Source organism: Triticum aestivum, chromosome 5A (genome assembly GCF_018294505.1).
Source record: "Triticum aestivum cultivar Chinese Spring chromosome 5A, IWGSC CS RefSeq v2.1, whole genome shotgun sequence".
Lineage (NCBI taxonomy): Eukaryota > Viridiplantae > Streptophyta > Magnoliopsida > Poales > Poaceae > Triticum > Triticum aestivum.
This window is the reverse complement of record NC_057806.1, coordinates 78,302,546-78,374,634: the sequence shown is the minus strand read 5'-3', so window position 1 is coordinate 78,374,634 and position 72,089 is coordinate 78,302,546. Positions and strand designations below refer to the sequence as shown.

Below are 72,089 nucleotides of genomic sequence, written 5' to 3'. Positions count from 1 at the left end.
AGATCCGGATGACTCTAAGTCTCGATCTAGATACATATTGAAAGTGGGAGCAATAAGCTAGAGTAGCTCCGTGCAGAGCATTGTCGACATAGAAATTCGCAAAATACTTACGGATCTGAATGTGACAGACCCGTTGACTAAAATTATCTCACAAGCAAAACATGATCACACCTTAGTACTCTTTGGGTGTTAATCACATAGTGATGTGAACTAGATTACTGACTCTAGTAAACCCTTTGGGTGTTGATCACATATCGATGTGAACTATGGGTGTTAATCACATGGTGATGTGAACTATTGCTGTTAAATCACATGGCGATGTGAACTAGATTATTGACTCTAATGCTAGTGGGAGACTGAAGGAAATATGCCCTAGAGGCAATAATAAAGTTATTATTTATTTACTTATATCATGATAAATGTTTATTATTCATGCTAGAATTGTATTAACCGGAAACATAATACATGTGTGAATACATATACAAACAAAGTGTCACTAGTATGCCTCTACTTGACTAGCTCGTTAATCAAAGATGGTTATGTTTCCTAACCATGAACAATGAGTTGTTATTTTATTAACGGGATCACATCATTAAGTGAATGATCTGATTGACATGACCCATTCCATTAGCTTAGCACCCGATCGTTTAGTATGTTGCTATTGCTTTCTTCATGACTTATACATGTTCCTATGACTATGAGATTATGCAACTCCCGTTTGCCGAAGGAACACTTTGTGTGCTACCAAACGTCACAACGTAACTGGGTGATTATAAAGGAGCTCTACAGGTGTCTCCAAAGGTACATGTTGGGTTGGCGTATTTTGAGATTAGGATTTGTCACTCCGATTGTCGGAGAGGTATCTCTGGGCCCTCTCGGTAATGCACATCACTTAAGCCTTGCAAGCATTGCAACTAATGAGTTGGTTGCGGGATGATGTATTACAGAACGAGTAAAGAGAATTGCCGGTAACGAGATTGAACTAGGTATTGGAATACCGACGATCGAATCTCGGGCAAGTAACATACCGATGACAAAGGGAACAACGTATGTTGTTATGCGGTCTGACCGATAAAGATCTTTGTAGAATATGTAGGAGCCAATATGAGCATCCAGGTTCCGCTATTGGTTATTGACCGGAGACATGTCTCGGTCATGTCTACATTGTTCTCGAACCCATAGGGTCCGCACGCTTAAGGTTACGATGACAGTTATATTATGAGTTTATGCATTTTGATGTACCGAAGTTTGTTCGGAGTCCCGGATGAGATCACGGATATGACGAGGAGTCTCGAAATGGTCGAGACATAAATATTGATATATTGGAAGCCTATGTTTGGATATCGGAAGTGTTCCGGGTGAAATCGGGATTTTTCCGGAGTACCGGGAGGTTACCGGAACCCCCCGGGAGCTATATGGGCCATAGTGGGCCTTAGTGGAAGAGAGAAGAGGCAGCCCAACATGGGCCGCGCGCCCCTCCCCTCCCTTGGTCCGAATAGGACAAGGAGAGGGGGCCGGCCCCTCTCTCTCCTTTCCCCCCTTCGCGAATCCTACTCCAACTAGGATTGGGGGGGGATCCTACTCCCAGAGGGAGTAGGACTCTCCTGGCACGCCTCTCCATGGCCGGCCGCACCCCCCTCCCTTAGTCCTTTATATACGGAGGTAAGGGCACCCCAGAAACACACAAGTTGATCCATGTGATCATATTCTTAGCCGTGTGCGGTGCCCCCATCCACTATAGTCCTCGATAATATTGTAGCGGAGTTTAGGCGAAGCCCTGCTGCAGTAGTACATCAAGATCGTCACCACACCGTCGTGTTGACGAAACTCTTCCCCAACACTTTGCTGGATCGGAGTCCGGGGATCGTCATCGAGCTGAACGTGTGCTAGAACTCGGAGGTGCCGTAGTTTCGGTGCTTGATCGGTCGGATCGTGGAGACGTACGACTACATCAAGCAAACACTTCTGTTGTCGATCTACAAGGTACGTAGATCATACTCTCCCCTCTCGTTGCTATGCATCACCATGATCTTGCGTGTGCGTAGGAAATTTTTTGAAATTACTACGTTCCCCAACAATACATGTTCCTATGACTATGAGATTATGCAACTCCCGTTTGCCGGAGGAACACTTTGTGTGCTACCAAACGTCACAATGTAAATGGGTGATTATAAAGGTGCTCTACAGGTGTCTCCAAAGGTACATGTTGGGTTGGCGTATTACGAGATTAGGATTTGTCACTCTGATTGTCGGAGAGGTATCTCTGGGCCCTCTCGGTAATGCACATCACATAAGCCTTGCAAGCATTGCAACTAATGAGTTAGTTGCGAGATGATGTATTACGAAACGAGTAAAGAGACTTGCCGGTAACGAGATTGAACTAGGTATTGAGATACCGACGATCGAATCTCGGGCAAGTAACATACCGATGACAAAGGGAACAACGTATGTTGTTTTCCGGTCTGGCCGATAAAGATCTTCGTAGAATATGTAGGAGCCAATATGAGCATCCAGGTTCCGCTATTGGTTATTGACCAGAGACGTGTCTCGGTCATGTCTACATTGTTCTCGAACCCGTAGGGTCCGCACGCTTAAGGTTTCGATGACAGTTATATTATGAGTTTATGAGTTTTGATGTACCGAAGTTAGTTCGGAGTCCCGGATGTGATCACGGACATGACGAGGAGTCTCGAAATGGTCGAGACATAAAGATTGATATATTGGACGGCTATATTCGGAGAGCGGAAGTGTTCCGGGTGATTTCGGAGAAAACCGGAGAGCCAGAGGGTTACCGGAACCCCCACCCCCCGGGAGAAGTAATGGGCCATATGGGCCTTAGTGGAGAGAGAGAGGGGCAGCTAGAGGTGGGCTGCGCGCGTCCTCCCCCCTGGTCCGAATTGGACTAGGAGAGGGGGACTCCTCCTGGCGCGCCTATAGGGGCCGGCCGGCCTCCTCCCCTTGCTCCTTTATATACGGGGGCAGGGGACACCCCTAGACACACAAGTTGATCTTCGTGATCGTTCCTTAGCCTTGTGCGGTGCCCCCCTCCACCATATTCCACCTCGGTCATATTGTAGCAGTGCTTAGGCGAAGCCCTGCGACGGTAGAACATCAATATCGTCACCATGCCGTCGTGCTGACGGAACTCCTCCCCGACACTTTGTTGGATCGGAGCCCAGGGATCGTCATCGAGATGAACGTGTGCTAGAACTCGGAGGTGCCGTAGTTTCGGTGCTTGATCGGTCGGGCCGTGGAGACGTACGACTACATCAACCAAACGCTTCCGTTGTCGATCTACAAGGGTACGTAGATTACACTCTCCCCTCTCGTTGCTATGCATCACCATGATCTTGCATGTACGTAGGAAATTTTTTGAAATTACTACGTTCCCCAACAGTGGCATCCGAGGCTAGGTTTTATATGTTGATGTTATATGCACGAGTAGAACACAAGTGAGTTGTGGGCGATATAAGTCATACTGCTTACCAGCATGTCATACTTTGGTTCGGCGGTATTGTTGGACGAAGCGGCCCAGACCGACATTACGCGTACGCTTACGCGAGACCGGTTCTCCTGACGTGCTTTGCACATAGGTGGCTTGCGGGTGACAGTTCCACCAACTTTAGTTGAACCGAGTGTGGCTACGCCCGGTCCTTGCGAAGGTTAAAACAGCACCAACTTGACAAACTATCGTTGTGGTTTTGATGCGTAGGTAAGATTGGTTCTTGCTTAAGCCCGTAGCAGCCACGTAAAACTTGCAACAACAAAGTAGAGGACGTCTAACTTGTTTTTGCAGGGCATGTTGTGATGTGATATGGTCAAGACATGATGCTAAATTTTATTGTATGATATGATCATGTTTTGTAACCGAGTTATCGGCAACTGGCAGGAGCCATATGGTTGTCGCTTTATTGTATGCAATGCAATCACGCTGTAATGCTTTACTTTATCACTAAGCGGTAGCGATAGTCGTGGAAGCATAAGATTGGCGAGACGACAACGATGCTACGATGGAGATCAAGGTGTCACGCCGGTGACGATGGTGATCACGACGGTGCTTCAAAGATGGAGATCACAAGCACAAGATGATGATGGCCATATCATATCACTTATATTGATTGCATGTGATGTTTATCTTTTATGCATCTTATCTTGCTTTGATTGACGGTAGCATTATAAGATGATCTCTCACTAATTATCAGGAAGTGTTCTCTCTGAGTATGCACCCTTGCAAAAGTTCTTCGTGCTGAGACACCACATGATGATCGGGTGTGATAGGCTCTACGTTCAAATATAACGGGTGCAAAACAGTTGCACATGCGGAATACTCAGTTTATACTTGACGAGCCAAGCATATACAGATATGGCCTCGGAACACGGAGACCGAAAGGTCGAGCGTGAATCATATAGTAGATATGATCAACATAGTGATGTTCACCAATGAAACTACTATATCTCACGTGATGATCGGACATGGTTTAGTTGATTTGGATTACGTGATCACTTAGAGGATTAGAGGGATGTCTATCTAAGTGGGAGTTCTTTAAGTAAATTAATTGAACCTAAATTTATCATGAAACTTAGTACCTGATAGTATCTTGCTTGTTTATGCTTGATTGTAGATAGATGGCTCGTGCTGTTGTTCCGTTGAATTTTAATGCGTTCCTTGAGAAAGCAAAGTTGAAAGATGATGGTAGCAATTACACGGACTGGGTCCGTAACTTGAGGATTATCCTCATTGCTGCACAGAAGAATTACGTCCTGGAAGCACCACTGGGTGCCAGGCCTGCTGCTTGAGCAACACCAGATGTTATGAACGTCTGGCAGAGCAAAGCTGATGACTACTCGATAGTTCAGTGTGCCATGCTTTACAGCTTAGAATCGGGACTTCAACGACGTTTTGAATGTCATGGAGCATATGAGATGTTCCAGGAGTTGAAGTTAATATTTCAAGCAAATGCCCGGATTGAGAGATATGAAGTCGCCAATAAGTTCTATAGCTGCAAGATGGAGGAGAACAGTTCTGTCAGTGAGCATATACTCAAAATGTCTGGGTATAATAATCACTTCATTCAATTGGGAGTTAATCTTCCAGATGATTGCGTCATTGACAGAATTCTCCAATCACTGCCACCAAGCTACAAGAGCTTCGTGATGAACTATAATATGCAAGGGATGAATAAGACTATTCCCGAGCTCTTCGCAATGCTAAAAGCTGCGGAGGTAGAAATCAAGAAGGAGCATCAAGTGTTGATGGTCAACAAGACCACTAGTTTCAAGAAAAAGGGCAAAGGGAAGAAGAAGGGGAACTTCAAAAAGAACGGCAAGCAAGTTGCTACTCAAGAGAAGAAACCCAAACCTGGACCTAAGCCTGAAACTGAGTGCTTCTACTGCAAGCAGACTGGTCACTAGAAGCGGAACTGCCCCAAGTATTTGGCGGATAAGAAGGATGGCAAGGTGAACAAAGGTATATGTGATATACATGTTATTGATGTGTACCTTACTAATGCTCGCAGTAGCACCTGGGTATTTGATACTGGTTCTATTGCTAATATTTGCAACTCGAAATAGGGACTATAGATTAAGCGAAGATTGGCTAAGGACGAGGTGACGATGCGCGTGGGAAACGGTTCCAAAGTCGATGTGATCGCAGTCGGCACGCTACCTCTACATCTACCTTCGGGATTAATATTAGACCTAAATAATTGTTATTTGGTGCCAGCGTTAAGCATGAACATTATATCTGGATCTTGTTTGATGCGAGACGGTTATTCATTTAAATCTGAGAATAATGGTTATTCTATTTATATGAGTAATATCTTTTATGGTCATGCACCCTTAAAGAGTGGTCTATTTTTATTGAATCTCGATAGTAGTGACACACATATTCATAGTGTTGAAGCCAAAAGATGCAGAGTTGATAATGATAGTGCAACTTATTTGTGGCACTGCCGTTTAGGTCATATCAGTGTAAAGCGCATGAAGAAACTCCATACGGATGGACTTTTGGAACCACTTGATTATGAATCACTTGGTACTTGTGAACCGTGCCTCATGGGCAAGATGACTAAAACACCGTTCTCCGGTACTATGGAGAGAGCAACAGATTTATTGGAAATCATACATACAGATGTATGTGGTCCGATGAATATTGAGGCTCGTGGCGGATATCGTTATTTTCTCACCTTCACAGATGACTTAAGCAGATATGGGTATATCTACTTAATGAAACATAAGTCTGAAACGTTTGAAAAGTTCAAAGAATTTCAGAGTGAAGTTGAAAATCATCGTAACAAGAAAATAAACTTTCTACGATCTGATCGTGGAGGAGAATATTTGAGTTACGAGTTTGGTGTACATTTGAAAAATTGTGGAATAGTTTCACAACTCACGCCACCCGTAACACCACAGCGTAATGGTGTGTCCGAACGTCGTAATCGTACTTTACTAGATATGGTGCGATCTATGATGTCTCTTACTGATTTAACGCTATCCTTTTGGGGACACGTTCTAGAGACGGCCGCATTCACGTTAAATAGGGCACCATCAAAATCCATTGAGACGACGCCTTATGAACTGTGGTTTGGCAAGAAACCAAAGTTGTCGTTTCTGAAAGTTTGGGGCTGCGATGCTTATGTGAAAAAGCTTCAACCTGATAAGCTCGAACCCAAATCGGAGAAATGTGTCTTCATAGGATATCCAAAAGAGACTATTGGATACACCTTCTATCACAGATCCGAAGGCAAGACTTTTTGTTGCTAAGTTCGGAAACTTTCTGGAGAAGGAGTTTCTCTCGAAAGAAGTGAGTGGGAGGAAAGTAGAACTTGACGAGGTAACTGTACCTGCTCCCTTATTGGAAAGTAGTGCATCACAAAAAACTGTTTCAGTGACACCTACACCAGTTAGTGAGGAAGCTAATGATGATCATGAAACTTCAGAACAAGATACTACTGAACCTCGTAGATCAAGTAGAGTGAGATCCGCACCAGAGTGGTACGGTAATCCTGTTCTAGAAGTCATGCTACTAGATCATGATGAACCTACGAACTATGAAGAAGCGATGGTGAGCCCAGATTCCGCAAAATGGCTTGAAGCCATGAAATCTGAGATGGGATCCATGTATGAGAACAAAGTATGGACTTTGGTTGACTTGCCCGATGATCGGCAAGCAATTGAGAATAAATGGATCTTCAAGAAGAAGACTGACGCTGACGGTAATATTACTGTCTACAAAGCTCGACTTGTCGTAAAAGGTTTTCGGAAAGTTCAAGGGATTGACTACGATGAGACCTTCTAACCCGTAGCGATGCTTAAGTCTGTCTGAATCATGTTAGCAATTGCCGCATTTTATGATTATGAAATTTGGCAGATGGATGTCAAAACTACATTCCTGAATGGATTTCTGGAAGAAGAGTTGTATATGATGCAACCAGAAGGTTTTGTCGATCCAAAGAGAGCTAACAAAGTGTGCAAGCTCCAGCGATCCATTTATGGACTGGTGCAAGCCTCTCGGAGTTGGAATAAACGCTTTGATAGTGTGATCAAAGCATTTGGTTTTATACAGACTTTTGGAGAAGCCTGTATTTACAAGAAAGTGAATGGGAGCTCTGTATCATTTCTGATATTATATTTGGATGACATATTACTAATTGGAAATGATATAGAATTTTTGGATAGCATAAAGGGATACTTGAATAAGAGTTTTTCAATGAAAGACCTCGGTGAAGCTGCTTACATATTAGGCATTAAGATCTATAGAGATAGATCAAGACGCTTAATTGGACTTTCACAGACCACATACCTTGACAAAGTTTTGAAGAAGTTCAAAATGGATCAAGCAAAGAAAGGGTTCTTGCCTGTGTTACAAGGTGTGAAGTTGAGTAAGACTCAATGCCCGACCACTGCAGAAGATAGAGAGAATATGAAAGATGTTCCCTATGCTTCAGCCATAGGCTCTATCATGTATGCAATGCTGTGTACCAGACCTAATGTATGCCTTGCTATAAGTCTAGGAGGGAGGTACCAAAGTAATCCAGGAGTGGATCACTGGACAGTGGTCAAGAACATCCTGAAATACCTAAAAAGGACTAAGGATATGTTTCTCATATATGGAGGTGACAAAGAGCTCATCGTAAAAGGTTACGTTGATGCAAGCTTTGACACTGATCCGGACGATTCTAAATCGCAAACCGGATACGTGTTTACATTAAACGGTGGAGCTGTCAGTTGGTGCAGTTCTAAACAAAGCGTTGTAGCAGGATCTACATGTGAAGCGGAGTACATAGCTGCTTCGGAAGCAGCAAATGAAGGAGTCTGTATGAAAGAGTTCATATCCGATCTAGGTGTCATACCTAGTGCATCGGGTCCAATGAAAATCTTTTGTGGCAATACTGGTGCAATTGCCTTGGCAAAGGAATCCAGATTTCACAAGAGAACCAAGCACATCAAGAGACGCTTCAATTCCATCCGGGATCTAGTCCAGGTGGGAGACATAGAGATTTGCAAGATACATATGGATCTGAATGTTGCAGACCCGTTGACTAAGCCTCTTCCACAAGCAAAACATGATCAGCACCAAGGCTCCATGGGTGTTAGAATCATTACTGTGTAATCTAGATTATTGACTCTAGTGCAAGTGGGAGACTGAAGGAAATATGCCCTAGAGGCAATAATAAAGTTATTATTTATTTCCTTATATCAGGATAAATGTTTATTATTCATGCTAGAATTGTATTAACCGGAAACATAATACATGTGTGAATACATAGACAAACAGAGTGTCACTAGTATGCCTCTACTTGACTAGATCGTTAATCAAAGATGGTTATGTTTCCTAACCATGAACAAGGAGTTGTTATTTTATTAACGAGATCACATCATTAGGTGAATGATCTGATTGACATGACCCGTTCCATTAGCTTAGCACCCGATCGTTTAGTATGTTGCTATTGCTTTCTTCATGACTTATACATGTTCCTATGACTATGAGATTATGCAACTCCCGTTTGCCGGAGGAACACTTTGTGTGCTACCAAACGTCACAACGTAAATGGGTGATTATAAAGGTGCTCTACAGGTGTCTCCAAAGGTACATGTTGGGTTGGTGTATTTCGAGATTAGGATTTGTCACTCCGATTGTCGGAGAGGTATCTCTGGGCCCTCTCGGTAATGCACATCACATAAGCCTTGCAAGCATTGCAACTAATGAGTTAGTTGCGAGATGATGTATTACGAAACGAGTAAAGAGACTTGCCGGTAACGAGATTGAACTAGGTATTGAGATACCGACGGTCGAATCTTGGGAAAGTAACATACCGATGACAAAGGGAACAACGTATGTTGTTTTGCGGTCTGACCGATAAAGATCTTAGTAGAATATGTAGGAGCCAATATGAGCATCCAGGTTCCGCTATTGGTTATTGACCGGAGACGTGTCTCGGTCATGTCTACATTGTTCTTGAACCCGTAGGGTCCGCACGCTTAAGGTTTCGATGATAGTTATATTATGAGTTTATGAGTTTTGATGTACCGAATTTAGTTCGAAGTCCCGGATATGATCACGGACATGACGAGGAGTCTCTAAATGGTCGAGACATAAAGATTGATATATTGGACGGCTATATTCGGACACTGGAAGTGTTCCGGGTGATTTCGGAGAAAAATCGGAGAGCCAGAGGGTTACCGGAACCCCCCCGGGAGAAGTAATGGGCCATATGGGCCTTAGTGGAGAGAGAGAGGGGCAGCCAGAGGTGGGCTGCGCGCCTCCTCCCCCCTGGTTCGAATTGGACTAGGAGAGGGGGGCGGCGCCCCCCTTTTCCCTCTCCCTCCCCACTTATTTCCCCCTCCTAGTAGGAGTCCTACTCCTACTAGGAGGCGGACTCCTCCTGGCGCGCCTATAGGGGCCGGTCGGCCTCCTCCCCTTGCTCCTTTATATACGGGGGCAGGGGGACACCCCTAGACACACAAGTTGATCTTCGTGATCGTTCCTTAGCCGTGTGCGGTGCCCCCCTCCACCATATTCCACCTCGGTCATATTGTAGCAGTGCTTAGCTGAAGCCCTGCGACGGTAGAACATCAATATCGTCACCACGCCGTCGTGCTGACGGAACTCCTCCCCAACGCTTTGCTGGATTGGAGCCCGGGGATTGTCATCGAGCTGAACGTGTGCTAGAACTCGGAGGTGTCGTAGTTTCGGTGCTTGATCGGTCGGGCCGTGGAGAGGTACGACTACATCAACCAAACGCTTCCGTTGTCGATCTACAAGGGTACGTAGATTACACTCTCCCCTTTCGTTGCTATGCATCACCATGATCTTGCGTGTACGTAGGAATTTTTTTGAAATTACGACGTTCCCCAACAGTAGGATGTCTCATCTGAGTGTGCCCTGAGAACGAGATATGTGCAGCTCCTATCAGGATTTGTCAGCACATTTGGGCGGTGTTGCTGGACTTGTTTTACCATTGTCGAAATGTCTTGTAACCGGGATTCCGAGTCTGATCGGGTCTTCCCGCTAGAAGGAATATCCTTCGTTGACCGTGAGAGCTTGTGATGGGCTAAGTTGGGACACCCCTGCAGGGATTTGAACTTTCGAATGCCGTGCCCGCGGTTATGGGCAGATGGGAATTTGTTAACGTCCGGTTGTAGAAAACCTGAAGTTGACCTTAATTAAAATACATCAACCGCGTGTGTAACCGTGATGGTCTCTTTCCGGCGGAGTTCGGGAAGTGAACACGGTGTTGGAGTAATGCTTGACGTAGGTTGTTCTAGGATCACTTCTTGATCATAGTTGTTTGACCGTGCTTTTGCCTTCTCTTCTCGCTCTCTTTTGCGAATAGGTTAGCCACCATATATGCTAGTCGCTTGCTGCAGCTCCACCTCATACCTTTTACCTTACCCATAAGCTTAAATAGTCTTGATCGCGAGGGTGTGAGATTGTTGAGTCCCCGTGACTCACAGATACTTCCAAACAAGCTTGCAGGTGCCGATGAGTTCGTGGAGATGACGCAACCAAGCTTAGGAGGAGCTCGATGAAGATCTTGGCCTTTGTGTTGATCTGTTTCCAGTTGATCAGTAGTGGAGCCTAGTTGGGGTCGATCGGGGACCTTGTCACTTTTGGGGTTCTTCTTTTATTTTGGTTCCGTAGTCAGACCTTGATTGTATTTGGATGTTGTAATGTTGTATTCATGTATTTGTGTGAAGTGGAGATTGTAAGCCAACTATGTATCTTTTCCCCTATTGTATTACATGGGTTGTTTGTGAAGATTACCTCACTTGCGACATTGCTTTCAATGCGGTTATGCCTCTAAGTCGTGCTTCGACACGTGGCAGATATAGCCCCATCGAGGGTGTTACAGAAGCTCTCCCTCGACACTCTGCTGGATCGTGAGTTCGTGGACGTCACCAAGCTGAACGTGTGCAGATCGCGGAGGTGCCGTACTTTTGGTGCTAGGATCGGTCGATTGTGAAGACGTACGACTACATCAACCGCTTTGTCATAACGCTTCCAATTATGGTCTACGAGGGTACATAGACAACACTCACCCTCTCGTTGCTATGCATCACCATGATCTTGCATGTGCGTAGGATTTTTTTTGAAATTACTATGTTCCCCAACAATAGTATGGTACTGCTGCAACTACAAAGCCTGGTCAAGAAGGGTACTGCTGCACAAGAAGGCCCCTGCCAAGAGGGTGCCAACCTTAAAGGTCAGAGTCTCAACTGCTGAAACATCTAAGCCAACTGGAGAGGCTGCTGGAGAGGGAAAGAAGAGGAATGAGAGGGTCAAGAAGATAACTGCCAGAGTTCTTGGTAGATCCTCCATAATGAGAGAGCCAGAAGAAGATGAAGATGAAGAGGATACTGCACCAGCACCCAAGTCTCAGAAGCTCATGGGAGATGCAATCAAGTCAGGGGCTGTAACATCAAAGCCCAAAATTGCTCCCAAAGCAACAGCTCAAGCTCATAAGCCTTCTAAACCCAAGAGAAGCACCGGAAACATTCCTGCTGAAGAAAAGAACAAGGCACCAGTGCCTGAAGCTGAAGAAGAAGATGCAGAAGCCCAAGTGCTGAGAAAACCGAAACCAAAGATTTCAGAACACAATGACACTCATCCAGTGGCTGAGGACATGAACATCAGAAAGGATGCAGGATTGAGACTTTGGAGGCAGTCTGATCCATATGTTGTAAGAAGGAGAACTACAGTGGACTATAGGTTCCACACCAAGGAACAACAAGATTTCTATGAGACCATTCTGCTTGACAAGAAGCCAATTGTCTGTGATATGAAATGGGTCGATTGGGAATTCATTAATGAGAATGAAGACTTCTTCCCAGGTGTACATGAAAGCTTCAAAGCTTGTGGAGTTGATGAGTTTGTGGGTCAAAAGTTGACCAAATGGAATGATGAACTCATTATGCAGTTCTACTCCACTACTCATTTCTATCCAGATGGCAGAATCGTGTGGATGTCTGAAGGTACGAGGTACCAATCAACTATTGATGAATGGGCCAAGTTGATCAATGCCCCAGAAGAGCAAGAAGATGATTTGGATGTGTATGCCAAAAAGAAGAAGGACCACAACTTTATGGCAAACATGTACAAGGAGATCCTGACAAAGCTTTGGAGACACACAAGTTTGGATCTGTGCACTATTTGTTGTCTGGTCTGCCTACTATGAACACCATCTTAAGGCAATCCATCAACTTGCTGCAAATCTTTGATGTACCACAAAAATTCAAGGTCATGAGTCTGATTGTGGAGACAATCAAGAGGATAGCTACTAACCAGAAAAGATCTTGTGGGTATGCTCCACGCATTCAGGTGCTCATTAACTCAAAGAACGGCACATGTACTTACTTGTTGGACAAGGAGCATTTACCCTTGCACCAAGATTTTGAAGATAACACAGTTGTGATGAATGAGAATGAACCTTCATGAGCACAAGCATAAGAGAAGAGAGCTAAGGCAAAGACAGAAAAGGCTGCAAGGATGCCAAGTGCTAAGGAAGCATCTCAGGTATTCTTAAAGAGCAAACAAGATCAGCTAGGTTATCTAATTCAGGCAACATTGAGGATTGAGAAGGGCTTGGCCACCCTGACCCAGAATTAGGAAAGCTTGGAAAGGATTGTTGAGACAAAATTGTATGATCTTGACCTCAAGGTGACTGAGATATAGAGTGCAGTCGAGCAGCTCTAGGAGGAAGCAGAGGAGAAGAGAGGGAATGCAACTACGGATGCTTTTCAGCGTGTGCCAAGGAATCAGAGGTCAGCTGTAGTGCCAGTATCAGATACAAGAGCTACTTCATCTGCACCAGAAGCGACAGCTTCAGTGCCACCTCTAGCACCTGCTCCATCAGCTCCAACCACATCAACTGATGCCTTCGTCCTTGGAGTTCTCTCTACACCACCTCCCGAAGACCAAGCCTGAGAGACGCATAGCACTATGAATTTTCAAACTTTTTGGTAACTTGTTGCCAAAGGGGGAGAAATGTATAGATCATAGGCTTCGAGAGAGAGTGTTTTCCTCATGTGTCTCTCTTGCATTTTGGTTGAACTTTATTGTGTGCCTGTTTGATACTTTATGTCTATGTGAGATACTTGCATGATCATGTGTTTGATCACATGCTACTTTAATGTTTGCTTGGATGACATTATTCTTTATATTCTTATATGATTATTCACTTTGCTTGGTGATGAGTGCATGTTTTAATTTATATCATTTTGAGCGCTCCACCAAGATGTATGTGACATGGAAGAGTGACCCGTGATCCTAATCGATTGTACATTTGCATTAAAAAGCAAATCTTAAATAGTGCACAAATTTAGGGAGAGCTCTTGCTTATCACATACTTCTCAAAGCGACGATGTATTTAAATCTTATTATCATTTGTCGAAGCTTTGATCTATATGTTGTCATCAATTACAAAAAAGAGGAAGATTGAAAGTGCCACTATCCCTGGGTGGTTTTGGTAATTATTAACAGCATATAGCTCATTGAGCTAATGCTATTTCAAGATAAATATTTAAGGAAAGTTCAATGATTGGCATGGCATGGATTAGGATTGTGGACCCCTCAAAATGCTAAGGACACATATTGGCTCAAGCTCAAGACTCTACATTTTACTTTTAGTGATCCAAGATCACATTGAGTCCATAGGAAAAGGCAATACTATTAAAAGGGGATGAGGTGTTGCTTAATGGCTTGCTTGCTCAAAATGCTCAGTGATATGCTCCAAAAACCCTTAACCACCTTCTCATATCCACATATGTCCCAAACCAAAAATCAAACTCGGCCCCACCAAAAATGTTTCATCCGGCGCCACCGAGTTCACTTGAGATAGTCACTTCCACAAACCCTAGTCACTTCGATCTCACCGATAGGGCTCTCGGTCTCACCGAGATGGGATTGCAAACTCTCTGTTTACCTTCGTAATGTTTCGATCCAACCAATATGAGCAATCGGTCCCACCGAGTTCGCAATGCAAACTCTTTGTTTCCCTTTCGTAACGTTTTGGTCTCACCGAAATGAGCGATTCGGTCCCATTGAGTTTTCCTAACCAACTCTCTGGTTAGCTTATTACCAAAATTGGTCCCACCGAGTTTGTGTAATCGGTCTCACCGAGATTACATTATGCCCTAACCCTAATGAAATCAGTCCCACAGAGTTGACATGTCGGTCCCACCAAAAAACCTAACGCTCACATTTTGAACTAAATTGGTCTGAACGAGTTTTCTGATTCGGTCCCACCGAGTTTGGTAAAATTGTGTCTAATGGTTAGATTTTGTGTGGAGGCTATATATACCCCTCCATCCTTCCTTCATTAGTAAGGAGAGCCATCAGAACGTGCCTACACTTCAGCATTCATTTTCTGAGAGAGAACCACCTACTCATGTGTTGAGACCAAGATATTCCATTCCAACCATTTGAATCTTGATATCTAGCCTTCCCCAAGTTGCTTTCCACTCAAATCATCTTTCCACCAAATCCAAATCTGTGAGAGAGAGTTGAGTGTTGGGGAGACTATCATTTGAAGCACAAGAGCAAGGAGTTCAGCATCAACACACCGTCTATTACCTTTTGGAGAGTGGTGTCTCCTAAATTGGTTAGGTGTCACTTGGGAGCCTCCATCAAGATTGTGAAGTTGAACCAAGGAGTTTGTACGAGCAAGGAGATCGCCTACTTCGTGAAGATCTACCCTAGTGAGGCAAGTCCTTCGTGGGCGATGGCCATGGTGGGATAGACAAGGTTGCTTCTTCGTGGACCCTTCGTGGGTGGAGTCATTCGTGGACTCGCGCAACCATTACCCTTCGTGGGTTGAAGTCTCCATCAACGTGGATGTATGATAGCACCACCTATCAGAACCACGCCAAAAATCTCCTTGTCTACATTGCGTTTGCTCCCTCCAAACTCCTTCCTTTACCTTCATGTGCAATGTTTTACATTTCGCTGCTATACTCTTAGACTTGCATGTGTAGGTTGATTGCTTGACTTGTGCTAAGTTGTTAAAATCTGCCAAGACTTAAAATTGGGAAAATGCTAGATTTTTATTTGGTTAAGTAGTTAATCACCCTCTTCTAGAAAAACTTTCGATCCTACACCAGGCTTCTCGGTTTCCTTTTTTAGCATTGCATGAGAGTTGATGGTTCCAACCGTACAAATGCACCTACCCAAGGATTGAAATCACACATACAAAATAATAGCCTAAGGCCCTGTTTGGATGTTTGTTTTGAGGCTCGGATTTTGGAATTGGTGTTGGGCCTCCCGAATATGACTATTTTGATGGCCTCTAAATGAGATGTCGAAATGAATCTCAATACCAACCGATATTGAGAAACACTACCATATTGCTTCTTCTTGAGCTTCCGTTGATTTTTCCCTTGAAGAGGAAAGAGTGATGCAGCAAAGTAGAGATAAGTATTTCCCTCAGTTAAGAACCAAGGTATCAATACAGTAGGAGATACAAGCAAGTCTCTAATATATGCACCTATACAAACAATCAAACACTTGCACCCAATGCGATAAAGGGGTTGTCAATCCCTTCACTGTCACTTGCAAAGGTGAGATCTGATAGACATAAGATATAAAAAAATACTAAAACATAAAACAAAATAAAAGTAAATAAATTTCAACAAGATATTTATGGTTTATAGATTTGAAAATATATGATGAAAAATAGACCCGAGGGCCATAGGTTTCACTAGAGGCTTCTACATTTTTATACATCAGGACATTTTTTGATACACATTTTACATTTTTGAAATAGATGATTACAATTTCAAAAATTGTGTTTGATAACTACCTTTTCCATACATAATCTACATTTTAAGCATATATCAGGAACATATTTTTTAATTATATGTTTTTATGTTAAGAATTTTTAATACACGTCCTACATTTTTTGTGCACACCAAGAACCATTTTTTTGACCCTTAACATTTTCTAAAGAATTTTTTAATATAGATTTTCAACAATTTCCTATAATATGTATGACCCTGTCGGCCTCGCTCAGGCCGAAGAGGACCTTTTAGGTCTTCCTTAGGCTTGCACACTCATCAGCGGAATCATAATCAGCATCAGCGCCCTTCGATGATGCTACACTCTTACTTAATCTACCATTCTTTGAGCTTTCACAACCCTTCGATCTGTTCTGAGCTTTTTTGCTTGGCATAAAGTCATCGTCGCCGCTCTCACTTTCTTCTACGGCCACCCCTGTCAGATGCAACATGAGCCTTGCCTCAGTCCTGACCTCGTTTGCTTGGCATAAAGTCATCGCCGTCTTCACTCACTTTCTTTGAGCTTGCGCCACTCCTCACCGATGCTGCACTCTATCGTGGTGCTCGCTCAGCTGGTATAGGGCTCCAGAGAGACTTCATCCACCAAAAGTTGAAGATATTCTTGTTAAAAAATTCCGTGTCCTTGAGGTATCTCTGGAAAATACAAATAACAATGAAACAAAATTAGAATGACGAACAAATGGTCTAACTAGGTGCAATCTGAAATATCAATTACCTTAACATGGTCATCATATTGCTTCTGCTGAAATTTTATTTTTGGACACTCGGTAAGAACAGGTGATCCAAAACCCCGGCTTTCATGTATTTGAGTTTAACAATCCAATCCCACCTTCCACGCAACCGGAAAAAATCTTGTTGAATTTCCTCTTGGTTCCTTTCATGGAGCTTCTCTGGGAGCCCGGGCCTCAAAAAACACTTATCCGACTCTGTCATATGGCTATCACTACTAACTAATTCTTCAAAACGCACACCTCCCAAACTAGGCATCTACATTCATGCAACATTGCACAAAATCAAATGAGACATCAGTGGAGTAAAACCACAGGGTGAGTGGCTTGGTGAAGTCATCAACAATTAACCAGGTCTTATATTGTAGGGCAGAGGGAGTGGCAGCTAAGATCGACGGCGTAGACATACACCTGCCTTGTTTAAATGACACAAGGTATCATAGTCATATATATAAGCATACAATCAAGAGGTCTCGAGCCTGCTGTTTCTGTCATGGCTCAGATCAAATCAGGTGCAGATAGTATACATGACAAAGGTACATTGCATGGAACCATTTGAGTATCTTCTGAAGGATACAACAAATCATGATCTGCAGCGGCTATTGAGAGTGTTTCAGAATCATCCAAATCCTGCTGCTAACAGTAATCTATCTACAACATATTGTTTCAGTTTTTAAACAAAGTTCCAATTTAGCAGCAAGTCTTCAGATTTCTCATCTCGAGCATATAATGAGTTCGAAAATATGTGCCAAGTATTACTCAGATAATGGTATTCAAAATCATTACAACAATCAGCAGAGTTGAACTTTAATGGTAAGATTTACATTCAGCATAGAGTTCAGTGATTCACTATTGATCAAACGATAACTTCAACAGCACTATTCAGGGAAATCAGGCAAGTATTCAGTGTTGACAGGCAACAAGAAAGAGACTCGGAGAACAATGCCATAAAACATAATGTGAAATAACACCAACACCGGAGTTAATGTAAACTAGCACAGGGTTGCAAACATGTGGCCCGTCTGACAAAAGTATCATAAACAATAGTCTCTCGAATTCTACTAAGGTACCAGATGATACAAACTCAAAAGGTACTACAAACACGCTAACCACTCAGGTTTGACAACACACAAAATGAAATAGGCCAACCGGCAAGAACAAGTAGCTACATATGTGCAAATGGATCAGTTAAATCCAAATCACCGATATGCTTGATATCATAAGAACTGCGGACACAACTACCAGTTCTAAAATGAAACTGAGCATCTCTGGAAACCCTGTTCTCTAGCTCAAGCTTCCTGCGTTGTTTTACCAAGAACTTCTCATTGTTATTCCTGGTTGTGATGCCAAGTGTCACTGACTCTAGCACTTTCGCATTCAATACAAAGAATGTAAGAAAGTTAATTTGCGACTTCTTCCCCCGATATAGTTGTAACACTAACGTCTTCAGACTCATGTCAAAACATTTTAACAGATTCCGGTGTTTACGACGCCACAAATTCCCCGGTCTTGATTGAAATGACTGAAATAACATACACAAATAACCAAATCAACAAGTTCAGACCAAAAGTAGATCAAAAAGGTTGCTGAACTATCAATGAAGAAACATCACCTGAATGCTCAACTTCTCCAAGCACGGAAAGCATCTCATCAATTCAATAACAGTATCCAAACTAAGATTGTGCATATCAAGAGCCAAAATCTTGACAGTTTGTACCACTGTTATCAGGTTATCAACACACAATCCCTTTATCAAGTATGAAAGCCACAATATTAGGCCAGTGCACAGGTCAGGTGATAGGCAATTTTTCTGCGCATAGAAATGCAACTGAGAAGCCATAGGACATACCTGAATAATAGTGGAGCCAATCATGAGTCTGGACAATTCACCTGACCTGCACTTATCACTAATGAAGCCTAAAGTCTCCAGTTTAGGAGCTGCGAGTACGGTTACCTGCAGAATATTGCCCCTCTCAAAGAGCAGCCTCACAAGACAAGGAGCTTTCTCAATGACGATTTGTTCAAGCAGCAGTGACTCTATCGGTATCCCATATTCTCTCACAGCCATGCATCTAATAGTTGGGGAGTTTATTCGGATGCGGCGGAAGCCAGAGCACATGTCAATCATCAAGCACTCGAGAGCTGGGCACCCGGCAATCAGGCTATGCAGCGAGCTCTCCGAGATCATGACATTTACAAGACCGAGTTGCTTAAGCAAGGGGAAGTGAAGGTGGAGCTCATGGAAGTTGACGTCCGAGAGGTTGCATCCACCAATGTTGGCAACACGGAGGGTGGGCGAGAAGCGGAGGATCAATGCCCGCTGTGGTTTCTCTAACAGATGGTTGATGAAATCAAGCTCCTCAAGGTTATCCAGAGCGTAATTCAATAGCCAGAGGAATCGGCCAAGCAATTCTGGACACGGTTCCTAAGAAAGAAAAATCAAATAGTCAACTGTCCGGATGCAGAGGCCCTAGCAGCCTTCAAGCACAATATCCATGACGAGTGGCTTGCCCGACACCTTGGACAGGAAAAGCCGAAATCTATGGCAGCACTCACGACACTCATGACCCGCTTTTGCGCGGGAGAAGACAGCTGGCTTGCTCGTAGCAACAATATGACCAAGAACCCTGGTAATTCAGATACCAGGGACAGTAGTGGCAGGTCGCATCACAACAAGCAGAAGCGCCGCACTAACGGCGACAATGCTGAGGATACGGCAGTTAATGCCGGATTCAGAGGCTATAAATCCGGTCAGCGGAAAAAGCCATTCAAAAGAAATCCTAGTGGCCCATCCAGTTTGGATCGAATACTAGACCGCTTGTGCCAGATACATGGCACCCCCGAAAAGCCGGCCAATCACACCAACAGGGATTGTTGGGTGTTCAAGCAGGCAGGCAAGTTAAATGCCAAAAATAAAGACACGAGGACAGAAGGGATTGTTGGGTGTTCAAGCAGGCAGGCAAGCGATGACGACGAAGAGCCCCGGTCGCTGAACAACAGTGGACAGAAGGGTTTTCCCCCACAAGTGCGGACAGTGAACATGATATACGCAACCCACATCCCCAAGAGGGAGCGGAAGCGCGCGTTAAGGGACGTATACGCGGTAGAGCCAGTCGCCCCAAAGTTCAACCCATGGTCCTCCTGCCCGATCACCTTTGATCGAAGGGACCATCCCACTAGCACCCGTCATGGCGGATTCGCTGCATTGGTTCTAGACGCAATCATTGACGGATTTCATCTCACTAGAGTCCTTATGGACAGCGGCAGCAGCCTGAACCTACTTTACCAGGATACAGTGCGGAAAATGGGCATAGATCCCTCGAGGATTAAGCCCACCAAAACGACCTTTAAAGGCATAATACCAGGTGTAGAGGCCAACTCTACAGGCTCAGTCACACTTGAAGTGGTCTTCGGATCTCTGGATAATTTCCGAAGCGAGAAGTTAATCTTCGACATAGTCCCATTCCACAGTGGTTATCACGCACTGCTCGGGCGAACCGCATTCGCCAAGTTCAATGCGGTACCGCACTACGCATACCTTAAGCTCAAGATGACAGGCCCTCAAGGAGTAATTACGGTGAATGGAAACACCGAACGCTCTCTCTGAACGGAGGAGCACACGGCGGCCCTTGCAGTGGAAGTACAAAGCAGCCTCTCCAGGCAGTTCTCCAGTCCGGCCATTAAACGTCCGGACACCGTCAAGCGCACCCGAAGTAACCTACAACAAGACCGCCTGGCACGTTCCGAGCAGGCGTAGCAATGCGGCCCCAACCCCAGCCCTTGCAAAAATGCGACACCAGTACTTCGCGTACATAACTACGCTTTAGAAATACCATGGGTACAGGGGGAGGGGCACCATCACGGCACGCCCGAAACATGGCTTAAACCGCACCAGGGGCTGCCGATTTTTTAATTTTATCTTACTTTCAAGACTCCACTCTTCGAAAGGCCTGTTCGGCAGTTCAATTGCCGCACAAACGATGCAAGAACCAGGGAAGCGACAAGCCATGTCGCATCACGGAACTCCCAGGTGGTTTCTATCATGAGCAGTACACCTGTTTTGCATACCATTCCGCAGCCTGCCCCTGGAACGGACATGTTAAATAGTCCAACCTTTTGCTTATCGCATTATTTGTATCGTTCTGCTTTGATCGCAGCCCTTTTTAATAAACAATGCATAGCTTTTGTCTCTCTTTGCATTACTTTTTTTATAAATATATGTTCCTTAACGACATGTTGCACCCGTACACTTTGGTACGGCCAAAATACGCCAGGGGCTTTAGTACCCCTCAATATGGTGTGAGAAGTCCGAACACTTTAACAAGTGCGGCACCCCGAACTTATAGCATTATATGCATCGGCTCCGAATCATGTCTTGGGTCAATAGTTGGGTTTGCCCGGATCCTATGTTTTGGTGCCTTACATTCCGCTATATCGGCTAAGGTAGCACTAGGAGAACTACTGCGATTGTGCCCCAGTTGAGCTAGGTCGAGCACCTCAGTAGAGAAAGCTAAAACTGACTGTCATATTGAAGCGAGAGCCAGTCGCTGTTCGAGAGGTTTTTCGAGTCCGTAAAGACTTATGCCACTTAGAGCGAGGAGTCGGCTCTGTCCGGCCAACGCGTGGATAGCGCCCCGAACTCGGTCTTCCGAATACCGGGGGCTTCACCGAAACCTAAAATTATAGAATTCTATGGCTAAGTGAGAGTGTTCACGCATTATAGTCCGATTGCCTTGTTCGTTGTGCTGAGCGCCTCCCTCGAAGGACCCAAACATGGGAAAAAGAGCGCTCAGGTTTATCCCCGAACACCCCAGCACTAGCAGCACGGGGGTAGAAGCCGACGACTCGCCATCTCTCAGAATTGATAAACAGCCGCACAGAAGGTAATATTTTAAATTCCAATAGCATTGCTTAGCGCATATGAACACGTTTTCAGCGCACAGGACAAAACGAGCGAGTTTTACTCAAAAACTACATCCCTCGAACATTCATCCGCCACAAGGCGGGCACCCTTCAGAACATCTGTATAATGATTCTCGGGCTTGCGATGCTCTTTCCCCGGCGGTGGCCCGTCCTTCACAAGCTTCTCAGCATCCAGCTTGCCCCAGTGCACCTTGGCACGGGAAAGGGCCCTACGGGCACCTTCAATGCAGACGGAGAGCTGGATGACTTCGAGCCTTGGACAGGCCCCCACCAGCCGCCGCACCAGCCCGAAATAGCTCCCAGGCAGAGCCTCTCCAGGCCACAGCCGAACTATGAGGCCCTTCATGGCCTGTTCGGCCGCCTTGTGGAGCTCGACCAGTTGCTTCAGCTGGTCGCTCAGGGGCACGGGGTGTCCGGCCTCAGCATACTGAGACCAGAACACCTTCTCTGTCGAGCTGCCTTCCTCGGCTCGATAGAATGCGGCGGCATCGGACATGCTACGGGGAAGATCTACGAATGCTCCTGGAGAGCTCCGGATTCGGGTAAGTAACAAGTAACTCATGCTTATGTGTTTGCTTTGCATAAAGAATGCCTTACCCGCCGCTATCTTTTTCACCGCATCCAACTCCTGGAGGGTCTTCTGGGATTCGGCCTTGGCAGACTTGGCATTTTCAATAGCCACCGCGAGCTCGGACGCTCGCGTCTTTGAGTTAAGCTCCAAACTCTCATGTTTTTTCATGAGAGCATGGAGCTCTTGCTGCACCTTGCCAACCTAGGCCTCATACTTCTCCCTCTCGGTGCACTCCGTGGCCGCCCTCTTCTCGGCCTCGACCAGCGCTTGCTTAAGGGTCGCCACCTCAGACGTGGCCCCTACAATAGCCACGATAATCCTGTCATTTTTTGCAATTGCACTTTTATATATATATTTAAACAAGGTATTTCTTACCTTCCTTGTCCTCGAGCTGCTTCTTGGCACGCCCGAGCTCTTGCTCGGACTGCTCAAGGTTCTGCTTTAGCATGTCCACTTCCGCAGTCAGTACGGTGGACGCTAGTAGAGAAGCCTGCATACGCATATTGACTCCTTTTTGTTAGACTCCTGCGAATTTTATTTGATCCTCTATTCGGCTTTTCTTCCCGAACGCCAAACAGAGCATCAGGGGCTACTGTCTATGCGGTAATATTATTTACACATTCTTTACTTACCTCAAAGCCTATTAAAAGGCTAGTACAAGCTTCAGTCAGTCTGCTTTTGGCGGACTGAACCTTCTGGACCACCGCACTCATAATGGTGCGGTGCTCCTCGTCGATGGAGGCGCCTTTGAGCACCTCCAACAGATTGTCCGACGCCTCCCGTTGGACGGGGGTCACTGGCACGGTGGGCTTGCTCCTCTTGGAAGGAGGTCGCCCGCCGGACTCAGGAACCTTTGAAGGTTCCAGAGCGGTGTCCGGCCTATGGCCTGACTTGGAGCCCTGGGGGGTTTTATCCCCTTTACTCCTGGAGTCCGGGAGGTTGCCTTGCGGCGCCTCCAGGACCACCTCCTCCTGGCTTGGAACCCATTGGGACAACACTTCGGCGTCGTCCGTAGGGCGGGGGGAGGAAGCCGTCGGAAGCGAATTCACATCTGACGAGTCTAGTGAACCGCTCGACGACGCGTCGAGCCGGTCTTTGGGCGGGCTGCATAAACATATTCGACATAAGGGAAAGATGTGCAATAAAGGAATACTATGAATTACTCTGGTATCCGGATACTTACGATTTCGCCAGGGGCTTGGCCCTGAGCGGCCACTCCTCTCCGCCGTCGTCGGCGTTGGTGGAGTAGTCCAGAGGAAGGGTTTTCCCCTTCTTGGACCCTCCAGCCTCCCCAGTGAGGGCGGCCTTCCTTTTCTTGTCTCCCCCCGCTAGAGGGGGAGAGGTCTCTTCTTCCTCCTCCTCGTCCTCACGGGAGGAGTGCGCCTTGGAGCCGTCGAATGATGAACTCGGCACCTCCTGGCGCCGGGCACTTTTTTGAGTCCCCGTGGCTTTCTTCGTGGCCTTCTTCTCCGGCACCACATAGGGTGCCGGAACCAGCAGCTTTGCCAAGCGGGCATCGGCTGGGTCTTCGGGCAAAGGAGCCGGACAGTCGATCTGTCCGAACTTCGCCTGCCAAACCTGTCAAAGGTAAGGGAGCTTAGATCCCGCATAGAGTTAAACTATGAAAAACAAATACCCTGTAAAAGGTACAAACAACTTACCGCGCTAGCATGACGCTGCGCGCTGAATCCGCGATCCTCGGTAGCAGATGCGGGAGCCTCGGCGCCCTTGAAAAGCACCTTCCAAACATCTTCATACGTCGTGTCGAAGAGCCTGCTCAGAGTTCGGTGCTGCTCCAGGTTGAACTCCCACAGATTGAAGGCCCGTTGTTGACACGGGAGGATCCGGCGGATGAGCATAACCTGGACTATGTTGACAAGCCTAAGCTGCTTGTCCACCAGGGTTTCGATGCATGTTTGCAGTCCAGTCACCTCTCCTTTGCTACCCCACGACAGGCCCGTCACTTTCCAGGACGTGAGCCGCGTTGGGGGTCCGGACCGGAACTCGGGGGCTGCGATCCACTTAGGGTCGCGCGGCTCGGTGATGTAAAACCACCCCGATTGCCACCCCTTCAGGGTCTCCACAAAGGAGACCTCGAGCCATAAGACGTTGGGCATCTTGCCCACCATGGCGCCTCCGCACTCCGCCTGGTTGCCGCGCACCACCTTCGGCTTGACACTGAAAGTCTTGAACCATAGGCCAAAATGGGGGCGGATGCAGAGGAAAGCCTCGCACACGACGATAAACACCGAGATGTTGAGGATGAAGTTCAGGGCCAGATCATGGAAATCCAGGCCGTAGTAGAACATGAGTCCCCGGACGAATGGGTGGATAGGAAAGCCCAGTCCGCGGAGGAAGTGGGAAAGGAACACTACCCTCTCATGGGGCCTTGGGGTGGGGAGGAGTTGCCCCTCTTCGGGAAGCCGGTACGCGATGTCGTTGGATAAGTATCCGGCCTTCCTCAGTTTTTTGATGTGTCCCTCCGTGACGAAGGAGACCATCCACTTGCCTCCCGCTCTGGACATGGCTGGAGGAGGTTGAGGTGGGGAGTGTGGATTTGGGCGCTGGAGCTCGAGTGCGCAAGAATGGATGGGCAAAGGAGGAAGAAGGCGTAGGTAAAAAGGTGGATCCTTATCCCCTTATATGGGTGGACGCAACTACGTGTCCCCACCAGCCTGGTAAAACTCGCTTATCCCCAAGCGCCGTAATCAATGGCGCGGTTGGGTTACCCACGCCCGTATTGATGAGAATCCCGGAATAAGGGGACACGATCTCTGCTTCGACAAGACGTGCCAAGGAAACCGCCTCGCATGATGCGCTGAGGTGGGATAATAAAACGATTCGAATAAAGGCTTGGTCGTGGTGCGTCACACTACGGAATACGTCAGCAGATTAGATTTGTGTAAATATTATTCTCTCTATGGCAATATGTGGAAACTTATTTTGCAGAGCCGGACACTATCTTTGTGTTCAAAATCTTCTATGAAGTACTTGGAGGAGGAACCCGCCTTGCAATGCCGAAGACAATCTGCGCGCCGGACTCATCGTCATTGAAGCCTGGTTCAGGGGCTACTGAGGGAGTCCTGGATTAGGGGGTGTCCGGATGGCCGGACTATACCTTCAGCCGGACTCCTGGACTGTGAAGATAGAAGATTGAAGACTTCGTCCCGTGTCCGGAAGGGACTTTCCTTGGCGTGGAAGGCAAGCTTGGCGATACGGATATGTAGATCTCCTACCATTGTAACCGACTTTATGTAACCCTAACCCTCTCCGGTGTCTATATAAACCGGAGGGTTTTAGTCCGTAGGACAACATATAGAACAACAAGCATACCATAGGCTAGCTTCTAGGGTTTAGCCTCTCCGATCTCGTGGTAGATCTACTCTTGTACTACCCATATCATCAATATTAATCAAGAAGGACGTAGGGTTTTACCTCCATCAAGAGGGCCCAAACCTGGGTAAAACTTCGTGTCCCTTGCCTCATATTACCATTTGGCCTAGACGCACAGTTCGGGACCCCCTAACCGAGATCCGCCGGTTTTGACACCGACGAGGATCTAATTAAATTGTGGGATGGGAAGTAGTTGAGGTAGTACCTATTACCTGTAATATTATCAAACCTTTGGGAGTTACTTCTACGTTGCCTATTATGCCATGCTATGCTAGTAGACATGGATTGGGTGAGTGATATCCATGACAGATGTGAGTTTGTTAATTAATGGTTTATCTAAGGTGGCAACTTAAACACACATCTAGGTGGAGTGAGGTACCTGGGTATTCCAGGATTGCCTGTTTTTCTTTATGGACCGCTACCCAGGCCCAAAGGGATCATGAGATTTTTCATACTAGAAACTTCCGTGTGCAGCCACAAGCTATTATGGGCTCTAGCATAGTTGATTAAGTCGTGCGAACTCTTACAGGGTAGACTAGCAGATGTAGGGGAAAGTAGGTGTAACGGTCTATCCATCGTAAGGTGCTAGCGCTTTTGAAAGACTATGTCTCGGTCATCCATCTTCTCAAACACCATGTAGTGAGAGAAACCAAACGGAGGCGATCGAGTCTTGTGGGGAAAAGTGCACAAACCTCTGCAGAGTGTATAAACTAATCATGGTTAGCCGTGTCCCCGGTTATGGACAGCTTGAGTATCTAGTACTTGGATTATCATGTGAATCTCAACATGTTACTCTAAAAATTAATTTTGTTGGGTTTTGTTTAATGATGATGCTTAATTGGGATTGAGAATGCTGTCAACCATTCTCAATGTTTAACAACTACCATGATAGTTAAATAAAATTTATTCCTTTGCAGTAGGGAAAAATTGGCTTTACGCAAAACTATAACCATAGAGCTTTCCACCAGCCAAATATGCATATAGTATAGCTGTTTCATTCCATTACTCTCTATGTGTTACCTTGCCAGCATATTCCATGTGCTGACCCGTTTCGGGCTGCAACGTTAATGTTGTAGACTTTTTAGACGACGATTAAGGAGTTTTAGGTCGTGGTTCTATACTCAGTGATGCCGTTGGAGTTGATGGACTCACTTATCTTCCAAGCCTTCCGCTGTTATCGTTATTAGATGGCCTTAAGCCATATTCATTGTAATAAGTGTGTGATTGCTACTCTGTTATAAATCCTCCGAGTACTGTGTGGTGTCAGCATTACTGATCCAGGGATGACACCTGAGCACAGAGATCAGACCGTTTGAGGTGTGGTCGCTACAGAGATGGTATCAGAGCACACGCTGGCTGTAGGACACGACCACTAAGCTAAAGACCTAGATCACTATTCACTCTCTTCTCTTCTGACCTCTCATCTTTTCTACTCTTTAGGATGGCGGATGCAAGGAACAAGTTCACGCAACCGGATGACAATACACCCTTTGGACGTCACTTGAAGGAAGAGACTAGATACCTGAACATAGGAGTACCAAGCTTCACCGGAACCTACAATGCCACTTTGCCTGAAGAAGAGCGCTGGATGATTCAAGTTCAAGTTCCAGGAAGGACGTTCATGCCAGTCACTGAGCGGATAGAGTTTTCTTTTGATGCACCAAGTTGGAGTCTAGGAAAGAGCATGGCAGCTCACATCGCCATGTGACGCATTGGAGAAGTCTACCGCAATGATCTCAAGGATACTATCTACCAGATTTGTGGGCGCCGAGATGAACACTGGGAGATGATCAGCACCAGGAAGGATAGATCAGTTGCAGCTTTTATCCAGGAATTAAACCAGCACATTCGACGACAGGAGAACCAGATGTGCACCGACATGATAGACCTGAAGAAGGCAAGGACAAGAATCAAGGAACTAGAGGAAGAACTTAAGGCTACACGTGAATATTATGAAGAGGAAATTGAAGTATTGGTGGAGAAGAATGACGATCTGATCAAGAAGATCGGGATACTTATGGGAGGCCCTACATTAGTAGATGAAGACGAAGAACCCAAGGAGATTCGCCCGGAAGACTACATCATCATCGGTGACACCGACTCAGACCCAGATGACAGCGATGATGACTATGTTGATGAAGCCGGAGCAGATATCATGGAGTCTGCAACCGAAGAATATTTCTAGTAGACCACCTCATCAGTAGTAGTAGTCCACCATGTAAACACAGTAGTCCGAGCACTTTTGCGATAGTGAGATCGATTGTATGCCCTTGTTTGATTGAATGAAGTGAATTGTTTGCTTTTGCCTCATGTGCATATGGGTAGTGTTTTCTCTTTAGACCCCCTCTATTCTAAATTCTCATCTTTTCTAAACCCTCAGATGCCTCCGAGACGTGACCCCGGATTTACCTTTCCACCGGAGCTCACCTAGTTGATCCAGCAGCAGAACACATTGATGCAGTTGCTAGTCCAGAATCAGAATCAGGGGAACAACAACAACAACCCACCACCACCACCACCACCTGTTGATCACTTAGCCTGTTTTCTTAGGCTGAATCCGCCGGTGTTTTCCAATAGCATCGAGCCGATAGTAGCAGATGATTGGCTCCGCAAGACCGCTAGAGAGTTGACCACATCAGGATGCACAGATGCGGAGAAGGTGAAGTTTGCCGCACATCAGCTTGAAGGACCCGCAGCATCATGGTGGGAGAATTTCACAGCCACTTTTCCCGTCGATACTGTCACTTGGGACTAGTTTCAGTAGGCTTTTCGTACTGCCCATGTTTCAGCAGGAGCTATGGCCATGAAGAAGTGAGAGTTTCGCAACTTGCGCCAAGGAGGACGAATAGTTGGCCAGTATGTGGAGGACTTTAGTAAATTAGCATGTTATGCCCCCAGATGATGTTGCTACGGATGCAGCTAAGAAGGAGAAGTTTCTGGAAGGACTGAATGATGAGTTGAGCATGCAGTTGATGGTAGCAACCTTCAACAACTACCAGGAGTTGGTAGACCGTGCTCTTATGATTGAAGGCAAGCAGCAGCAAATTGAGAACCGCAAGAGGAAGTATGGACAAGGGAAGTACAATTCGGGAGCTCAGCAGAAGCCACGTTTTACCCCTAGACCGGGAGGACATTTTCAGCATACCCATGGAGGAGGTAGCTCGCACAATCACAACGGCACCAAGAATGGTAATGGGAATGGAGGAAGCAATGGCCAGAATCGCACCAACCCATCAACCCCAGCCAAGAAGGACCTGAGCCAAGTCACTTGCTTTAAGTGCCAGAAGACCGAACATTATGCCAATGAATGTCCTGAAGGCCAGAATGACAATGGAAGCTCTAGGAAGAAGCCAAACCCTTTCAACAGGGAACAGGTGAACCACGTTAATGTGGAGGAGGTTGAAGAGCAACCGGATGCCATAATCGGTAAGTTTTTGGTTAAGTCAATTACTGCACTCGTTCTTTTTGATACTGGTGCATCACATTCATACATATCTACGGGATTTGTGGATAAGTATAACTTGCCCACTAAGGTTCTTAGAACACCTATGCTAGTAAGCTCACCAGGAGTGGAGTATATGGCCAGTCAAGGATGTATTCAAGTGCCATTGAGTATAGGTAGGCATGTGTTTCCCTCGGATCTAATCATTTTGGAATCACAAGGATTAGATGTAATTTTGGGTATGGATTGGCTGCCGATGTACGGAGGAAACATTGATTGCGCCAGTAAGACAATTTTGCTTACTATCCCAGAAGGAAGAAGGATCAAGTATGTATCCCTACATGTGCCAAAAGGGACTCAAGTAAATTGTTTAACAGGAGTTGTGCAGGAGGAGGTGCCAATGGTAAGGGATTTCCCTGAAGTATTTCCAGAAGAGTTGCTAGGCATGCCATCGGATAGAGATATTGAGTTTTTGATTGAGCTATTGCCAGGCACAGGGCCAATATCAAAGAGACCATACAGGATGCCTGCAAAGGATTTGGTGGAAATTAAGAAGCAGATTGAGGAGTTACTGGATAAAGGTTACATTCGCCCAAGTTCGTTGCCTTGGGGATCACCAGTACTTCTAGTGGAGAAAAAGGATGGATCGTTAAGGATGGTTCTTGATTATCGAGGATTGAATGAAGTAACCATCAAAAACAAGTACCTACTACCAATGATCAATGATCTGTTTGATCGATTGCAAAGACCTAAGGTATTTTCCAAGATCGATCTGCGATCAGGATACCACCAGTTGAAGATTCGAGAACATGATATACCTAAGACAGCTTTTACCACCAGGTATGGGTTGTACGAGTATACCGTTATGTCATTTGGTCTGACTAACGCACCTGCCTATTTTATGAACATGATGAACAAAGTGTTTATGGAGTTCTTGGATAAGTCCGTCGTGGTGTTCATTGATGATATTCTGGTTTACTCGAAAAGTGAAGAGGAGCATAAGGAGCATTTGCGATTGGTACTTGAGAAGCTCAGAGAACATCAGTTGTATGCCAAGTTCAGCAAATGTGAGTTTTGGTTGAAGGAAGTAGGATTCCTCGGACACGTTATATCCGGAGAAGGTATATCAGTAGATCCCACTAAAGTTGATACCGTGACCAAGTGGGAGGCACTAACAACAGTTGGAGAGATCCGGAGTTTCCTTGGACTCGCAGGATACTACCGGAGATTCATTGAGAATTTCTCAAAGATTGCGAAGCCTATGACAGAGTTGTTGAAGAAGGATACCAAGTTCATATGGACTGAGGAGTGTGAGGCTAGTTTCCAGGAGTTGAAGAAACACTTGGTTACTTCACCAGTGTTGATTTTGCCAGACCAGACCAAGGATTATGAGGTGTACTGCGACGCTTCACGTCAAGGACTTGGAGCAGTGCTTATGCAGGAAGGGAGAGTTGTTTCATATGCCTCAAGACAGCTTAAACCTCACGAGTTGAATTATGCTACGCATGATTTGGAGTTAGCAGCCGTAGTGCATGCACTAAAGACTTGGAGACATTTCCTCTTTGGAAATCATTGTGAGGTGTACACGGATCACAAGAGTTTGAAGTACATTTTCACGCAGAAGGAGTTGAACCTCAGACAAAGGAGATGGTTGGAGCTCATCAAGGATTATGATATGAGATTGCATTACCATCCGGAAAGGCTAATGTAGTAGCTGACGCATTAAGTCACAAAAGCCATGTCAATACACTAATAACGGGAGAAATACCAAGGGAGTTAGCCGAAAATATTCGTGAACTATGTTTGGAAATAGTTTCGAGAGGCTATGTAGCAGCATTGGAGATTCAGTCAACTTTGATGGATAGAATCAGAGAAGCTCAGAAGACTGACAAGGAGATTGCCTCTATAAAGGAGAAAATGAGCGAAGGAAAGGCTAAAGGATTTCGTGAGGATGAGCACGACACCCTATGGTTTGAAGACCGTGTTTATGTGCCAAGTGACCCAGAGATCAGGAAGTTGATTCTGCAAGAGGCACACAATTCACCATATTCGATTCACCCAGGAAATACCAAGATGTATTTGGATTTGAAGGATATTTTCTGGTGGACCGGAATGAAGAAATATATTGCAGAGTATGTAGCAGTTTGTGATGTATGTCAGAGAGTAAAGGCAAAGCATCAGAAGCCAGCAGGATTGCTACAGCCATTGCCGATACCCGAATGGAAGTGGGATAAGTTAGGCATGGATTTTATCACGGGATTACCCAGGACTTGTTCAGGCTATGGCTCGATTTGGGTTGTAGTTGATCGGTTGACGAAAGTAGCTCATTTCATCCCGGTAAAGACCACTTACACCAGTGCTAAGTTGGCAAAGATATACATGACCAGGATTGTATGCTTACATGGTGTTCCGAGGAGTATAGTATCAGATAGAGGAACCCAGTTTACCTCAAAGTTCTGGAATTAGTTGCACGAAACTTTGGGTACTAGGCCAGAGTTCAGCACAGCTTTTCATCCACAGACAGATGGATAGACCGAGAGAGTCAATCAGATTTTGGAGGACATGCTGAGAGCTTGTGCGCTAGATTATGGATCTAGTTGGGACGAGAATTTGCTGTATGCAGAGTTCTCTTACAACAACAACTATCAATCCAGTTTAAAGATGGCCCCTTTCGAAGCCTTGTACGGAAGGAGGTGCAGGACACCCTTGACATGGGATGAAGTTGGAGACCGCCAGTTGTTTGTACCTGACTTGATTAAGGAGTCTGAATAGAAGGTGAAATTGATTCGCGATAGGCTCAAGATAGCCCAGTCCAGACAGAAGAGTTATGCAGATTCTAAACGCAAGGAGACAGTTTACGAAGTTGGAGATAGAGATTATCTTCGAGTATCCCCACTTCGGGGAACAAAGCGCTTTGGTGTTAAAGGAAAGTTAGCGCCATGATTTGTAGGACCATACCGAGTATTGGAACGTATGGGAGAAGTGGCCTACAAGTTGGAATTGCCCGAAGGATTGTCAGGAGTTCATGATGTGTTCCATGTTTCTCAGTTGAAGAAGTGCCACGCAGAGATAGCTGACATACCTTTGAGAGACACCGTGCCATTGGAAGCAATTCAGTTGGATAACGATTTGACCTATGAGGAGAAACCAGTTAAGATTCTAGAGTATGCCAGTCGAGTCACCCGCAGCAAGGTTATCAAGTTCTGTAAGGTTTAGTGGAGCCACCACACGGAGGATGAAGCCACCTGGGAGCGAGAGGAAGATTTTCTCAAGGACCACCCTCACCTATTTTCTAGCCAACCTGAATCTCGAGGGCGAGATTCATCTTAAGGGGGGGTAGGTTTGTAACATTCCAAATTTTCAATTTGGAATGTTATACATTAGACCATCATTGCATATCATAATTTATTTGCTTTTCGTTTTGATCCTAGAAATTCCACGCAACTCAAGGACCCACGGAGAGAGTTGGGGATTTCATTATTTTCATATTTGAGTTTTCTCAAATTTTGCGAATAGGATCATTTGATTTTAATTATTTTATCATCAATTATTTCTATTACAAAAATATGAGAGAGAGAATAAAATGACTTCCCCAAAATAAAGAAATATTGAGGATTTAATAATAAAATCAAATAAGATTTTATTTCAGAGTTTTTCGGTATTTTATTTGAATTTAGGAAACATGTGCATTTTTCAAAATTGCATTTAGGCCCCAAATAAATGTTCACCTTGTGCGGCTTTATTTTAGAAGCCCGAGAAAACTTATTTCGGGATTTTTGGAGTCTGTTTAGTATTTCTTTTATTTGTTTTTCTGCGCGGAATAATTTAAAAATAAAGAGGAAAAAAAGTCGCGGTTTTTTTTAATTTTTTTTAGTTTCATTTTTTTAAATAGATTGGTTTTTCCGATTTATTTATTTAGCGAGCGTTCGTCCGTTCATTCATTCTAGCGAACGTTCGTCGTTTTTCTTTTTCTCGGATTAAATCCGCGATTTTTCTGATCGCGATTCCTGATCTGATTTTCGTTTTAGTATAACTTTTCGCTCGTTTATCGGATTCAGGCGATTCAAGCGCCTGGAGTTTCGTCTCGAAACCCTCTATCCGTTTAACCAACTTAAACAAGTTTTTGCCACTATAAAAATTGCCCTAGATCCAGAATAGTAAACGAAGCTTGTTTCTTTTGCCGTTTGACTTTCGTTCCTTCGTTTGATTTGATTCTTTTTGCAAACCGGAGTTCTTAAGTTGAACCTTCTAGTTCGATCTCTTATTCGAGTTTTACCTGTGCATTAGATGAATACTTATTGTATGCTTGTTTGTTTGTCTGCGATAGAATACCCGGAGTGCGCCGCCTGTTACTTCGAATCGCTAGGTTTCACGGATCATCAGCAAGGCAAGTAACACTTTGATCATACCTCCTACTACCCAGTTTTATTGCATTAGATAAATCCTCAAACATTGCATGATTAGGATCTAATTAAATTGTGGGATGGGAAGTAGTTGAGGTAGTACCTATTACCTGTTATATTATCAAACCTTTGGGAGTTACTTCTACGTTGCCTATTATGCCATGCTATGCTAGTAGACATGGATTGGGTGAGTGATATCCATGACAGATGTGAGTTTGTTAATTAATGGTTTATCTAAGGTGGAAACTTAAACACACATCTGGGTGGATTGAGGTACCTGGGTATTCCAGGATTGCCTGTTTTTCTTTATGGACCGCCACCCAGGCCCAAAGGGATCGTGAGATTTTTCATACTAGAAACTTCCATGTGCAGCCACAAGCTATTATGGGCTCTAGCATAGTTGATTAAGTCGTGCGAACTCTTATAGGGTAGACTAGCAGATGTAGGGGAAAGTAGGTGTAACGGTCTATCCATCGTAAGGTGCTAGCGCTTTTGAAAGACTATGTCTCGGTCATCCGTCTTCTCAAACACCATATAGTGCGAGAAAGCAAATAGAGACGATCGAGTCTTGTGGGGAAAAGTGCGCAAACCTCTGCAGAGTGTATAAACTAATCATGGTTAGCCGTGTCCCCGGTTATGGACAGCTTGAGTATCTAGTACTTGGATTATCATGTGAATCTCAACATGTTACTCTAAAAATCAATTTTGTTGGGTTTTGTTTAATGATGATGCTTAATTGGGATTGAGAATGTTGTCAACCATTCTCAATGTTTAACAACTACCATGATAGTTAAATAAAATTTATTCCTTTGCAGTAGGGGAAAATTGGCTTTACGCAAAACTGTAACCATAGAGCTTTCCACCAGCCAAATATGCATATACTATAGTTGTTTCATTCCATTACTCTCTATGTGTTACCTTGCCAGCATATTCCATGTGCTGACCCGTTTCGGGCTGCAACGTTAATGTTGCAGACTTTTCAGACGATGATTAAGGAGTTTTAGGTCGTGGTTCTATACTCAGTGATGCCGTTGGAGTTGATGGACTCACTTATCTTCCAAGCCTTCCGCTGTTATCGTTATTAGATGGCCTTAAGCCATATTCATTGTAATAAGTGTGTGATTGCTACTCTGTTATAAATACTCCGAGTACTGTGTGGTGTGAGCATTATTGATCCAGGGATGACACCTGAGCACAGAGATCAGAACATTTGAGGTGTGGTCGCTACAACAAACTATTCTTACCATGTCATCATGGCTAATTGAATATTGGTGGGATGCAACCTGAATTATGAATACGACAAGTGTGGATAGAGAACCCACTAGTATGTTAAAATTAAATGCCCATGCATTGCCACTAGCCAACAAATGAAACTATAACGAGCCTCTCGGATTTAGCTCTTCAATCATCATGTCGCTTTGCTATGTTATCACCCTGCTCCAATTCTGCTTTAGTTTTCTTACACCAATTTCGGATGGCTGGCAGCATTCGGCACTCCCACCTCAAAGACATGACAAATTTTGTGGTTTCTCAAAACAATTTTTCAATGTTATACATAAAAAATACCAGTTGAAAGTGCAACTATCCCTGGGTGGTTTTGGTAAGTATTAACAACATATAGCTCATTGATCTAATGCTATTTCACGATAAATATTTCAGGAAAGTTCAATGATTGGCATGGCATGGATTAGGATTGTGGACCCCTCAAAATGCTAAGGACACATATTGGCTCAAGCTTAAGACTCTACATTTTACTTTCAGTGATCCAAGATCACATTGAGTCCATAGGAAAAGCCACTACTATTAAAAAGGGATGAGGTGTTGCTTAATGGCTTACTTGCTCAAAATGCTTAGTGATATGCTCCAAAAACCCTCAACCACTCTCTCATATCCACATATGTACCAAACCAAAAATCAAACTCGGCCCCACCGAAATGATCCATCCGGCGCCACCGAGTTCACTTGACATAGCCACTGCCACAAACCCTAGTCACTTCGGTCTCACCGATAGGGATCTCGGTCTCATCGAGATGAGATTGCAAACTCTCTGTTTCCCTTCGTAATGTTTCGATCCAACCGAGATGAGCGATTGGTCCCATCAAGTTCGCAATGCAAACTCTCTGTTTCCCTTCCGTAACATTTCGGTCTGACCGAAATGAGCGATTCGGTCCCACCGAGTTTGCCTGACCAACTCTCTGGTTAGCTTATTACTAAAATCGTCCCACCGAGTTTGTGTAATCGGTCTGACCGAGATTACGTTATACCCTATCCTAATGAAATCGGTCCCACCGAGTTGACATGTCGGTCCCACCAAAAAACCCAACGTTCACATTTTGAACTAAATCAGTCTGACCGAGTTTTCTGATTCGGTCCCATCGAGTTTGTGAAATTGTGTGTAACGGTTAGATTTTGTGTGGAGGCTTTATATACCCCTCCACCCATCCTTCATTAGTAATGAGAGCCATCAGAACGTGCCTACACTTCAGCATTCATTTTCTGAGAGAGAACCACCTACTCATGTGTTGAGACCAAGATATTCCATTCCAACCATTTGAATCTTGATCTGTAGCCTTCCCGAAATTGCTTTCCACTCAAATCATCTTTCCACCAAATCCAAATCTGTGTGAGAGAGTTGAGTGTTGGGTAGACTATCATTTGAAGCACAAGAGCAAGGAGTTCATCATCAACACACTATCTATTACCTTTTGGAGAGTGCTGTCTCCTAGATTGGTTAGCTGTCACTTGGGAGCCTCCTTCAAGATTGTGGAGTTGAACCAAGGAGTTTGTACGGGCGAGGAGATCGTCTACTTCATGAAGATCTACCCTAGTAAAGCAAGTCCTTCGTGGGTGATGGCCATGGTGGGATAGACAAGGTTGATTCTTCATGGACCCTTCGTGGGTGGAGCCCTCTGTGGACTCGCGCAACCGTTACCCTTCGTGGGCTAGTGCTCCTTTGAGTGTTGGTCCGACCGAGTAGACTGCAAGGCCACCTCGGGGCAACTTGAGGGTTGGTTTTACTCGTAGGATGTCTCATCTGAGTGTGCCCTGAGAACGAGATATGTGCAGCTCCTATCGGGATTTGTTGGCACATTCGGGCGGTGTTGCTGGACTTGTTTTACCATTGTCGAAATGTCTTGTAACCGGGATTCCGAGTCTGATCGGGTCTTCCCGCTAGAAGGAATATCCTTCGTTGACCGTGAGAGCTTGTGATGGGCTAAGTTGGGACACCCCTGCAGGGATTTGAACTTTCGAAAGCCGTGCCCGCGGTTATGGGCAGATGGGAATTTGTTAATGTCCAGTTGTAGAAAACCTGAAGTTGACCTTAATTAAAATACATCAACCGCGTGTGTAACCGTGATGGTCTCTTTCCGGCGGAGTCCGGGAAGTGAACACGGTGTTGGAGTAATGCTTGACGTAGGTTGTTCTAGGATCACTTCTTGATCATAGTTGTTTGACCGTGCTTTTGCCTTCTCTTCTCGCTCTCTTTTGCGAATAGGTTAGCCACCATATATGCTAGTCGCTTGCTGCAGCTCCACCTCATACCTTTTACCTTACCCATAAGCTTAAATAGTCTTGATCGCGAGGGTGTGAGATTGTTGAGTCCCCGTGACTCACAGATACTTCCAAACAAGCTTGCAGGTGCCGATGAGTTCGTGGAGATGACGCAACCAAGCTTAGGAGGAGCTCGATGAAGATCTTGGCCTTTGTGTTGATCTGTTTCCAGTTGATCAGTAGTGGAGCCTAGTTGGGGTCGATCGGGGACCTTGTCGCTTTTGGGGTTCTTCTTTTATTTTGGTTCCGTAGTCAGACCTTGATTGTATTTGGATGTTGTAATGTTGTATTCATGTATTTGTGTGAAGTGGAGATTGTAAGCCAACTATGTATCTTTTCCCCTATTGTATTACATGGGTTGTTTGTGAAGATTACCTCACTTGCGACATTGCTTTCAATGCGGTTATGCCTCTAAGTCGTGCTTCGACACGTGGCAGATATAGCCCCATCGAGGGTGTTACAGAAGCTCTCCCTCGACACTCTGCTGGATCGTGAGTTCGTGGACGTCACCAAGCTGAACGTGTGCAGATCGCGGAGGTGCCATACTTTTGGTGCTAGGATCGGTCGATTGTGAAGACGTATGACTACATCAACCGCTTTGTCATAACGCTTCCAATTATGGTCTACGAGGGTACATAGACAACACTCTCCCTCTCGTTGCTATGCATCACCATGATCTTGCATGTGCGTAGGATTTTTTTTGAAATTACTATGTTCCCCAACAATAGTATGGTACTGCTGCAACTACAAAGCCTGGTCAAGAAGGGTACTGCTGCACAAGAAGGCCCCTGCCAAGAGGGTGCCAACCTTAAAGGTCAGAGTCTCAACTGCTGAAACATCTAAGCCAACTGGAGAGGCTGCTGGAGAGGGAAAGAAGAGGAATGAGAGGGTCAAGAAGATAACTGCCAGAGTGCTTGGTAGATCCTCCATAATGAGAGAGCCAGAAGAAGATGAAGATGAAGAGGATGCTGCACCAGCACCCAAGTCTCAGAAGCTCATGGGAGATGCAATCAAGTCAGGGGCTGCAACATCAAAGCCCAAAATTGCTCCCAAAGCAACAGCTCAAGCTCATAAGCCTTCTAAACCCAAGAGAAGCACCGGAAACATTCCTACTGAAGAAAAGAACAAGGCACCAGTGCCTGAAGCTGAAGAAGAAGATGCAGAAGCCCAAGTGCTGAGAAAACCGAAACCAAAGATTTCAGAACACAATGACACTCATCCAGTGGCTGAGGACATGAACATCAGAAAGGATGCAGGATTGAGACTTTGGAGGCAGTCTGATCCATATGTTGTAAGAAGGAGAACTACATTGGACTATAGGTTCCACACCAAGGAACAACAAGATTTCTATGAGACCATTCTGCTTGACAAGAAGCCAATTGTCTGTGATATGAAATGGGTCGATTGGGAATTCATTAATGAGAATGAAGACTTCTTCCCAGGTGTACATGAAAGCTTCAAAGCTTGTGGAGTTGATGAGTTTGTGGGTCAAAAGTTGACCAAATGGAATGATGAACTCATTATGCAGTTCTACTCCACTACTCATTTCTATCCAGATGGCAGAATCGTGTGGATGTCTGAAGGTACGAGGTACCAATCAACTATTGATGAATGGGCCAAGTTGATCAATGCCTCAGAAGAGCAAGAAGATGATTTGGATGTGTATGCCAAAAAGAAGAAGGACCACAACTTTATGGCAAACATGTACAAGGAGATCCCTGACAAAGCTTTGGAGACACACAAGTTTGGATTTGTGCACTATTTGTTGTCTGGTCTGCCTACTATGAACACCATCTTAAGGCAATCCATCAACTTGCTGCAAATCTTTGATGTACCACAAAAATTCAAGGTCATGAGTCTGATTGTGGAGACAATCAAGAGGATAGCTACTAACCAGAAAAGATCTTGTGGGTATGCTCCACGCATTCAGGTGCTCATTAACTCAAAGATCGGCACATGTACTTACTTGTTGGACAAGGAGCATTTACCCTTGCACCAAGATTTTGAAGATAACACAGTTGTGATGAATGAGAATGAACCTTCATCAGCACAAGCATAAGAGAAGAGAGCTAAGGCAAAGACAGAAAAGGCTGCAAGGATGCCAAGTGCTAAGGAAGCATCTCAGGTATTCTTAAAGAGCAAACAAGATCAGCTAGGTTATCTAATTCAGGCAACATTGAGGATTGAGAAGGGCTTGGCCACCCTGACCCAGAATTAGGAAAGCTTGGAAAGGATTGTTGAGACAAAATTGTATGATCTTGACCTCAAGGTGACTGAGATATAGAGTGCAGTCGAGCAGCTCTAGGAGGAAGCAGAGGAGAAGAGAGGGAATGCAACTACGGATGCTTTTCAGCGTGTGCCAAGGAATCAGAGGTCAGCTGTAGTGCCAGTATCAGATACAAGAGCTACTTCATCTGCACCAGCAGCGACAGCTTCAGTGCCACCTCTAGCACCTGCTCCATCAGCTCCAACCACATCAACTGATGCCTTCGTCCTTGGAGTTCTCTCTACACCACCTCCCGAAGACCAAGCCTGAGAGACGCATAGCACTATGAATTTTCAAACTTTTTGGTAACTTGTTGCCAAAGGGGGAGAAATGTATAGATCATAGGCTTCGAGAGAGAGTGTTTCCCTCATGTGTCTCTCTTGCATTTTGGTTGAACTTTATTGTGTGCCTGTTTGATACTTTATGTCTATGTGAGATACTTGCATGATCATGTGTTTGATCACATGCTACTTTAATGTTTGCTTGGATGACATTATTCTTTATATTCTTATATGATTATTCACTTTGCTTGGTGATGAGTGCATGTTTTAATTTATATCATTTTGAGCGCTCCACCAAGATGTATGTGACATGGAAGAGTGACCCGTGATCCTAATCGATTGTACATTTGCATTAAAAAGCAAATCTAAAATAGTGCACAAATTTAGGGAGAGCTCTTGCTTATCACATACTTCTCAAAGCGACGATGTATTTAAATCTTATTATCATTTGTCGAAGCTTTGATCTATATGTTGTCATCAATTACCAAAAAGAGGAAGATTGAAAGTGCCACTATCCCTGGGTGGTTTTGGTAATTATTAACAACATATAGCTCATTGAGCTAATGCTATTTCAAGATAAATATTTAAGGAAAGTTCAATGATTGGCATGGCATGGATTAGGATTGTGGACCCCTCAAAATGCTAAGGACACATATTGGCTCAAGCTCAAGACTCTACATTTTACTTTTAGTGATCCAAGATCACATTGAGTCCATAGGAAAAGGCAATACTATTAAAAGGGGATGAGGTGTTGCTTAATGGCTTGCTTGCTCAAAATGCTTAGTGATATGCTCCAAAAACCCTTAACCACCTTCTCATATCCACATATGTCCCAAACCAAAAATCAAACTCGGCCCCACCAAAAATGTTTCATCCGGCGCCACCGAGTTCACTTGAGATAGTCACTACCACAAACCCTAGTCACTTCGGTCTCACCGATAGGGCTCTCGGTCTCACCGAGATGGGATTGCAAACTCTCTGTTTACCTTCGTAATGTTTCGATCCAACCAATATGAGCAATCGGTCCCACCGAGTTCGCAATGCAAACTCTTTGTTTCCCTTTCGTAACGTTTTGGTCTCACCGAAATGAGCGATTCGGTCCCATTGAGTTTTCCTAACCAACTCTCTGGTTAGCTTATTACCAAAATCGGTCCCACCGAGTTTGTGTAATCGGTCTCACCGAGATTACGTTATGCCCTAACCCTAATGAAATCAGTCCCACAGAGTTGACATGTCGGTCCCACCAAAAAACCTAACGCTCACATTTTGAACTAAATTGGTCTGAACGAGTTTTCTGATTCGGTCCCACCGAGTTTGGTAAATTGTGTCTAATGGTTAGATTTTGTGTGGAGGCTATATATACCCCTCCATCCTTCCTTCATTAGTAAGGAGAGCCATCAGAACGTGCCTACACTTCAGCATTCATTTTCTGAGAGAGAACCACCTACTCATGTGTTGAGACCAAGATATTCCATTCCAACCATTTGAATCTTGATATCTAGCCTTCCCCAAGTTGCTTTCCACTCAAATCATCTTTCCACCAAATCCAAATCTGTGAGAGAGAGTTGAGTGTTGGGGAGACTATCATTTGAAGCACAAGAGCAAGGAGTTCAGCATCAACACACCGTCTATTACCTTTTGGAGAGTGGTGTCTCCTAAATTGGTTAGGTGTCACTTGGGAGCCTGCGTCAAGATTGTGAAGTTGAACCAAGGAGTTTGTACGAGCAAGGAGATCGCCTACTTCATGAAGATCTACCCTAGTGAGGCAAGTCCTTCGTGGGCGATGGCCATGGTGGGATAGACAAGGTTGCTTCTTCGTGGACCCTTCGTGGGTGGAGTCATTCGTGGACTTGCGCAACCATTACCCTTCGTGGGTTGAAGTCTCCATCAACGTGGATGTACGATAGCACCACCTATCAGAACCACGCCAAAAATCTCCTTGTCTACATTGCGTTTGCTCCCTCCAAACTCCTTCCTTTACCTTCATGTGCAATGTTTTACATTTCGCTGCTATACTCTTAGACTTGCATGTGTAGGTTGATTGCTTGACTTGTGCTAAGTTGTTAAAATCTACCAAGACTTAAAATTGGGAAAAGGCTAGATTTTTATTTGGTCAAGTAGTTAATCACCCTCTTCTAGAAAAACTTTCGATCCTACACCAGGCTTCTCGGTTTCCTTTTTTAGCATTGCATGAGAGTTGATGGTTCCAACCATACAAATGCACCTACCCAAGGATTGAAATCACACATACAAAATAATAGCCTAAGGCCCCGTTTGGATGTTTGTTTTGAGGCTCGGATTTTGGAATTGGTGTTGGGCCTCCCGAATATGACTATTTTGATGGCCTCTAAATGAGATGTCGAAATGAATCTCAATACCAACCGATATTGAGAAACACTACCATATTGCTTCTTCTTGAGCTTCCGTTGATTTTTCCCTTGAAGAGGAAAGAGTGATGCAGCAAAGTAGAGATAAGTATTTCCCTCAGTTAAGAACCAAGGTATCAATACAGTAGGAGATACAAGCAAGTCTCTAATATATGCACCTATACAAACAATCAAACACTTGCACCCAATGCGATAAAGGGGTTGTCAATCCCTTCACTGTCACTTGCAAAGGTGAGATCTGATAGAGATAAGATATAAAAAAATACTAAAACATAAAACAAAATAAAAGTAAATAAATTTCAACAAGATATTTATGGTTTATAGATCTGAAAATATATGATGAAAAATAGACCCGAGGGCCATAGGTTTCACTAGAGGCTTCTACATTTTTATACATCAGGACATTTTTTGATACACATTTTACATTTTTGAAATAGATGATTACAATTTCAAAAATTGTGTTTGATAACTACCTTTTCCATACATAATCTACATTTTAAGCATATATCAGGAACATATTTTTTAATTATATGTTTTTATGTTAAGAATTTTTAATACACGTCCTACATTTTTTGTGCACACCAAGAACCATTTTTTTGACCCTTAACATTTTCTAAAGAATTTTTTAATATAGATTTTCAACAATTTCCTATAATATGTATGACCCTGTCGGCCTCGCTCAGGCCGAAGAGGACCTTTTAGGTCTTCCTTAGGCTTGCACACTCATCAGCGGAATCGTAATCAGCATCAGCGCCCTTCGATGATGCTACACTCTTACTTAATCTACCATTCTTTGAGCTTTCACAACCCTTCGATCTGTTCTGAGCTTTTTTGCTTGGCATAAAGTCATCGTCGCCGCTCTCACTTTCTTCTACGGCCACCCCTGTCAGATGCAACATGAGCCTTGCCTCAGTCCTGACCTCGTTTGCTTGGCATAAAGTCATCGCCGTCTTCACTCACTTTCTTTGAGCTTGCGCCACTCCTCACCGATGCTGCACTCTATCGTGGTGCTCGCTCAGCTGGTATAGGGCTCCAGAGAGACTTCATCCACCAAAAGTTGAAGATATTCTTGTTAAAAAATTCCGTGTCCTTGAGGTATCTCTGGAAAATACAAATAACAATGAAACAAAATTAGAATGACGAACAAATGGTCTAACTAGGTGCAATCTGAAATATCAATTACCTTAACATGGTCATCATATTGCTTCTGCTGAAATTTTATTTTTGGACACTCGGTAAGAACAGGTGATCCAAAACCCCGGCTTTCATGTATTTGAGTTTAACAATCCAATCCCACCTTCCACGCAACCGGAAAAAATCTTGTTGAATTTCCTCTTGGTTCCTTTCATGGAGCTTCTCTGGGAGCCCGGGCCTCAAAAAACACTTATCCGACTCTGTCATATGGCTATCACTACTAACTAATTCTTCAAAACGCACACCTCCCAAACTAGGCATCTACATTCATGCAACATTGCACAAAATCAAATGAGACATCAGTGGAGTAAAACCACAGGGTGAGTGGCTTGGTGAAGTCATCAACAATTAACCAGGTCTTATATTGTAGGGCAGAGGGAGTGGCAGCTAAGATCGACAGCGTAGACATACACCTGCCTTGTTTAAATGACACAAGGTATCATAGTCATATATATAAGCATACAATCAAGAGGTCTCGAGCCTGCTGTTTCTGTCATGGCTCGGATCAAATCAGGTGCAGATAGTATACATGACAAAGGTACATTGCATGGAACCATTTGAGTATCTTCTGAAGGATACAACAAATGATGATCTGCAGCGGCTATTGAGAGTGTTTCAGAATCATCCAAATCCTGCTGCTAACAGTAATCTATCTACAACATATTGTTTCAGTTTTTAAACAAAGTTCCAATTTAGCAGCAAGTCTTCAGATTTCTCATCTCGAGCATATAATGAGTTCGAAAATATGTGCCAAGTATTACTCAGATAATGGTATTCAAAATCATTACAACAATCAGCAGAGTTGAACTTTAATGGTGAGATTTACATTCAGCATAGAGTTCAGTGATTCACTGTTGATCAAACGATAACTTCAACAGCACTATTCAGGGAAATCAGGCAAGTATTCAGTGTTGACAGGCAACAAGAAAGAGACTCGGAGAACAATGCCATAAAACATAATGTGAAATAACACCAACACCGGAGTTAATGTAAACTAGCACAGGGTTGCAAACATGTGGCCCGTCTGACAAAAGTATCATAAACAATAGTCTCTCGAATTCTACTAAGGTACCAGATGATACAAACTCAAAAGGTACTACAAACACGCTAACCACTCAGGTTTGACAACACACAAAATGAAATAGGCCAACCGGCGAGAACAAGTAGCTACATATGTGCAAATGGATCGGTTAAATCCAAATCACCGATATGCTTGATATCATAAGAACTGCGGACACAACTACCAGTTCTAAAATGAAACTGAGCATCTCTGGAAACCCTGTTCTCTAGCTCAAGCTTCCTGCGTTGTTTTGCCAAGAACTTCTCATTGTTATTCCTGGTTGTGATGCCAAGTGTCACTGACTCTAGCACTTTCGCATTCAATACAAAGAATGTAAGAAAGTTAATTTGCGACTTCTTCCCCCGATATAGTTGTAACACTAACGTCTTCAAACTCATGTCAAAACATTTTAACAGATTCCGGTGTTTACGACGCCACAAATTCCCCGGTCTTGATTGAAATGACTGAAATAACATACACAAATAACCAAATCAACAAGTTCAGACCAAAAGTAGATCAAAAAGGTTGATGAACTATCAATGAAGAAACATCACCTGAATGTACAACTTCTCCAAGCACGGAAAGCATCTCATCAATTCAATAACAGTATCCAAACTAAGATTGTGCATATCAAGAGCCAAAATCTTGACAGTTTGTACCACTGTTATCAGGTTATCAACACACAATCCCTTCATCAAGTATGAAAGCCACAATATTAGGCCAGTGCACAGGTCAGGTGATAGGCAATTTTTCTGCGCATAGAAATGCAACTGAGAAGCCATAGGACATACCTGAATAATAGTGGAGCCAATCATGAGTTTGGACAATTCACCTGACCTGCACTTATCACTAATGAAGCCTAAAGTCTCCAGTTTAGGAGCTGCGAGTACGGTTACCTGCAGAATATTGCCCCTCTCAAAGAGCAGCCTCACAAGACAAGGAGCTTTCTCAATGACGATTTGTTCAAGCAGCAGTGACTCTATCGGTATCCCATATTCTCTCACAGCCATGCATCTAATAGTTGGGGAGTTTATTCGGATGCAGCGGAAGCCAGAGCACATGTCAATCATCAAGCACTCGAGAGCTGGGCACCCGGCAATCAGGCTATGCAGCGAGCTCTCCGAGATCATGACATTTACAAGACCGAGTTGCTTAAGCAAGGGGAAGTGAAGGTGGAGCTCATGGAAGTTGACGTCCGAGAGGTTGCATCCACCAATGTTGGCAACACGGAGGGTGGGCGAGAAGCGGAGGATCAATGCCCGCTGTGGTTTCTCTAACAGATGGTTGATGAAATCAAGCTCCTCAAGGTTGTCCAGAGCGTAATTCAATAGCCAGAGGAATCGGCCAAGCAATTCTGGACACGGTTCCTAAGAAAGAAAAATCAAATAGTCAACTGTCCGGATGCAGAGGCCCTAGCAGCCTTCAAGCACAATTTCCATGACGAGTGGCTTGCCCGGCACCTTGGACAGGAAAAGCCGAAATCTATGGCAGCACTCACGACACTCATGACCCGCTTTTGCGCGGGAGAAGACAGCTGGCTTGCTCGTAGCAACAATATGACCAAGAACCCTGGTAATTCAGATACCAGGGACAGTAGTGGCAGGTCGCATCACAACAAGCAGAAGCGCCGCACTAACGGCGACAATGCTGAGGATACGGCAGTTAATGCCGGATTCAGAGGCTATAAATCCGGTCAGCGGAAAAAGCCATTCAAAAGAAATCCTAGGGGCCCGTCCAGTTTGGATCGAATACTGGACCACTTGTGCCAGATACATGGCACCCCCGAAAAGCCGGCCAATCACACCAACAGGGATTGTTGGGTGTTCAAGCAGGCAGGCAAGTTAAATGCCGAAAATAAAGACACGGGGCGGCATAGGGATGACGACGAAGAGCCCCGGTCGCTGAACAACAGTGGACAGAAGGATTTTCCCCCACAAGTGCGGACGGTGAACATGATATACGCAACCCACATCCCCAAGAGGGAGCGGAAGCGCGCGTTAAGGGATGTATACGCGGTAGAGCCAGTCGCCCCAAAGTTCAACCCATGGTCCTCCTGCCCGATCACCTTTGATCGAAGGGACCATCCCACTAGCACCCGTCATGGCGGATTCGCTGCATTGGTTCTAGACGCAATCATTGACGGATTTCATCTCACTAGAGTCCTTATGGACGGCGGCAGCAGCCTGAACCTACTTTACCAGGATACAGTGCGGAAAATGGGCATAGATCCCTCGAGGATTAATCCCACCAAAACGACCTTTAAAGGCATAATACCAGGTGTAGAGGCCAACTCTACAGGCTCAGTCACACTTGAAGTGGTCTTCGGATCTCTGGATAATTTCCGAAGCGAGGAGTTAATCTTCGACATAGTCCCATTCCATAGTGGTTATCACGCACTGCTCGGGCGAACCGCATTCGCCAAGTTCAATGCGGTACCGCACTACGCATACCTTAAGCTCAAGATGACAGGCCCTCGTGGAGTAATTACGGTGAATGGAAACACCGAACGCTCTCTCTGAACGGAGGAGCACACGGCGGCCCTTGCAGCGGAAGTACAAAGCAGCCTCTCCAGGCAGTTCTCCAGTCCGGCCATTAAACGTCCGGACACCGTCAAGCGCACCCGAAGTAACCTACAACAAGACCGCCTGGCACGTTCCGAGCAGGCGTAGCAATGCGGCCCCAACCCCAGCCCTTGCAAAAATGCGACACCAGTACTTCGCGTACATAACTACGCTTTAGAAATACCATGGGTACAGGGGGAGGGGCACCATCACGGCACGCCCGAAACACGGCTTAAACCGCACCAGGGGCTGCCGATTTTTTAATTTTCTCTTACTTTCAAGACTCCACTCTTCGAAAGGCCTGTTCGGTAGTTCAATTGCCGCACAAACGATGCAAGAACCAGGGAAGCGACAAGCCATGTCGCATCACGGAACTCCCAGGTGGTTTCTATCATGAGCAGTACACCTGTTTTGCATACCATTCCGCAGCCTGCCCCTGGAACGGACATGTTAAATAGTCCAACCTTTTGCTTATCGCATTATTTGTATCGTTCTGCTTTGATCGCAGCCCTTTTTAATAAACAATGCATAGCTTTTGTCTCTCTTTGCATTACTTTTTTTATAAATATATGTTCCTTAACGACATGTTGCACCCGTACACTTTGGTGCGGCCAAAATACGCCAGGGGCTTTAGTACCCCTCAATATCGTGTGAGAAGTCCGAACACTTTAACAAGTGCGGCACCCCGAACTTATAGCATTATATGCATCGGCTCCGAATCATGTCTTGGGTCAATAGTTGGGTTTGCCCGGCTCCTATGTTTTGGTGCCTTACGTTCCGCTATATCGGCTAAGGTAGCACTAGGAGAACTACTGCGATTTTGCCCCAGTTGAGCTGGGTCGAGCACCTCAGTAGAGAAAGCTAAAACTAACTGTCATGATGAAGCGAGAGCCAGTCGCTGTTCGAGAGGTTTTTCGAGTCCCTAAAGACTTATGCCGCTTAGAGCGAGGAGTCGGCTCTGTCCGGCCAACGCGTGGATAGCGCCCCGAACTCGGTCTTCCGAATACCAGGCGCTTCACCAAAATTTAAAATTATAGAATTCTATGGCTAAGTGAGAGTGTTCATGCATTATAGTCCGATTGCCTTGTTCGTTGTGCTGAGCGCCTCCCTCGAAGGACCCAAACATGGGAAAAAGAGCGCTCAGGTTTATCCCCAAACACCCCAGTACTAGCAGCATGGGGGCAGAAGCCGACGACTCGCCATCTCTCAGAATTGATAAACAGCCGCACAGAAGGTAATATTTTAAATTCCAACAGCATTGCTTAGCGCATATGAACAAGTTTTCAGCGCACAAGACAAAACGAGCGAGTTTTACTCAAAAACTACATCCCTGGAACATTCATCCGCCACAAGGCGGGCACCCTTCAGAACATCCGTATAATAATTCTCGGGCTTGCGATGCTCTTTCCCCGGCGGTGGCCCATCCTTCACAAGCTTCTCAGCATCCAGCTTGCCCCAATGCACCTTGGCACGGGCAAGGGCCCTACGGGCACCTTCAATGCAGACGGAGCGCTGATGACTTCGAGCCTTGGACAGGCCCCCACCAGCCGCCGCACCAGCCCGAAATAGCTCCCAGGCAGAGCCTCTCCAGGCCACAACCGAACTATGAGGCCCTTCATGGCCTGTTCGGCCGCCTTGTGGAGCTCGACCAGTTGCTTCAGCTGGTCGCTCAGGGGCACGGGGTGTCCGGCCTCAGCATACTGAGACTAGAACACCTTCTCTGTCGAGCTGCCTTCCTCGGCTCGATAGAATGCGGCGGCATCGGACATGCTACGGGGAAGATCTACGAATGCTCCTGGAGAGCTCCGGATTCGGGTAAGTAACAAGTAACTCACGCTTATGTGTTTGCTTTGCATAAAGAATGCCTTACCCGGCGCTATCTTTTTCACTGCATCCAACTCCTGGAGGGTCTTCTGGGATTCGGCCTTGGCAGACTTTGCATTTTCAATAGCCAACGCGAGCTTGGACGCTCGCGTCTTTGAGTCAAGCTCCAAACTCTCATGTTTTTTCATGAGAGCCTGGAGCTCTTGCTGCACCTTGCCAACCTGGGCCTCATACTTCCCCCGCTCGGTGCGCTCTGTGGCCGCCCTCTTCTTGGCCTCGACCAGCGCTTGCTTAAAGGTCGCCACCTCAGACGTGGCCCCTACAATAGCCATGATAATCCTGTCATTTTTTGCAATTGCACTTTTATATATATATTTAAATAAGGTATTTCTTACCTTCCTTGTCCTCGAGCTAGTTCTTGGCACGCCCGAGCTCTTGCTCGGACTGCTCAAGGTTCTGCTTTAGCATGTCCACTTCCGCAGTCAGTACATTGGACGCTAGCAGAGAAGCCTGCATTCGCATATTGACTCCTTTTTGTTAGACTCCTGCGAATTTTATTTGATCCTCTATTCGGCTTTTCTTCCCGAACGCCAAATAGAGCATCAGGGGCTACTGTCTATGCGGTAATATTATTTACACATTCTTTACTTACCTCAAAGCCTGTTAAAAGGCTAGTACAAGCTTCAGTCAGTCTGCTTTTGGCGGACTGAACCTTCTGGACCACCACACTCATAATGGTGCGGTGCTCCTCGTTGATGGAGGCGCCTTTGATCACCTCCAATAGATTGTCCGGCGCCTCCGGTTGGACGGGGGTCACCGGCACGGTGGGCTTGCTCCTCTTGGAAGGAGGTCGCCTGCCGGACTCAGGAACCTTTGAAGGTTCCGGAGCGGTGTCCGGCCTAGGGCCTGACTTGGAGCCCTGGGGGGTTTTGTCCCCTTTACTCCTGGAGTCCGGGAGGTCGCCTTGCGGCGCCTCCAGGACCACCTCCTCCTGGCTTGGAACCCGTTGGGACAACACTTCGGCGTCGTCCGTAGGGCGGGGGGAGGAAGCCGTCGAAAGCGAATTCACATCCGACGAGTCTAGTGAACCGCTCGACGACACGTCGAGCTGGTCTTTGGGCGGGCTGCATAAACATATTCAACCTAAGGTAAAGATGTGCAATAAAGGAATACTATGAATTACTCTGGTATCCGGATACTTACGATTTCGCCAGGGGCTTGGCCCTGAGCGGCCACTCCTCTCCGCCGTCGTCTGCGACGGTGGAGTAGTCCAGAGGAAGGGTTTTCCCCTTCTTGGACCCTCCGGCCTCCCCAGTGAGGGCGGCCTTCCTTTTCTTGTCTCCCCCCGCTAGAGGGGGAGAGGTCTCTTCTTCCTCCTCCTCGTCCTCACGGGAGGAGTGCGCCTTGGAGCCGTTGGATGATGAACTCGGCACCTCCTGGCGCCGGGCACTTTTTTGAGTCCCCGTGGCCTTCTTCGTGGCCTTCTTCTCCGGCACCACATAGGGTGCCGGAACCAGCAGCTTCGCCAAGCGGGCATCGGCTGGGTCTTCGGACAAAGGAGCCGGACAATCGATCTGTCCGGACTTCGCCTGCCAAACCTGTCAAAGGTAAGGGAGCTTAGATCCCGCATAGAGTTAAACTATGAAAAACAAATACCCTATAAAAGGTACAAACAACTTACCGCGCTAGCGTGACGCTGCGCGCTGAATCCGCGATCCTCGGTAGCAGATGCGGGAGCCTCGGCGCCCTTGAAAAGCACCTTCCAGACATCTTCGTACGTCGTGTCGAAGAGCCTGCTCAGAGTTCGGTGCTACGCCGGGTTGAACTCCCATAGATTGAAGGCCCATTGTTGACACGGGAGGATCCGGCGGATGAGCATAACCTGGACTACGTTAACAAGCCTAAGCTGCTTGTCCACCAGGGTTTCGATGCATGTTTGCAGTCCAGTCACCTCTCCTTTGCTACCCCATGACAGGCCCGTCTCTTTCCAGGACGTGAGCCACGTTGGGGTTTGGACCGGAACTCGGGGGCTGCGATCCACTCAGGGTCGCGCGGCTTGGTGATGTAAAACCACCCCGATTGCCACCCCTTCAGGGTCTCCACAAAGGAGCCCTCGAGCCATAAGACGTTGGGCATCTTGCCCACCATGGCGCCTCTGCACTCCGCCTGGTTGCCGCGCACCACCTTCGGCTTGACACTGAAAGTCTTGAGCCATAGGCAGAAATGGGGGCGGATGCAGAGGAAAGCCTCGCACACGATGATAAACACCGAGATGTTGAGGATGAAGTTCGGGGCCAGATCATGGAAATCCAGGCCGTAGTAGAACATGAGTCCCCGGACGAATGGGTGGATAGGAAAGCCCAGTCCGCGGAGGAAGTGGGAAAGGAACACTACCCTCTCATGGGGCCTTGGGGTGGGGAGGAGCTGCCCCTCTTCGGGAAGCCGGTACGCGATGTCGTTGGATAAGTATCCGGCCTTCCTCAGTTTTTTGATGTGTCCCTCCGTGATGGGGGAGACCATCCACTTGCCTCCCGCTCCGGACATGGCTGGAGGAGGTTGAGGTGGGGAGTGCGGATTTGGGCGCTGGAGCTCGAGTGCGCAAGAATGGATGGGCAAAGGAGGAAGAAGACGTAGGTAAAAAGGTGGATCCTTATCCCCTTATATTGGTGGACGCAACTACGTGTCCCCACCAGCCTGGTAAAACTCGCTTATCCCCAAGCGCCGTAATCAATGGTGCGGTTGGGTTACCCACACACGTATTGATGAGAATCCCGGAATAAGGGGACACGATCTCTGCTTCGACAAGACGTGCCAAGGAAACCGCCTCGCATGACGCGCTGAGGTGGGATAATAAAACGATTCGAATAAAGGCTTGGCCATGGTGCGTCACACTACGGAATACGTCAGCAGATTAGATTTGTGAAAATATTATTCTCTCTATGGCAATATGTGGAAACTTATTTTGCAGAGCCGGACACTATCTTTGTGTTCAAAATCTTCTAAGTACTTGGAGGAGGAACCCGCCTTGCAATGCCGAAGACAATCTGCGCGCCGGACTCGTCGTCATTGAAGCCTGGTTCAGGGGCTACTGAGGGAGTCCTGGATTAGGGGGTGTCCGGATGGCCGGACTATACCTTCAGCCGGACTCCTGGACTATGAAGATAGAAGATTGAAGACTTTGTCCCGTGTCCGGAAGGGACTTTCCTTGGCGTGGAAGGCAAGCTTGGCGATACGGATATGTAGATCTCCTACCATTGTAACCGACTTTGTGTAACCCTAACCCTCTCCGGTGTCTATATAAACCGGAGGGTTTTAGTCCGTCGGACAACATATAGAACAACAAGCATACCATAGGCTAGCTTCTAGGGTTTAGCCTCTCCGATCTCGTGGTAGATCTACTCTTGTACTACCCATATCATCAATATTAATCAAGCAGGACGTAGGGTTTTACCTCCATCAAGAGGGCCCGAACCTGGGTAAAACTTAGTGTCCCTTGCCTCATGTTACCATTCGGCCTAGACGCACAGTTCGGGACCCCCTACCCGAGATCCGCCGGTTTTGACACTGACGAGGATCTAATTAAATTGTGGGATGGGAAGTAGTTGAGGTAGTACCTATTACCTGTTATATTATCAAACCTTTGGGAGTTACTTCTACGTTGCCTATTATGCCATGCTATGCTAGTAGACGTGGATTGGGTGAGTGATATCCATGACAGATGTGAGTTTGTTAATTAATGGTTTATCTAAGGTGGCAACTTAAACACACATCTGGGTGGATTGATGTACCTGGGTATTCCAGGATTGCCTGTTTTTCTTTATCGACCGCTACCCAGGCCCAAAGGGATCATGAGATTTTTCATACTAGAAACTTCCGTGTGCAACCACAAGCTATTATGGGCTCTAGCATAGTTGATTAAGTCGTGCGAACTCTTACAGGGTAGACTAGCAGATGTAGGGGAAAGTAGGTGTAACGGTCTATCCATCGTAAGGTGCTAGCGCTTCTGAAAGACTATGTCTCGGTCATCCATCTTCTCAAACACCATGTAGTGAGAGAAACCAAACGGAGGCGATTGAGTCTTGTGGGTAAAAGTGCGCAAACCTCTGCAGAGTGTATAAACTAATCATGGTTAGCCCTGTCCCCGATTATGGACAGCTTGAGTATCTAGTACTTGGATTATCATGTGAATCTCAACATGTTACTCTAAAAATTAATTTTGTTGGGTTTTGTTTAATGATGATGCTTAATTGGGATTGAGAATGCTATCAACCATTCTCAATGTTTAACAACTACCATGATAGTTAAATAAAATTTATTCCTTTGCAGTAGGGAAAAATTGGCTTTACGCAAAACTATAACCATAGAGCTTTCCACCAGCCAAATATGCATATAGTATAGCTGTTTCATTCCATTACTCTCTATGTGTTACCTTGCCAGCATATTCCATGTGCTGACCCGTTTCGGGCTGCAACGTTAATGTTGTAGACTTTTTAGACGACGATTAAGGAGTTTTAGGCCGTGGTTCTATACTCAGTGATGCCGTTGGAGTTGATGGACTCACTTATCTTCCAAGCCTTCTGCTGTTATCGTTATTAGATGGCCTTAAGCCATATTCATTGTAATAAGTGTGTGATTTCTACTCTGTTATAAATCCTCCGAGTACTATGTGGTGTCAGCATTACTAATCCAGGGATGACACCTGAGCACAGAGATCAGACCGTTTGAGGTGTGGTCGCTACAGAGATGGTATCAGAGCACACGCTGACTGTAGGACACGACCACTAAGCTAAAGACCTAGATCACTATTCACTCTCTTCTCTTCTGACCTCTCATCTTTTCTACTCTTTAGGATGGCGGATGCAAGGAACAAGTTCACGTAACCGGATGACGATACACCCTTTGGACGTCACTTGAAGGAAGTGACTAGATACCTGAACATAGGAGTACCAAGCTTCACCGGAACCTACAATGCCACTTTACCTGAAGAAGAGCGCTGGATGATTCAAGTTCAAGTTCCAGGAAGGACGTTCATGCCAGTCACCGAGCCCATAGAGTTTTCTTTTGATGCACCAACTTGGAGTCTAGGAAAGAGCATGGCAGCTCACATCGCCATGTGACGCATTGGAGAAGTCTACCGCAATGATCTCAAGGTTACTATCTACCAGATTTGTGGGCGCCGAGATGAACACTGGGAGATGATCAGCACCAGGAAGGATAGATCAGTTGCAGCTTTTATCCAGGAATTAAACTAGCACATTCGACGATAGGAGAACCAGATGTGCACCGACATGATAGACCTGAAGAAGGCAAGGACAAGAATCAAGGAACTAGAGGAAGAACTTAAGGCTACACGTGAATATTATGAAGAGGAAATTGAAGTATTGGTGGAGAAGAATGACGATCTGATCAAGAAGATTGGGATATTTATGGGAGGCCCTACATCAGTAGATGAAGACGAAGAACCCAAGGAGATTCGCCCGGAAGACTACATCATCATCGACGACACCGACTCAGACCCAAATGACATCGATGATGACTATGTTGATGAAGCCGGAGCAGATATCATGGAGTCTGCAACCGAAGAATATTTCTAGTAGACCACCTCATCAGTAGTAGTAGTCCACCATGTAAATACAGTAGTCCGAGCACTTTTGCGATAGTGAGATCGATTGTATGCCCTTGTTTGATTGAATGAAGTGAATTGTTTGCTTTTTCCTCATGTCCATATGGGTAGTGTTTTCTCTTTAGACCCCCTCTATTCTAAATTCTCATCTTTTCTAAACCCTCAGATGCCTCCGAGACGTGACCCCGGATTTACCTTTCCACCGGAGCTCACCTAGTTGATCCAGCAGCAGAACACATTGATGCAGTTGCTAGTCCAGAATCAGAATCAGGGGAACAACAACAACAACCCACCACCACCACCACCACCTGTTGATCACTTAGCCTGTTTTCTTAGGCTGAATCCGCCGGTGTTTTCCAGTAGCACCGAGCCGATAGTAGAAGATGATTGGCTCCGCAAGACCGCTAGAGAGTTGACCACATCATGATGCACAGATGCGGAGAAGGTGAAGTTTGCCGCACATCAGCTTGAAGGACCCGCAGCATCATGGTGGGAGAATTTCACAGCCACTTTTCCCGTCGACATTGTCACTTGGGACTAGTTTCAGCAGGCTTTTCGTACTGCCCATGTTTCAGCAGGAGCTATGGCCATGAAGAAGTGAGAGTTTCGCAACTTGCGCCAAGGAGGACGAACAGTTGGCCAGTATGTGGAGGACTTTAGTAAATTAGCATGTTATGCCCCCAGATGACGTTGCTACGGATGCAGCTAAGAAGGAGAAGTTTCTAGAAGGACTGAATGATGAGTTGAGCATGCAGTTGATGGTAGCAACCTTCAACAACTACCAGGAGTTGGTAGACTGTGCTCTTATGATTGAAGGCAAGCAGCAGCAAATTGAGAACTGCAAGAGGAAGTATGGACAAGGGAAGTACAATTCTGGAGCTCAGCAGAAGCCACGTTTTACCCCTAGACCGGGAGGACATTTTCAGCATACCCATGGAGGAGGTAGCTCGCACAATCACAACGACACCAAGAATGGTAATGGGAATGGAGGAAGCAATGGCCAGAATCGCACCAACCCATCAACCCCAGCCAAGAAGGACCTGAGCCAAGTCACTTGCTTTAAGTGCCAGAAGACCGAACATTATGCCAATGAATGTCCTGAAGGCCAGAATGGCAATGGTAGCTCTAGGAAGAAGCCAAACCCTTTCAACAGGGAACAGGTGAACCACGTTAACGTGGAGGAGGTTGAAGAGCAACCAGATGCCGTAATCGGTAAGTTTTTGGTTAAGTCAATTACTGCACTCGTTCTTTTTGATACTGGTGCATCACATTCATACATATCAAGGGGATTTGTGGATAAGTATAACTTGCCCACTAAGGTTCTTAGAACACCTATGCTAGTAAGCTCACCAGGAGTGGAGTATATGGCCAGTCAAGGATGTATTCAAGTGCCATTGAGTATAGGTAGGCATGTGTTTCCCTCGGATCTAATCATTTTGGAATCACAAGGATTAGATGTAATTCTGGGTATGGATTGGCTGTCGATGTACGGAGGAAACATTGATTGCGCCAGTAAGACAATTTTGCTTACTACCCCAGAAGGGAGAAGGATCAAGTATGTATCCCGACATGTGCCAAAAGGGACTCAAGTAAATTGTTTAACATGAGTTGTGCAGGAGGAGGTGCCAGTGGTAAGGGATTTCCCTGAAGTATTTCCAGAAGAGTTGCTAGGCATGCCACTAGATAGAGATATTGAGTTTTTGATTGAGCTATTTCTAGGCACAGGGCCAATATCAAAGAGACCATATAGGATGCCTGCAAAGGATTTGGTGGAAATTAAGAAGCAGATTGAGGAGTTACTGGATAAAGGTTACATTCGCCCAAGTTCGTCGCCTTGGGGATCACCAGTACTTCTAGTGGAGAAAAAGGATGGATCGTTAAGGATGGTTGTTGATTATCGAGGATTGAATGAAGTAACCATCAAGAACAAGTACCTACTACCAATGATCAATGATCTGTTTGATCGATTGCAAAGAGCTAAGGTATTTTCCAAGATCGATCTGCGATCAGGATACCACCAGTTGAAGATTCGAGAACAGGATATACCTAAGACAGATTTTACCACTAGGTATGGGCTGTACGAGTATACCGTTATGTCATTTGGTCTGACTAACGCACCTGCCTATTTTATGAACATGATGAACAAAGTGTTTATGGAGTTCTTGGATAAGTCCATCGTGGTGTTCATTGATGATATTCTGGTTTACTCGAAAAGTGAAGAGGAGCATAAGGAGCATTTGCGATTGGTACCTGAGAAGCTCAGAGAACATCAGTTGTATGCCAAGTTCAGCAAATGTGAGTTTTGGTTGAAGGAAGTAGGATTCCTCGGACACGTTATATCCGGAGAAGGTATATCAGTAGATCCCACTAAAGTTGATACCGTGACCAAGTGGGAGGCACCAACGAAAGTTGGAGAGATCCGGAGTTTCCTTGGACTCGCAGGATACTACCGGAGATTCATTGAGAATTTCTCAAAGATTGCGAAGCCTATGACGGAGTTGTTGAAGAAGGATACCAAGTTCATATGGACTGAGGAGTGTGAGGCTAGTTTCCAGGAGTTGAAGAAACGCTTGGTTACTTCACCAGTGTTGATTTTGCAGACCAGACCAAGGATTATGAGGTGTACTGCAACGCTTCACGTCGAGGACTTGGAGCAGTGCTTATGCAGGAAGGGAGAGTTGTTTCATATGCCTCAAGACAGCTTAAACCTCACGAGTTGAATTATGCTACGCATGATTTGGAGTTAGCAGCCGTAGTGCATGCACTAAAGACTTGGAGACATTTCCTCATTGGAAATCATTGTGAGGTGTACACGGATCACAAGAGTTTGAAGTACATTTTCACGCAGAAGGAGTTGAACCTCAGACAAACGAGATGGTTGGAGCTCATCAAGGATTATGATATGAGATTGCATTACCATCCCGGAAAGGCTAATGTAGTAGCTGACGCATTAAGTCGCAAAAGCCATGTCAATACACTAATAACGGGAGAAATACCAAGGGAGTTAGCCGAAAATCTTCGTGAACTATGTTTGGAAATAGTTCCGAGAGGCTATGTAGCAGCATTGGAGATTCAGTCAACTTTGATGGATAGAATCAGAGAAGCTCAGAAGACTGACAAGGAGATTGCCTCTATAAAGGAGAAAATGAGCGAAGGAAAGGCTAAAGGATTTCGTGAGGATGAGCACGACACCCTATGGTTTGAAGACCGTGTTTATGTGCCCAGTGACCCGGAGATCAGGAAGTTGATTCTGCAAGAGGCACACAATTCACCATATTCGACTCACCCAGGAAATACTAAGATGTATTTGGATTTGAAGGATATTTTCTGGTGGACCGGAATGAAGAAAGATATTGCAGAGTATGTAGCAGTTTGTGATGTATGTCAGAGAGTAAAGGCAAAGCATCAGAAGCCAGCAGGATTGCTACAGCCATTGCCGATACCCGAATGGAAGTGGGATAAGTTAGGCATGGATTTTATCACGGGATTACCCAGGACTTATTCAGGCTATGACTCGATTTGGGTTGTAGTTGATCGGTTGACGAAAGTAGCTCATTTCATCCCGGTAAAGACCACTTACACCAGTGCTAAGTTGGCAAAGATATACATGACCAGGATTGTATGCTTACATGGTGTTCCGAGGAGTATAGTATCAGATAGAGGAACCCAGTTTACCTCAAAGTTCTGGAATCAGTTGCACGAAACTTTGGGTACCAGGCTAGAGTTCAGCACATCTTTTCATCCACAGACAGATGGATAGACCGAGAGAGTCAATCAGATTTTGGAGGACATGCTGAGAGCTTGTGCGCTAGATTATGGATCTAGTTGGGACGAGAATTTGCTGTATGCAGAGTTCTCTTACAACAACAACTATCAATCCAGTTTAAAGATGGCCCCTTTCGAAGCCTTGTACGGAAGGAGGTGCAGGACACCCTTGACATGGGATGAAGTTGGAGACCGCCAGTTGTTTGGACCTGACTTGATTAAGGAGTCTGAACAGAAGGTGAAATTGATTCGCGATAGGCTCAAGATAGCCCAGTCCAGACAGAAGAGTTATGCAGATTCTAAACGCAAGGAGACAGTTTACGAAGTTGGAGATAGAGATTATCTTCGAGTATCCCCACTTCGGGGAACAAAGCGCTTTGGTGTTAAAGGAAAGTTAGCGCCATGATTTGTAGGACCATACCGAGTATTGGAACGTATGGGAGAAGTGGCCTACAAGTTGGAATTGCCCGAAGGATTGTCAGGAGTTCATTATGTGTTCCACGTTTCTCAGTTGAAGAAGTGCCACGCGGAGATAGCTGACATACCTTTGAGAGACACCGTGCCATTGGAAGCAATTCAGTTGGATAACGATTTGACCTATGAGGAGAAACCAGTTAAGATTCTAGAGTATGCCAGTCGAGTCACCCGCAGCAAGGTTATCAAGTTCTGTAAGGTTTAGTGGAGCCACCGCACGGAGGATGAAGCCACCTGGGAGCGAGAGGAAGATTTTCTCAAGGACCACCCTCACCTATTTTCTAGCCAACCCGAATCTCGAGGGCGAGATTCATCTTAAGGGGGGTAGGTTTGTAACATCCCAAATTTTCAATTTGGAATGTTATACATTAGACCATCATTGCATATCATAATTTATTTTCTTTTCGTTTTGATCCTAGAAATTCCACGCAACTCAAGGACCCACGGAGAGAGTTGGGGATTTCATTATTTTCATATTTGAGTTTTCTCAAATTTTGCGAATAGGATCATTTGATTTTAATTATTTTATCATCAATTATTTCTATTACAAAAATATGAGAGAGAGAATAAAATGACTTCCCCAAAATAAAGAAATATTGAGGATTTAATAATAAAATCAAATAAGATTTTATTTCGGAGTTTTTCGGTATTTTATTTGAATTTAGGAAACATGTGCATTTCTCAAAATTGCATTTAGGCCCCAAATAAATGTTCACCTTGTGCGGCTTTATTTTAGAAGCCCGAGAAAATTTATTTCGGGATTTTTGGAGTCTGTTTAGTATTTCTTTTATTTGTTTTCTGCGCGGAATAATTTGAAAAAGAGGAAAAAAGTCGCGGTTTTTTTAAATTTTTTTAGTTTCGTTTTTTAAATAGATCGGTTTTTCCGACTTATTTATTTAGCGGGCGTTCGTCCGTTCATTCGTTCTAGCGAACATTCGTCGTTTTTCTTTTTCTCGGATTAAATCCGCGATTTTTCTGATCGCGATTCCTGATCTGATTTTCGTTTTAGTATAACTTTTCGCTCGTTTATCAGATTCAGGCGATTCAAGCGCCTAGAGTTTCGTCTCGAAACCCTTTATCCGTTTAACCATCTTAAACAAGTCTTTGCCACTATAAAAATTGCCCTAGATCCAGAATAGTAAACGGATCTTGTTTCTTTTGCCGTTTGACTTTCGTTCCTTCGTTTGATTTGATTCTTTTTGCAAACCGGAGTTCTTAAGTTGAACCTTCTGGTTAGATATCTTATTCGAGTTTTACCTGTGCATTAGATGAATACTTATTGTATGCTTGTTTGTTTGTCTGCGATAGAATACCCGGAGTGCGCCGCTTGTTACTTCGAATCGCTAGGTTTCGCGGATCATCAGCAAGGCAAGTAACACTTTGATCATACCTCCTACTACCCAGTTTTATTGCATTAGATCAATCCTCAAACATTGCATGATTAGGATCTAATTAAATTGTGGGATGGGAAGTAGTTGAGGTAGTACCTATTACCTGTTATATTATCAAACCTTTGGGAGTTACTTCTACGTTGCCTATTATGCCATGCTATGCTAGTAGACATGGATTGGGTGAGTGATATCCATGACAGATGTGAGTTTGTTAATTAATGGTTTATCTAAGGTGGAAACTTAAACACACATCTGGGTGGATTGAGGTACCTGGGTATTCCAGGATTGCCTGTTTTTCTTTATGGACCGCCACCCAGGCCCAAAGGGATCATGAGATTTTTCATACTAGAAACTTCCGTGTGCAGCCACAAGCTATTATGGGCTCTAGCATAGTTGATTAAGTCGTGCGAACTCTTATAGGGTAGACTAGCAGATGTAGGGGAAAGTAGGTGTAACGGTCTATCCATCGTAAGGTGCTAGCGCTTTTGAAAGACTATGTCTCGGTCATCCGTCTTCTCAAACACCATATAGTGCGAGAAAGCAAATAGAGACGATCGAGTCTTGTGGGGAAAAGTGCGCAAACCTCTGCAGAGTGTATAAACTAATCATGGTGAGCCGTGTCCCCGGTTATGGACAGCTTGAGTATCTAGTACTTGGATTATCATGTGAATCTCAACATGTTACTCTAAAAATCAATTTTGTTGGGTTTTGTTTAATGATGATGCTTAATTGGGATTGAGAATGTTGTCAACCATTCTCAATGTTTAACAACTACCATGATAGTTAAATAAAATTTATTCCTTTGCAGTAGGGGAAAATTGGCTTTACGCAAAACTGTAACCATAGAGCTTTCCACCAGCCAAATATGCATATACTATAGTTGTTTCATTCCATTACTCTCTATGTGTTACCTTGCCAGCATATTCCATGTGCTGACCCGTTTCGGGCTGCAACGTTAATGTTGCAGACTTTTCAGACGATGATTAAGGAGTTTTAGGTCGTGGTTCTATACTCAGTGATGCCGTTGGAGTTGATGGACTCACTTATCTTCCAAGCCTTCCGCTGTTATCGTTATTAGATGGCCTTAAGCCATATTCATTGTAATAAGTGTGTGATTGCTACTCTATTATAAATCCTCCGAGTACTGTGTGGTGTGAGCATTACTGATCCAGGGATGACACCTGAGCACAGAGATCAGAACATTTGAGGTGTGGTCGCTACAACAAACTATTCTTACCATGTCATCATGGCTAATTGAATATTGGTGGGATGCAACCTGAATTATGAATACGACAAGTGTGGATAGAGAACCCACTAGTATGTTAAAATTAAATGCCCATACATTGCCACTAGCCAACAAATGAAACTATAACGAGCCTCTCGGATTTAGCTCTTCAATCATCACGTCGCTTTGCTATGTTATCACCCTGCTCCAATTCTGCTTTAGTTTTCTTACACCAATTTCGGATGGCTTGCAGCATTCGGCACTCCCACCTCAAAGACATGACAAATTCTGTGGTTTCTCAAAACAATTTTTCAATGTTATACATAAAAAATACCAGTTGAAAGTGCAACTATCCCTGGGTGGTTTTGGTAATTATTAACAACATATAGCTCATTGATCTAATGCTATTTCACGATAAATATTTCAGGAAAGTTCAATGATTGGCATGTCATGGATTAGGATTGTGGACCCCTCAAAATGCTAAGGACACATATTGGCTCAAGATTAAGACTCTACATTTTACTTTCAGTGATCCAAGATCACATTGAGTCCATAGGAAAAGCCACTACTATTAAAAAGGGATGAGGTGTTGCTTAATGGCTTACTTGCTCAAAATGCTTAGTGATATGCTCCAAAAACCCTCAACCACTCTCTCATATCCACATATGTACCAAACCAAAAATCAAACTCGGCCCCACCGAAATGATCCATCCGGCGCCACCGAGTTCACTTGACATAGCCACTGCCACAAACCCTAGTCACTTCGGTCTCACCGATAGGGATCTTGGTCTCATCGAGATGAGATTGCAAACTCTCTGTTTCCCTTCGTAATGTTTCGATCCAACCGAGATGAGTGATTGGTCCCACCGAGTTCGCAATGCAAACTCTTTGTTTCCCTTCCGTAACATTTCGGTCTCACCGAAATGAGCGATTCGGTCCCACCGAGTTTGCCTGACCAACTCTCTGGTTAGCTTATTACTAAAATCGTCCCACCAAGTTTGTGTAATCGGTCTGACCGAGATTACGTTATGCCCTATCCTAATGAAATCGGTCCCACCGAGTTGACATGTCGGTCCCACCAAAAAACCTAACGTTCACATTTTGAACTAAATCAGTCTGACCGAGTTTTCTGATTCGGTCCCATCGAGTTTGTGAAATTGTGTGTAACGGTTAGATTTTGTGTGGAGGCTTTATATACCCCTCCACCCATCCTTCATTAGTAATGAGAGCCATCAGAACGTGCCTACACTTCAGCATTCATTTTCTGAGAGAGAACCACCTACTCATGTGTTGAGACCAAGATATTCCATTCCAACCATTTGAATCTTGATCTCTAGCCTTCCCGAAATTGCTTTCCACTCAAATCATCTTTCCACCAAATCCAAATCTGTGTGAGAGAGTTGAGTGTTGGGTAGACTATCATTTGAAGCACAAGAGCAAGGAGTTCATCATCAACACACTATCTATTACCTTTTGGAGAGTGTTGTCTCCTAGATTGGTTAGGTGTCACTTGGGAGCCTCCTTCAAGATTGTGGAGTTGAACCAAGGAGTTTGTACGGGCGAGGAGATCGTCTACTTCATGAAGATCTACCCTAGTAAGGCAAGTCCTTCATGGGTGATGGCCATGGTGGGATAGACAAGGTTGATTCTTCATGGACCCTTCGTGGGTGGAGCCCTCTGTGGACTCGCGCAACCGTTACCCTTCGTGGGCTAGTGCTCCTTTGAGTGTTGGTCCGACCGAGTAGACTGCAGGGCCACCTCGGGGCAACTTGAGGGTTGGTTTTACTCGTAGGATGTCTCATCTGAGTGTGCCCTGAGAACGAGATATGTGCAGCTCCTATCGGGATTTGTCGGCACATTCGGGCGGTGTTGCTGGACTTGTTTTACCATTGTCGAAATGTCTTGTAACCGGGATTCCGAGTCTGATCGGGTCTTCCCGCTAGAAGGAATATCCTTCGTTGACCGTGAGAGCTTGTGATGGGCTAAGTTGGGACACCCCTGCAGGGATTTGAACTGTCGAAAACCGTGCCCGCGGTTATGGGCAGATGGGAATTTGTTAACGTCCAGTTGTAGAAAACCTGAAGTTGACCTTAATTAAAATACATCAACTGCATGTGTAACCGTGATGGTCTCTTTCCGGCAGAGTCCGGGAAGTGAACACGGTGTTGGAGTAATGCTTGACGTAGGTTGTTCTAGGATCACTTCTTGATCATAGTTGTTCGACCGTGCTTTTGCCTTCTCTTCTCGCTCTCTTTTGCGAATAGGTTAGACACCATATATGCTAGTCGCTTGCTGCAGCTCCACCTCATACCTTTTACCTTACCCATAAGCTTAAATAGTCTTGATCGCGAGGGTGTGAGATTGCTGAGTCCTCGTGACTCACAGATACTTCCAAACCAGCTTGCAGGTGCCGATGAGTTCGTGCAGAAGACGCAACCAAGCTCAGGAGGAGCTCGGTGAAGATCTTGGCCTTTGTGTTGATCCGTTTCCAGTTGATCAGTAGTGGAGCCTAGTTGGGGTCGATCGGGGACCTTGTTGCTTTTGGGGTTCTTCTTTTATTTTGGTTCCGTAGTCGGACCTTGATTGTATTTAGATGTTGTAATGTTGTATTCATGTATTTGTGTAAAGTGGCGATTGTAAGCCAACTATGTATCTTTTCCCTTATTGTATTACATGGGTTGTTTGTGAAGATTACCTCACTTGAGACATTGCTTTCAATGCGGTTATGCCTCTAAGTCGTGCTTCAACACGTGGCAGATATAGTCGCATCGAGGGTGTTACAGAAGCTCTCCCTCGACTCTTTGCCGGATTGTGAGTTCGTGGGACGTCACCGAGCCGAACGTGTGCAGATCGCGGAGGTGCCGTACTTTTGGTGCTAGGATTAGTCGATTGTGAAGACGTACGACTACATCAACCGCTTTGTCATAACGCTTCCAATTACGGTCTACGAGGGTACATAGACAACACTCTCCCTCTCGTTGATATGCATCACCACGATCTTGCGTGTGCGTAGGATTTTTTTGAAATTACTATGTTCCCCAACAATAGTATGGTACTGCTGCAACTACAAAGCCTGGTCAAGAAGGGTACTGCTGCACAAGAAGGCCCCTGCCAAGAGAGTGCCAACCTTAAAGGTCAGAGTCTCAACTGCTGAAACATCTAAGCCAACTGGAGAGGCTGCTGGAGAGGGAAAGAAGAGGAATGAGAGGGTCAAGAAGATAACTGCCAGAGTGCTTGGTAGATCCTCCATAATGAGAGAGCCAGAAGAAGATGAAGATGAAGAGGATGCTGCACCAGCACCCAAGTCTCAGAAGCTCATGGGAGATGCAATCAAGTCAGGGACTGCAACATCAAAGCCCAAAATTGCTCCCAAAGCAACAGCTCAAGCTCATAAGCCTTCTAAACCCAAGAGAAGCACCGGAAACATTCCTGCTGAAGAAAAGAACAAGGCACCAGTGCCTGAAGCTGAAGAAGAAGATGCAGAAGCCCAAGTGCTGAGAAAACCGAAACCAGAGATTTCAGAACACAATGACACTCATCCAGTGGCTGAGGACATGAACATCAGAAAGGATGCAGGATTGAGACTTCGGAGGCAGTCTGATCCATATGTTGTAAGAAGGAGAACTACAGTGGACTATAGGTTCCACACCAAGGAACAACAAGATTTCTATGAGATCATTCTGCTTGACAAGAAGCCAATTGTCTGTGATATGAAATGGGTCGATTGGGAATTCATTGATGAGAATGAAGACTTCTTCCCAGGTGTACATGAAAGCTTCAAAGCTTGTGGAGTTGATGAGTTTGTGGGTCAAAATTTGACCAAATGGAATGATGAACTCATTATGCAGTTCTACTCCACTACTCATTTCTATCCAGATGGCAGAATCGTGTGGATGTCTGAAGGTACGAGGTACCAATCAACTATTGATGAATGGGCCAAGTTGATCAATGCCCCAGAAGAGCAAGAAGATGATCTGGATGTGTATGCCAAAAAGAAGAAGGACCACAACTTTATGGCAAACATGTACAAGGAGATCCCTAACAAAGCTTTGGAGACACACAAGTTTGGATCTGTGCACTATTTGTTGTCTGGTCTGCCTACTATAAACACCATCTTAAGGCATACTCTGTTACCCAAATCTGGAGATCACAAGATGATAAGAGGACACTCCATCAACTTGCTGCAAATCTTTGATGTACCACAAAAATTCAAGGTCATGAGTCTGATTGTCGAGACAATCAAGAGGATAGCTACTAACCAGAAAAGATCTTGTGGGTATGCTCCACGCATTCAGGTGCTCATTAACTCAAAGATGGGAACATGTACTTACATGTTGGACAAGGAGCATTTACCCTTGCACCAAGATTTTGAAGATAACACAGTTGTGATGAATGAGAATGAACCTTCATCAGCACAAGCATAAGAGAAGAGAGCTAAGGCAAAGACAGAAAAGGCTGCAAGGATGCCAAGTGCTAAGGAAGCATCTCAGGTATTCTTAAAGAGCAAACAAGATCAGCTAGGTTATCTAATTCAGGCAACATTGAGGATTGAGAAGGGCTTGGCCACCCTGACCCAGAATTAGGAAAGCTTGGAAAGGATTGTTGAGACAAAATTGTATGATCTTGACCTCAAGGTGATAGAGATATAGAGTGCAGTCGAGCAGCTCTAGGAGGAAGCAGAGGAGAAGAGAGGGAATGCAACTACGGATGCTTTTCAGCGTGTGCCAAGGAATCAGAGGTCAGCTGCAGTGCCAGTATCAGATACAAGAGCTACTTCATCTGCACCATCAGCGATAGCTTCAGTGCCACCTCCAGCACCTGCTCCATCAGCTCCAACCACATCAACTGATGCCTTCGTCCTTGGAGTTCTCTCTACACCACCTCCCGAAGACCAAGCCTGAGAGACGCATAGCACTATGAATTTTCAAACTTTTTGGTAACTTGTTGCCAAAGGGGGAGAAATGTATAGATCATAGGCTTCGAGAGAGAGTGTTTTCCTCATGTGTCTCTCTTGCATTTTGGTTGAACTTTATTGTGTGCCTGTTTGATACTTTATGTCTATGTGAGATACTTGCATGATCATGTGTTTGATCACATGCTACTTTAATGTTTGCTTGGATGACATTATTCTTTATATTCTTATATGATTATTCACTTTGCTTGGTGATGAGTGCATGTTTTAATTTATATCATTTTGAGCGCTCCACCAAGATGTATGTGACATGGAAGAGTGACCCGTGATCCTAATCGATTGTACATTTGCATTAAAAAGCAAATCTTAAATAGTGCACAAATTTAGGGAGAGCTCTTGCTTATCACATACTTCTCAAAGCGACGATGTATTTAAATCTTATTATCATTTGTCGAAGCTTTGATCTATATGTTGTCATCAATTACCAAAAAGAGGAAGATTGAAAGTGCCACTATCCCTGGGTGGTTTTGGTAATTATTAACAACATATAGCTCATTGAGCTAATGCTATTTCAAGATAAATATTTAAGGAAAGTTCAATGATTGGCATGGCATGGATTAGGATTGTGGACCCCTCAAAATGCTAAGGACACATATTGGCTCAAGCTCAAGACTCTACATTTTACTTTTAGTGATCCAAGATCACATTGAGTCCATAGGAAAAGGCAATACTATTAAAAGGGGATGAGGTGTTGCTTAATGGCTTGCTTGCTCAAAATGCTTAGTGATATGCTCCAAAAACCCTTAACCACCTTCTCATATCCACATATGTCCCAAACCAAAAATCAAACTCGGCCCCACCAAAAATGTTTCATCCGGCGCCACCAAGTTCACTTGAGATAGTCACTGCCACAAACCCTAGTCACTTCGGTCTCACCGATAGGGCTCTCGGTCTCACCGAGATGGGATTGCAAACTCTCTGTTTACCTTCGTAATGTTTCGATCCAACCAATATGAGCAATCGGTCCCACCGAGTTCGCAATGCAAACTCTTTGTTTCCCTTTCGTAACGTTTTGGTCTCACCGAAATGAGCGATTCGGTCCCATTGAGTTTTCCTAACCAACTCTCTGGTTAGCTTATTACCAAAATCGGTCCCACCGAGTTTGTGTAATCGGTCTCACCGAGATTACGTTATGCCCTAACCCTAATGAAATCAGTCCCACAGAGTTGACATGTCGGTCCCACCAAAAAACCTAACGCTCACATTTTGAACTAAATTGGTCTGAACGAGTTTTCTGATTCGGTCCCACCGAGTTTGGTAAATTGTGTCTAACGGTTAGATTTTGTGTGGAGGCTATATATACCCCTCCATCCTTCCTTCATTAGTAAGGAGAGCCATCAGAACGTGCCTACACTTCAGCATTCATTTTCTGAGAGAGAACCACCTACTCATGTGTTGAGACCAAGATATTCCATTCCAACCATTTGAATCTTGATATCTAGCCTTCCCCAAGTTGCTTTCCACTCAAATCATCTTTCCACCAAATCCAAATCTGTGAGAGAGAGTTGAGTGTTGGGGAGACTATCATTTGAAGCACAAGAGCAAGGAGTTCAGCATCAACACACCGTCTATTACCTTTTGGAGAGTGGTGTCTCCTAAATTGGTTAGGTGTCACTTGGGAGCTTCCGTCAAGATTGTGAAGTTGAACCAAGGAGTTTGTACGAGCAAGGAGATCGCCTACTTCGTGAAGATCTACCCTAGTGAGGCAAGTCCTTCGTGGGCGATGGCCATGGTGGGATAGACAAGGTTGCTTCTTCGTAGACCCTTCGTGGGTGGAGTCATTCGTGGACTCGCGCAACCATTACCCTTCGTGGGTTGAAGTCTCCATCAACGTGGATGTACGATAGCACCACCTATCAGAACCACGCCAAAAATCTCCTTGTCTACATTGCGTTTGCTCCCTCCAAACTCCTTCCTTTACCTTCATGTGCAATGTTTTACATTCTGCTGCTATACTCTTAGACTTGCATGTGTAGGTTGATTGCTTGACTTGTGCTAAGTTGTTAAAATCTGCCAAGACTTAAAATTGGAAAAAGACTAGATTTTTATTTGGTCAAGTAGTTAATCACCCTCCTCTAAACAAACTTTCGATCCTACACCAGGCTTCTCGGTTTCCTTTTTTAGCATTGCATGAGAGTTGATGGTTCCAACTGTACAAATGCACCTACCCAAGGATTGAAATCACACATACAAAATAATAGCCTAAGGCCCCGTTTGGATGTTTGTTTTGAGGCTCGGATTTTGGAATTGGTGTTGGGCCTCCCGAATATGACTATTTTGATGGCCTCTAAATTGAGATGTCGAAATGAATCTCAATACCAACCGATATTGAGAAACACTACCATATTGCTTCTTCTTGAGCTTCCGTTGATTTTTCCCTTGAAGAGGAAAGAGTGATGCAGCAAAGTAGAGATAAGTATTTCCCTCAGTTAAGAACCAAGGTATCAATACAGTAGGAGATACAAGCAAGTCTCTAATATATGCACCTATACAAACAATCAAACACTTGCACCCAATGCGATTAAGGGGTTGTCAATCCCTTCACTGTCACTTGCAAAGGTGAGATCTGATAGAGATAAGATATAAAAAAATACTAAAACATAAAACAAATTAAAGTAAATAAATTTCAACAAGATATTTTTGGTATTTTTGGTTTATAGATCTGAAAATATATGATGAAAAATAGAGTCGAGGGCCATAGGTTTCACTAGAGGCTTCTACATTTTTATACATCAGGACATTTTTTGATACACATTTTACATTTTTGAAATAGATGATTACAATTTTAAAAATTGTGTTTGATAACTACCTTTTCCATACACAATCTACATTTTAAGCATATATCAGGAACATATTTTTTAATTATATGTTTTTATGTTAAGAATTTTTAATACACGTCCTACATTTTTTGTGCACACCAAGAACCATTTTTTCGACCCTTAACATTTTCTAAAGAATTTTTTAATATAGATTTTCAACAATTTCCTATAATATGTATGACCCTGTCGGCCTCGCTCAGGCCGAAGAGGACCTTTTAGGTCTTCCTTTGCACACTCATCAGCGGAATCGTAATCAGCATCGGCGCCCTTCAATGATGCTACACTCTTACTTAATCTACCATTCTTTGAGCTTTCACAACCCTTCGATCTGTTATGAGCTTTTTTGCTTGGCATAAAGTCATCGTCGCCGCTCTCACTTTCTTCTACGGCCACCCCTGTCAGATGCAACATGAGCCTTGCCTCAGTCCTGACCTCGTTTGCTTGGCATAAAGTCATCGCCGTCTTCACTCACTTTCTTTGAGCTTGCGCCACTCCTCACCGATGCTGCACTCTATCGTGGTGCTCGCTCAGCTGGTATAGGGCTCCAGAGAGACTTCATCCACCAAAAGTTGAAGATATTCTTGTTAAAAAATTCCGTGTCCTTCAGGTATCTCTGGAAAATACAAATAACAATGAAACAAAATTAGAATGACGAACAAATGGTCTAACTAGGTGCAATCTGAAATATCAATTACCTTAACATGGTCATCATATTGCTTCTGCTGAAATTTTATTTTTGGACACTCGGTAAGAACAGGTGATCCAAAACCCCGGCTTTCATGTATTTGAGTTTAACAATCCAATCCCACCTTCCACGCAACCGGAAAAAATCTTGTTGAATTTCCTCTTGGTTCCTTTCATGGAGCTTCTCTGGGAGCCCGGGCCTCAAAAAACACTTATCCAACTCTGTCATATGGCTATCACTACTAACTAATTCTTCAAAACGCACACCTCCCAAACTAGGCATCTGCATTCATGCAACATTGCACAAAATCAAATGAGACATCAGTGGAGTAAAACCACAGGGTGAGTGGCTTGGTGAAGTCATCAACAATTAACCAGGCCTTATATTGTAGGGCAGAGGGAGTGGCAGCTAAGATCGACGGCGTAGACATACACCTGCCTTGTTTAAATGACACAAGGTATCATAGTCATATATATAAGCATACAATCAAGAGGTCTCGAGCCTGCTGTTTCTGTCATGGCTCAGATCAAATCAGGTGCAGATAGTATACATGACAAAGGTACATTGCATGGAACCATTTGAGTATCTTCTGAAGGATACAACAAATGATGATCTGCAGCGGCTATTGAGAGTGTTTCAGAATCATCCAAATCCTGCTGCTAACAGTAATCTATCTACAACATATTGTTTCAGTTTTTAAACAAAGTTCCAATTTAGCAGCAAGTCTTCAGATTTCTCATCTCGAGCATATAATGAGTTCGAAAATATGTGCCAAGTATTACTCAGATAATGGTATTCAAAATCATTACAACAATCAGCAGAGTTGAACTTTAATGGTAAGATTTACATTCAGCATAGAGTTCAGTGATTCACTGTTGAGCAAACGATAACTTCAACAGCACTATTCAGGGAAATCAGGCAAGTATTCAGTGTTGACAGGCAACAAGAAAGAGACTCGGAGAACAATGCCATAAAACATAATGTGAAATAACACCAACACCGGAGTTAATGTAAACTAGCACAGGGTTGCAAACATGTGGCCCGTCTGACAAAAGTATCATAAACAATAGTCTCTCGAATTCTACTAAGGTACCAGATGATACAAACTCAAAAGGTACTACAAACACGCTAACAACTCAGGTTTGACAACACACAAAATGAAATAGGCCAACCGGCGAGAACAAGTAGCTACATATGTGCAAATGGATCAGTTAAATCCAAATCACCGATATGCTTGATATCATAAGAACTGCGGACACAACTACCAGTTCTAAAATGAAACTGAGCATCTCTGGAAACCCTGTTCTCTAGCTCAAGCTTCCTGCGTTGTTTTGCCAAGAACTTCTCATTGTTATTCCTGGTTGTGATGCCAAGTGTCACTGACTCTAGCACTTTCGCATTCAATACAAAGAATGTAAGAAAGTTAATTTGCGACTTCTTCCCCCGATATAGTTGTAACACTAACGTCTTCAGACTCATGTCAAAACATTTTAACAGATTCCGGTGTTTACGACGCCACAAATTCCCCGGTCTTGATTGAAATGACTGAAATAACATACACAAATAACCAAATCAACAAGTTCAGACCAAAAGTAGATCAAAAAGGTTGCTGAACTATCAATGAAGAAACATCACCTGAATGTACAACTTCTCCAAGCACGGAAAGCATCTCATCAATTCAATAACAGTATCCAAACTAAGATTGTGCATATCAGGAGCCAAAATCTTGACAGTTTGTACCACTGTTATCAGGTTATCAACACACAATCCCTTTATCAAGTATGAAAGCCACAATATTAGGCCAGTGCACAGGTCAGGTGATAGGCAATTTTTCTGCGCATAGAAATGCAACTGAGAAGCCATAGGACATACCTGAAGAACAGTGGAGCCAATCATGAGTCTGGACAATTCACCTGACCTGCACTTATCACTAATGAAGCCTAAAGTCTCCAGTTTAGGAGCTGCGAGTACGGTTACCTGCAGAATACTGCCCCTCTCAAAGAGCAGCCTCACAAGACAAGGAGCTTTCTCAATGACGATTTGTTCAAGCAGCAGTGACTCTATCGGTATCCCATATTCTCTCACAGCCATGCATCTCATAGTTGGGGAGTTTATTCGGATGCGGCGGAAGCCAGAGCACATGTCAATCAGCAAGCACTCGAGAGCTGGGCACCCGGCAATCAGGCTATGCAGCGAGCTCTCCGAGATCATGACATTTACAAGACCGAGCTGCTTAAGCAAGGGGAAGTGAAGGTGG

The 72,089-nt window shown here is 44.8% G+C and overlaps 3 protein-coding genes across 5 annotated transcripts in view; all 3 read right to left on the bottom strand.

Annotated features, from left to right (window-relative positions):
- Positions 1-18,003: 18,003 nt before the first annotated feature.
- LOC123101233 (uncharacterized) lies at positions 18,004-19,398 on the bottom strand (the record flags this gene model as incomplete). The annotated part of the gene is made up of 2 exons (XM_044522777.1): positions 18,004-18,543; positions 18,634-19,398. Coding segments are annotated over 2 exons (1,122 nt in total), but the record flags the coding sequence as incomplete, so codon positions are not given.
- A 25,051-nt stretch (positions 19,399-44,449) lies between these two features.
- Positions 44,450-45,812, bottom strand: LOC123101232 (uncharacterized; the record flags this gene model as incomplete). The annotated part of the gene is made up of 2 exons (XM_044522776.1): positions 44,450-44,957; positions 45,048-45,812. Coding segments are annotated over 2 exons (1,122 nt in total), but the record flags the coding sequence as incomplete, so codon positions are not given.
- Positions 45,813-69,391: 23,579 nt separating this feature from the next.
- Positions 69,392-72,089, bottom strand: part of LOC123102385 (FBD-associated F-box protein At5g60610-like) — a 3,452-nt gene continuing 754 nt past the window's right edge. The window contains exons 1-4 of one of the 3 annotated variants that reach the window (XM_044523725.1): positions 71,705-72,089; positions 71,468-71,602; positions 69,843-70,114; positions 69,392-69,760 (exon numbers count right to left, since the gene is read on the bottom strand). The exon at positions 71,705-72,089 is cut by the window's right edge and continues 754 nt beyond it. In XM_044523725.1, the coding sequence (XP_044379660.1) occupies positions 69,878-70,114; positions 71,468-71,602; positions 71,705-72,089 (757 nt within the window). In that variant the 3' untranslated portion in view covers positions 69,392-69,760; positions 69,843-69,877. Of the gene's footprint in view, positions 69,761-69,842; positions 70,115-70,869; positions 71,378-71,467 lie in introns of those variants that run through there. The other 2 variants (XM_044523724.1, XM_044523723.1) reach the window with 2 other exon arrangements.